This window comes from Microtus pennsylvanicus, chromosome 9 (genome assembly GCF_037038515.1).
Source record: "Microtus pennsylvanicus isolate mMicPen1 chromosome 9, mMicPen1.hap1, whole genome shotgun sequence".
NCBI classification, from domain to species: Eukaryota; Metazoa; Chordata; class Mammalia; order Rodentia; family Cricetidae; genus Microtus; species Microtus pennsylvanicus.
In genome coordinates, this window is record NC_134587.1 from 7,790,849 (window position 1) to 7,861,647 (window position 70,799).

At 45.1% G+C, this 70,799-nt stretch overlaps 2 protein-coding genes across 11 annotated transcripts; one reads left to right on the forward strand and one right to left on the reverse strand.

Annotated features, from left to right (window-relative positions):
- The first annotated feature begins 3,577 nt into the window (after positions 1-3,577).
- Positions 3,578-29,299, forward strand: Nfe2l2 (NFE2 like bZIP transcription factor 2). Of its 5 annotated transcripts, none has more exons than XM_075984836.1 (6): positions 3,670-3,704; positions 15,521-15,612; positions 25,636-25,902; positions 26,518-26,607; positions 27,146-27,310; positions 27,631-29,299. In XM_075984836.1, exons 3-6 carry the CDS (start codon positions 25,639-25,641, stop codon positions 28,852-28,854), a joined length of 1,743 nt encoding a protein of 580 aa, XP_075840951.1. In that variant the 5' UTR covers positions 3,670-3,704; positions 15,521-15,612; positions 25,636-25,638; the 3' UTR covers positions 28,855-29,299. The 5 variants fall into 5 exon arrangements, with proteins under 5 accessions (XP_075840947.1, XP_075840948.1, XP_075840951.1 ...); XM_075984834.1 differs by having other exon boundaries at positions 27,125-27,310; positions 27,631-29,003; XM_075984832.1 differs by lacking the exon at positions 15,521-15,612 and having other exon boundaries at positions 3,578-3,704; positions 27,125-27,310.
- Hnrnpa3 (heterogeneous nuclear ribonucleoprotein A3) lies at positions 27,237-44,068 on the reverse strand. Of its 6 annotated transcripts, none has more exons than XM_075984838.1 (11): positions 43,919-44,068; positions 41,694-41,816; positions 41,463-41,609; positions 41,174-41,384; positions 40,518-40,607; positions 40,340-40,435; positions 40,166-40,246; positions 39,370-39,516; positions 38,053-38,172; positions 37,712-37,781; positions 27,237-27,363 (listed from the first exon to the last, which is right to left on the reverse strand). In XM_075984838.1, exons 1-10 carry the CDS (start codon positions 43,988-43,990, stop codon positions 37,729-37,731), a joined length of 1,140 nt encoding a protein of 379 aa, XP_075840953.1. In that variant the 5' UTR covers positions 43,991-44,068; the 3' UTR covers positions 27,237-27,363; positions 37,712-37,728. The 6 variants fall into 6 exon arrangements, with proteins under 6 accessions (XP_075840953.1, XP_075840955.1, XP_075840954.1 ...); XM_075984840.1 differs by having other exon boundaries at positions 27,268-27,366; XM_075984839.1 differs by lacking the exon at positions 27,237-27,363 and adding an exon at positions 33,633-35,026.
- Between the last annotated feature and the right edge of the window lie 26,731 nt (positions 44,069-70,799).

Genomic DNA, 70,799 nt, shown 5'->3' on the forward strand with positions numbered 1-70,799 from the left:
ATGACCCTGATATAGTAAGACGGACCATCACTGTGGCTTGAGAAGATTCACTAAAGATAAAACTGATACGGGTTGTAAGTTATAATGTTTTGTCTGACTGTGTTACCACCTGCTCTTTCATGGGGTTTGTGTCTAGATCCCCCTTTAAGAGCAAATGCAAACTTGCCATAAATGTCTCACAGCTATTGGCCACACTTCACCAGGTGGCCTTTCTTCACCTCTCAGCTGAAACTGTTTGGTTTGCATACAGTGATGGATTACATCCCTGCTTAGCTAGTTGGCATATGCACAATGCCCCCAAATTTTGTATCTTGGTATTCCTGTTTCCCCAGATGTTTGTACATGACGGTGCAGCATGGGGAGCACTTGTATTTGCAAATCCTTCAGCACCTGGGGCAGAAACATGCAGTCCCTCTTCTTAAAGTCCTCATAGTAAGCCATTCTTGGGGCAACAAGCAAAGCAATGACTGATAGCAACTACGAAAACTTAGACTTCACGCCGGGCAGTGGTGAATCCCAGCATTTGGAAGGCAGAGACAGGCAGATCTCTGTGAGTTTGAGGCCAGCCTGATCTACAGAGTGAGTTCCAGGACAGTCTCCAAAGCTTCATAGAGAAACCCTATCTTGGGGGGGGGGACTTAGAACATCAAATAACCCAGGACTTGTTTGCATTAGAAAAGTCTATTGCAAAATTAGGACAGGTTGACTCATTAGCTGAAGTAGGGTTCTGGGATATTTGTACATTGTAAAAATGTGTTGCTGTGATTGGTGTAATAAAAAGCTGAGTGGCCAATGGATAGGCAAGAGAGACTAGGTGGGACTTCAGGGCAGAGAGCCAAAGTCAGAGGGATGAACCTAGGTGTCTGTGAGATACCAACAAACCTTGGAACAAGTTGGACATAGGGAACAGAGGGAAAGTAACCAAACCGTGTTATATAACATGGATTAATAGAAACAGGTTAATTAAGTCATAAGAGCTAGTTAAAAAAAAAAAGCCACTGCTTCTCTGCAGACCATTCAGGAATTATTGGTATAACTTAGCCAAACTTTAAAATCACCTCACAGAGAGAGAAAAGGCCCTTCAGGGAGGAAGTTATTGGTTCCCATTTTTCCTCAGGTTCTTCCTGGCTAGTAACTGCTGTCAGCCATCACAGTGCCCTTAGTTCTCCAGCTCCCACCGAGTACAGTTGGCCCCTGCATCATTAATGCCTTAATCAGATGTAGACATGCCCACTTAGGAGCTTTCCTGCCGATGATAATTACGTCCTAGTATGAATAGGTCCCCACCACCAGAGGCAAAGATCTGGCTCAGGGAATAATAACTCAAGGGGGTGGGGGATGACTGACATGTTGATTGCTAATTTAATAATTAAAAGTTTAAAATCTCTGTGCTTAAGAGAACTATAAAACAACATTTAAAAAAACATTAGATCGCGAAATGAAAAGTGTTAAATTTTTTGCTGCTATTTCTGCTTCTGTAAAAAAGCGCTTTTTTTTTTTTTTGCATGATAGGACCTTCTATTTGCAGAGAACAAATTGTAACTTTGTATTCTTTGCCTGTATAAAGCCCAAAGTGAGGTGGCTGGGCTTTGCATTTGAAAATTCCCCAGTCCCAGGTGTAGGGGTGTAGACAGGCGCCAGTATCGGAATAAAAGTCTCTTGTTCGTATCTATTAATAGACAGACTGGTGAATCTCTGAAGGGCCCCTGACCCATAACTAGGTAATAGTTTTTATTTATTTATTTGTGTTTTTTTTTTTTTTTGAGACAGAGTTTCTTTGTGTAGCGCTGGCTGGCTGTCCTGGAACTCGGTCTGAGACCAGTCTGGTCATGAATTTACAGAGATCCTCCTGCCTCTACCTCCCGAGTGCTGAGATTTAAGGCCTACATCACCACTGCCAGATGGGTAATGGTTTTTAAGTTACATTTTGAAAGAAGATATTCATTATGGATTTCAAACAGACTTTTAAAAAACAGAGAAACATAAAAATACTCTGTGGGATTTCAACTATTAATACGTCAGTGAACATCACTTGATTTCTCTTTTTTTTTCCTAGGTCTTTACAAACTGTCTTATGGATTGAATTTTTTCAGGGGCTAGGGAAGTATGTTAGGAAATGGACGTTGTCAAACCAATCCCATCACCACGAACAGAACCTAGTAGCATAGCGTAGCCTATAATGGAGTGTTTTTCAAGTCATGGGTAGCGATCCCCTTGGGGGTCGACCAACTTTCACAGGGGTCACATTTCAGATATCCTACATATAAAATACATTATGGTTCATAATAGCAAAATTACAATTACAAAGTAACAACAAAAATAATTTTATGGTTGGGGGGATCACAACAAGAGGAACTATGTTAAATGGTCACAGTATTAGAAAGGTTGAGAACCACTGCTACAATACCAGGAGGTGGAGGCAGAAGGATAAGGAGCTCAAAGCCACCGAGCTTCATGAGACCCTATCTCAAAATTCCAAAATAAAATAGTAAAAAAGAGGGGGAGCTGTATCCTAAGTACACGGAAAGGAAGGGTGATCCACGCCGGTGAAGGATGCTACTTGTGTGCCTGCTTTGTGTCTGTTCTGGGTGGGTGATCCGCATACTCCTTCAGTCCTGGCCGCTAGCCCAAGGCACGTGGAAGAAGTAGAGGGCGTTGATTAAGTGAGCACGAGTTTGCAGTGTGGACGCATCTCCCCAGAGCAGAGCTGTCCGGCACAGACATGAACGACAATAGGGGCCAGAGAGCAGTTGGCTGCCTGCACAGTCCCGATCCCAGCCCAGAGCCCCCACCCCCGGGCTGGCGCCACAGTCAGCCGGTGGGGCGAGATAAAGCGGGCAAGGTTCTGCGGATCCGAATCAGGGAGGTGCAGCTCCGATAGCAGCGCCCGGGCCGAGGCTCCCGGTGTGTTTGCTCCAACTGTTTAAACTGCTTCAAAGCGCCACAACCCGAGCGACCTTCAGCAAACAGCTGCTAATCTCTAGCAAGGGAGAGCTGTCCTAGGGAGGACCAGGGCAGCCGTGGGCCTCTCGCCCGCACTCCGCCCCCGTGGGACCTCAGCCCTCCAGACTCGGCCACGCCCGGACCGCTAGAGAAAGGGTCGACAGCGGAGGCCGAGGGGAACGCAAGAGCTCTGGCCGGAAGCCCAGAGGGTCATTATTCCGCCCCCAGGCTCTTGCTCCTCCCTCTGGCCCCCGCCTGGTCCCTTTCCCTTTGTCCCGCCCCCGGGACCTTGCCCGAGACCCTCTTGTCCCGCCCCCGGGCCCTTGCCCCGCCCCTGGGCCCCTGCCCTTGCTTCGGACCCTTGCGAGACTTCAGGCTCTTGCCCCGCCCCCAGGCTCTTGCCCCACCCCCGGGCCCTTGTCCCGCCCCCAGGCTCTTGCTCCGCCCCCTGGCTCTCCCCCACTCCCCCATGCCCTTGTCCCGCCTCTAACCCTTGCCTCTTACCCGAACCCTCCGCCCTTAAACGCTTGTCCCTTCCCCAGATCCTTGTTCCGCCCCAAGGGGGCGGGGGGCGGAGCGGACCGAGACTGGCCGGACACTCTAGCGAGCCTGCTGTCTGCTGGATCCCGGTAACTCTGTGGAGTTGCCGCCGCCGCACCTCGGCAGCCAGCGTAACTTCGCCGTCGGGGATCCCCAGTGCAGCGTCCGCTCTCAGCATGATGGACTTGGAGTTGCCGCCGCCAGGACTACAGTCCCAGCAGGTGCTGCTCCGGCCCTCGGGCCTCTCGGCTGTGCCTAGGGAGCGGGCAGGAGCTCGAGGGGAGGGATCCTCCGGAGGGAGGGACAGTCTGAACCCGGACTGCGACGGCCGGGCCGGGAAGGCCACGGGGATGTAGGGACAGCGACAAGAGTAGGGACCGAGCCTGAGGTCCCCAAGGGCGCCGTGGGGCCGGGGACGACAACCACCTCGCTGGGTCGGATGCTCAGAGGCGGCGGGAGGGGGTGGACCCTGGCTGTCTTAGCCGGCGCCGCCCGGCCCTTTCCGGGCCTGCGTGGTTTCCCAGAGTCGGTGCCGGTAAAAATGTGCCTAGTCACGGGGCCGCGCTCGGGGGAGCTGAGGTCTCCTCGGCGACCGCCCCGGAGCCCGTCCCCGTCTGCGACCTCCAGCGCGGTGGCCTAGCCCACTCAGCCGTCTGTGGCTTTTTCGGCCCGAGAGCTGGTCGTCTATAGGGTCTCGCCAGTCCGGCTTGATCTAGAATAGGGCAGTCCTTCGGGGGCGGAAGAGAGAAAGTCACCGGGTAGCCCTCGTGCTCAGGCGCCCCGACGGGCGGCCGGCGGGCAGGGCTCCGCGCGCTTTCCTCGACCTGGGAATCCGGGGTTGGCCTTACGTCAGGCGAGGACGTGTGGACCTGGGCGGGCTCAGAGGTCCCGAGTCGGCCGCACGGGGGCTGCGTGTTCTGTGCGCCGTGACTCGCGGGGCCCCACGCTGCATGCATGCGTGGCGGTGCCCTCCGGGTGGGTGACAACGGCCGGTTGGCAGTCATAGAGGCCCTCGATTGGCCCTTTCCTGCTTTATAGCGTGCAAACCTCGCCGCTCTGGGGCCAAGGGACAAGTTGGAGCTGTTGATCTGTTGCGCAATTGTTATTTTCCCCTGGGCGGCTTTGTCTTTGGATAGAGCTTACAGAATTGCAATCCCGAAATGTGTAAGGCGGGGATATACTGTTCCTTGCCGTCAAGGGGAAGAGTTGTAGGTTAGAATTTGTTGCTTTTTATACTGTTGACGAAGTTTTGCTTTTAGCTATTACCCCTCTCTTGTGTCTTAGCATGTTTTCCCTTGCTGTATGAGATTTTTGCCACCTTAATTTCTTAGCATGTTGCGTATTTTTATGAAGACAGAGGGGATGGGACTCTTGCGTTTCATAACACTTTGTTGATAAGTTTTGAAGATTGTTATGTAAGTGAAAGCCAGTTTCTGGTCATACTTCAGGCACTTTTAAAGAAGTAAAAGCTTACGTTGCCAAAAATTATGTCGTAATTGGATTTTTAGAAAAAGAAAACATTTAGCTGAAGGAAATGTGTAACTTGGCAAACAGTAAGTTAGCTTAAATGTAAAATCTTGGGCTGACCCTGAAGGCCCTGGTGTAAGCGTCTGGTTACTGACAGTGTTTTAATTCTACTCCCTTGAACTTCCCTCCAGAAATGATTGGGGTTCTTGCCTGGTTTTCATTAGGACGAACGAGTAAACTGTACTTTCTGATCTTCTGTTCTTCATTAGTAATCAGAAGGAATGCTTGTCTGGCCACAGGATTCACGGCGCAAACCATCTTCGTTTTAAAGTTTTCTCCTCTTTTCTGTGTAGTGCGTTGTGTCACATTTCATGTACAGAAGTGGCAGACGCAGCACTTTCTCTTCCACATGAGTTCTCATTTGCCAACAGCAACCTTTCCTGTTATTTCCAGACCTCGATTTAAATGTTTGAAGACTCTGAAAAAAAAATTAAGAATTATAACCTATCTTAAAATCATTGTTTGGTAGTCCAGAGGGATTTGAATTGCCTTGCAGATCTGAGCGGGTGGTTGTGTAGGCATAGAGGGTATGGTTTTTAACTGTGCGCAATGATTCTTCATCTCCGGGGGGGGGAAAACCGTCCATTACTCGTCCAGTGGTGACTGGGAAAGAGAAAATACTTTTGAAGACCAGAGATGAAGTCGATATTGAATGAGACAGATGAGATTAGTTTTAAAAGTCAAACACAAAGAGAACGTGGACAGGCCTGTCCCCCAGAGTGAACGGTAAGCAAGAGCATCTTGACTTTTTAGATAAGTGGGATATCTCTGAGACACTACAGAAACCTAATGTAGGTTGATAAACGCAAGACTACGTCAGTCTTTCTGCCGTAAAGGTAACTAGGGCCATTTTGAAATTCCATTTGTATTAACTTGGGTCCTTAAAAACAACCCTGAGGGAACAGCCCTCGTTTTTAGGATTATCAGGGGAGTTGAAAACTAGATTTTTGCTTTTCCGAATATTTGTTTTATTTAGGATGAGTTCATGCTCAGCAAAGCTGCAGGAGAAAGGGCCCGAGGAGCTGTGCTTATATCTGGATATTTCCTTCTTTGTGATTGAGCGTATCTAAAAGAAGGTTTCCATAAATCCATCCTTCTTAATTTTTCCTTGAACTAGGGTTGGCTTGAGGATGCAGGGACAATTTGAAACTTAGATGTAGATAATAGGTGAGTGGACACTCCTTTTATAAGCCAAGAAGTATGGGAATTCTGGGATGTCTAATTTCTCAGTAACCCCACGGGACACACTTTTTATCTTTAGTTTTCGGGTTAGGAGAGAGGCACACAGAGAGGCCAGGACGCCTCCTCCCACTGTTTTGTGTTGAAGATACAATCCAAACTTAGCCTGACTCCTACCTACCTAGGTCTTTGAATTTCCACTTCCAAACTGGACCAAATGGAACTTGAAACAGGGCCACGAAGCTTCCCTTTTAAGTGGGTAGATTTCAAAACAAACAAACCAACCCAGGGAGGAGAGGCTGGGATGATAAAGGCTATTGTCTGCACCTTCCCCTCTTACCGAGGGGGCTAATAACTACCGTGTAAGAGGGAGGACATCCTTGTGATGACAGCAAGTGAGGAACCCGGCAATGGTGCCTGTGGTCCTGCCCAGGGAGGCACGGAAGCAGGCAATGGGCAGCTTTTATTTGGAGGCAGGATGCTTTTTTCTGTAATTACCATTTTTAAAGCAGTGTCTGAGAGTCTGCTTCCCATTTTCCAATGGCCATTTTCCCTTTTTCTTAATTAAATCTTTTAGCTGCCTGTATCTTTTCCTCTGCCTTGTTTTTGATACGTTCTCCTGTGTCTATTTTGTTTTTTTTTTTTTTTTTTTTTTTTTTTTTTGGTTTTTCGAAACAGGGTTTCTCTGTGGCTTTGGAGCCTGTCCTGGAACTAGCTCTGTAGACCAGGCTGGTCTCGAACTCACAGAGATCTGCCTGCCTCTGCCTCCTGAGTGCTGGGATTAAAGGCGTGCGCCACCACCGCCCGGCTCCTGTGTCTATTTTGGAGTGGTGGACATTACCTTTACTACTTAGGGTGTGTTGTACAATGTGACCGACAGGGTTAAACTAGCTTGATGGAAACTGGATTTGGGATTGGGGGGCAAGGAGTTGAAAACAGCAGAAACCTGTTAGGTCAAACTGAACACGAATCCCCTGTCTTGGCAACTTGGCACTAAGAGCTCAAATCTGTCTGGTGTACCTGTAGCTTTGAAACTAGTACATTTGGAGGTTCGCTACTTTATTTCTTTGCCTTTATTGTTAAATCCTGTTAGGAGTTATTGTCTGATTTGTTTGTATTGAATATGCTTCAGAACGTTCAGGGTTTTGTGATTTACCTGAATTTTGTGTGTGTGAGTCTAGATACTTGAACTCCTGGGTTACCCTGCCTCACTCCATCGTGACTGTAGAAAAGTTTCTATTTTGATAATGTGATCTCCGGAAGGTACTGAAATTTCATTGCTGTAAGTGCCAACAACATTGAGCAGAAAGGGCTTTAAGGTTCCAAGCCAAGACTTGGACAGTTGGCAATAGTATATGTTATAGACAGGAAAGCAAAGATGTGTTTTTAAGTTTGTGGAAAATACAGTTGCATTCTTATGAGAGTTTGTCCCTCAGAAAAACAAAAACAAAATCCTAAATTGGGCTTCTCGGTATATGCCTTGCTATAATAATATTAAGAATTTTGAGGAGTGGAGCGATGGCTCAGCGGTTTGGCTGCTCTTCCAGAGGACCTGAGTTCAATTCCCGGCACTCTCAAGGCAGTTCACAACTGTGTGTTACTTCAGTTCCAGGGGATCTAATGCCTTCACACCAATACACATAAAATAAAGTTAAATAGATTATACGTAAAAATTAATTTTGATAAATGCATGGGCGGGAAGCAGTACAATGCTAATCTGTCATTTTTCTAACATGTGAAGAGTGACGTCACAACCTTGCATCAGAATTCTCTGTCCTGACAGTGGGTGGTTGGGGTGTTGGGGATCAGTTCCAGGTCCTTGCACATGCTAGGCACAAACTCTGCCCCTGAGCTCACCTCCCCAGCCGTGAAAGTCCTTCTTGCCAGAGAGTAAGCATTTTTACCCAGAGCGCTGCAGTGTGGAGACAGAGCCAGGGCCTGCGCAGGTGTGAGCACCTGCCCTTCCTCCCCAGGCCTCTCGGATGACCTGCTGATGCTCACACCGTCACACTCCAGGAACAGCTGTCTTCTGAAGGATCGGTTCAAGTGAAATAGGATCCGCCCACCATTTAAAGCCCATTCAGTAGTCCAGGTGTTTACAGTTATGTAATCATCTGTAGTTAATTTTACCACTCCTAGAAGGAATCCCAGGCCCACTAGTAGCCACTTCCTATTTATTTTCCTCCAGTTCCCCAAATCCCTGATAACCACTCAGTTATTTTTTTCCTTCTAGATTTGTCCATGCTAGACATTTCAAAGAAATGAAACATTCTATGACTAGCTTGGCATGATGTTTTGAAGCTTCACCTTGTTAGACCATGTATCCTGTGTCTCCATCCCTGTTTATTGCCGAATACTATTCCATTGTGTGGGCATCGCACATTTCAAATTGTGAAACATTTGAGTTATTTCTCCTCTTTGTACTTCCAAACTTTGTTGTTTGTTAGACTCACCTCCAGCATTGATGTTTTCTTTATTCAAAGTCTCTAGGGATGGCTGTAGGCATTCGTGCTACCTGTAAAGGCATCCCACTGGGTTCCAGTTGCAGCGAAGATTGAGAGCTAGTACCTTAGGGACCTAGCTCAGTGCCTGGTGCACACTGCACGTACCTTGCGTGCAGTGATTTAGAAGAGCTGGTTAGAGCGCTGCCTTCATTGTGAAAAGTTCTTGTGTTTGACTGCAGCCCGCGTCTCAAGTTACCTGGAGAATGTCTGAAGTGCAATCAATGTGGCTTGAGTTCTTTAATACCCCGTGAAGATTTGCATGGTGCCCTTGTTGTCCACAGGATTTCCCAAAAGAACCAGTAGGACTTTTCCATGAGATTTTTAGGAGTGTGGAGAACCTGCAATAAGATCGTTGAGGAATGGCATATTTAAATGGCTGTGAGGGGGCTAGAGAGATGGCTCAGGAATTAAGAGTACTTGCTGCTCTCTAAGAGGATCTGAATTCAGTGTCCTGCACCCATGTCAGGTGGCTTACAACTGCCTGTAACTCTGGCTCCAGCTGGGACCTAAGGCTCTGACCTCCCCCGGCACCTGCATAAATTAGCATATATCACACGCGCACACACTGCACACGCACCGACAGACACGTAATTTTTAAAAGGCAGTGAGAGCCAGGAGCGTGGTGGTCATTCCTGCAATTCCAGCCTCCTAGGGAGGATTGCTGGCATTGGGGGACAGCTTGGCCTGCAGAGAACCCTGTCTCCAAACACAGGAGGAGAATGGAATGCTCACGCTGGGGTGGATGTTGAGTTGGATTCCTGCACACTTCATTCCTGGCCTTTGTTTTCTTTCTCCAAAGAAAACTCTGGAATCCCAGGCCAACTTTTAACAGCTCTCGTTTTCTACTGTGCCTGACTGTTCTAGCAGCTGTATAATCCTGACAACGGTGATCAGTACTTATATTGCTGAGCCATTTCCTGATTCGCACATTTGGAACTAGAGGCCGCCTTTGCTTGTGGGTGCATGAGGGGTGGGGTGGGGTATACACTCTATGCACACCTATGCCCTCGCTGCTTCTGCTCAGTGCTGCCAGGCAGAGCTGGTTGGGCTCCACCCCAGCCATTCCCACAGCTGCTTGCTGGGGTATATTTAGTCACCTGTCAGGAAGCTGGTGAAAGTTCGACCTCGATGGCTTTAAGATTTTGAAAAATAGTATCTTATTTTTATATTTGTCCCTAAAAGACTTGAAAACTCTCCTTGGAGAGGGTTAGTACCTCCCATATTTGTTGAGAGGCAGGACATGAATGTTGGGGCTGTATTCATTGTATGGCTAACCGACTGGCCCTTTGAAAAGGCGAGTTGGAATTTCCTTTGTCAGATCTAATGCTCTTTCTGATGTTTTCTGGGAATCTGGAGTGTTGCACATGGATGCAGAACCTCACCTCTGCCCAGCCCAGGACATTAGATTGGAGGGGAAGTGGTTGTGGTTGATGCCTGCCGCGACAGAGCCTTGCAGAGTTGTGTCCGCCTGATGGGATTACTCTGTGGCTGTGTTCCTTACGGGTGACCGGGAATTGGGACTCTGTTGGTTCGTTCTGCCATACTGGAGCCCCGAATTGGTTGGTTTTCTTGAGACAGGATCTCATACTGTAGCCCACCTTCAGCTCCCTGCGGTGGTATGAGCTCACCCGGCCTGACAAGCCAGGGAATCTTGTTTCTGCGAGCAGAGAATGTTGGAGACTCATGAGATTTTGTTGTTAAAACCAATAAAGTCTTGGTGATGAAAAAGCACCCAAAATAAACACACCATTTTTTATCTGTAGTAGGAAACTGCCAAGTTTTGAAGTTTCTGTTTTTGCTGCTGGCAGTTCTCAATAAAACAATGATACATTAAAAGACACCCTTAAGGTCTGCCTTACTTTGTGCTGCTGGAGGGGCGTGGGGAGGACGGACTTGCCACCACTCCTGTGTTTCTAGTGGTTCCCAAGCTAAGAGTAGGTGTCTGTGGACTGTCTCCTGTGTCACTAGAAAATCTCTACCTGGCTTGAAGCAATTGGTTCTGACTAATCCACGGGCCACTCCCAGGATGTGGGGGGAGGGGACTGGGCACCTCAACACTCTCCTCATTGACCTTGACAAGTACAGTCCTCTGTCTCCAGAGATGTGGGTCAAAATGGCTCCTCCAGGTAGAACACTGGCTTGCCCAGTCAGCCGGAAGTCCCGAGCTCAGGTCTGGTGTGTGTCTTCTGTGCTTCAGTTGGTCAAAGTTCACATGATAAGGCTGTGGCTGTAAGGTGTCGGCTGTGCCCTGCAAAAGACGATAGTGGAGAGAGGAGACACTCTTGGAGTTCTGTTAGCAGCTCACCCTCTCCCTGTGAAGATAGCCCGTCGCTGGTGCCCCTCAGTGTCTCGTGGTGTGTACTTCCAGAACCTGTGGGCACTGAACCCCTCGGATGCTCAGATCCTCCTTGTAAAGTTAAATTGTTAGGGGGTAATAGAGCACGCATACAGGCAGGTGAACCTTCTTTCAGTTGAGGGTCGCTTGACTCTGCAGTCCGAGGGCCAGCTGCACTGCGCACTGGCAGTTTCCCGGATTGGGAGCAAACTCATATTTGTTGAAATTCTGCTACTACCAGACCCTAGTTCTGGTCCTTGCTCTTAACAAAAGTCTGCATAGAAGCTGGCGAGATGGCTCAGTGGGAAAGTATGGGCTTGTTGTGTGAGCCTGACGTCATAAAGTTCAGTCGCCAGAACCCACGTAAAGGTGGAGGAGAACCTTCCCAAAGCTGTTCTTGACCTGCACATGCACCATGCACACACGCACATGTCCGCAGACACATGTCCTATGACAGTGTTAATAAGTCTATGTAGATATCTGTTACAGTTGACAGAAGCTATTCAGAGTGGCTAAGCTACTTCCCAGGACCACACTGCGTGTGTGTGGCAGAACAGGGAATCCGCGTGTCCCCAGTCCCTGCCTTCTGGCTCCTGGACGTTACTGTTCCAGTCCTTTGTTCTGTCCGTCTCTAGAGGTGAAAGTGTTTTCTCTTGTTAGCTCCAGAGAATGAATGCTAGAGAGTTCTGCCAATGGGGCAGTGTGCTCCTGTGCCCAGCTTCTCCATGGAGAAAAGACCCACGGTACAGCAGCTACCAGAAGGCCCCATCCTCTCCTTCCTGTTCTTAGACATTGGTGGACACTGCTGTCTTGTTTGTAGGGAAACCCATCACCTCCTCAGAGAGCGAGCTGCTTGTGCCTTTTATTCTCAAAGAATGGAGGCAAAGGGGAGAGACCGAAGATGGATGCAGTGACCAGGCACATTTTCCTGACTGAAGAAGAGTGGCTGGCCCAGATCCTTTCCCACCCGGGGCAGTGCTTGTTGGACCATTGACACCGGGGTCTGTAGCTGCAAGGAGGCGGTTGGTCCTAAAATATGAGTTAAGGCGGTTCTTGTTGAGTGTGTAAGGAGAAAGAGGTAGAAACCCTGCTGCGTTATTTTCCCTCCTGCTCGTCTCACCTGAAGAAGTCTGAGTCCTGAGGTGAGAGCGGGAAAGCTGTAAATGGCTGGATAGGCTGCCGTACCAAGTTAACGGCGATGCCACATTCTCAGCGACGCAGGGAGACTAGCCTAGTGGTCTGTGGGCGCAAACGCACCCTTTCTGACCCTCTCGAGGGAAGAGCTAGTGTCCTTGAAGAAAACACACCTAGTGGGTTAATTATTTTCTCTGCTTCCTGGATTGCAAATGTCTGGCTTTTGATTTTTGGACAGACTCGTGGTGGCAGACTTAGGCTTAAATGCTGCTAGTCCAGGATGGTCTTACGCTCACGTCATCGAGCCTCTACCTCCTGAACGCCGAGATTCCAAGGCTGCAGCTGGTGCCCAGCTTCCAGGTCACGGAATTCTTTTAGTGGACGTTTCAGGATACTTTCACAATTGTCCTTTAGAAACTCGTCTTAAGGCTGGAAATCTAGTCTGGGAAGAGCAGAGTGTGTACCGAGCCCGCACAAGGCCTGAGGCTGAATCTCCAGAAGCCGACCCTCTCCTCCCAGAGGTAATGGTTTTACCTTGAAAGGTGTGTGCTGAAAGGGTGTAGGGCAATACTCTTCAGATACCATACTTCTTGTACTGAAAGTGTTCAAGTATTGCTGTAGGAATGGAGTTAATTTTTCTGTAACTGGCATTTGGTCACAAATGATATGAAAAATGTGTTTGGTCATTTGAACTGTGACTTTAGACCTCATGGTTTACAATGAAAATGTTTTTTTTTTCTGAGATTAAATAATGTATAGTTACTCATTGAGCAAATATTCATGAGGTCTGCTTCCAGACCTGCACAGAATAAAGGTTTGCTTTAATCTCTCAAGATAGTGCAGCAATTGCCCTTCAGGGATGAGAGTTTCTGAAATTGCTCTTTCTAGTTCCTCTGACCTTTGGCTCTTGTACTGCTGAATTACAGGGTGTGTTTTATAGGGTGATTAGTGTGATTTCATTAGTGGTGTCCTGCTGGGGTCTACAATCTTGTGCTTGGCAGTAGTTGCTCAATAAACACAAGGAAGCAGTGTCTCTAACTGCCTTCTAGGAGCTTGGTGCTCAGTACAAATGACGAGGCCGTGTCACCACCACAGAAGAAAATATCACTTCTGCCTGGGGTGCTTAGGGTATCTAGAGGTGGTAGCATTTTCTCAGGTGTTTGGATTTTCTAGCCTGTAGATTTCATGTTTTGGGTTTAGAGGCCCCTTAGTAAAGCTGGGGAACAGCAGCAAGAGCTGGACTCCAGTTCTCCTGTGCAGCTGTACTGCACCTGAATCACAGAGGGCCTGGGTTGGCTGTGGTCAAGGAAGCTTTTATGGGCAGGCTGGAGACGGGAGATGGTGAGAGACCTGTGCTGTACAGTGGGTATGAATGCCCTTCTAATGGCTTGGTCCATTGTACAGCCATGTGCTAAGGATCTGTAATTGTAGCTACATTGTACTTTTTCAGTTTGAAAACATTTAAAACCAGAGATGGTGGCACATGCTGATGAAGGAGGGTCATCTGTCTATGTGTTACTCTCATTAGTTAATAAAGAAACTGCCTTGGCTTTTTGATAGGGCAGGATTTAGATAGGTGGAGTAGACAGAACAGAATGCTGGGAGAAAGAAAGCATAGTTGGTCAGATGCCATGGAGCCAGGCGCTAGGTCAGACATGCTGAATCTTTCCCGGGTAAGCCACCACCTCGTGGTGCTACACAGATTATTAGAAATGGGTTAATCAAGATGTGAGAGTTAACCAGTAAGAGGCTAGAGCTAATGGGCCGAGCAGTGTTTAAAAGAATACAATTTGTGTGTTGTTATTTCGGGTGTAAAGCTAGCCGTGCGGGAGCCATGCAGGACAAAAAGCAGGCCTGCTCGCCTCATCACTACAACATGTGGAAGACCAAGAATTCAGGGCTAGGCTGAGCTACACAGTAGGCTTGACTCCAGGCTCAGCTCCTACCCTTGCTCCTCCCCAAAAAAGATAATTTTTTTTTCTTTCCCAAGGCAGGGTTTTCTGTGTAACCCTGGCTGTTCCAGAACTCTCTCTGTAGACCAGGCTAGCCTCGAACTCAGATCTACCTGCCTCTGCCTCCTGAGTGCTGAGATTAAAGGTGAGACTGACTCATTGTGGGCTTCACTGTGGATCGTGTCTGTGACGTTGTATCAGTAGAATAACTCAGTGTAGGCGCTGGCACACAGATGATCAACAGGTGGTAGCTGCTGTTGTCGCCGTTGTCATGATGTGTAGCTGTGTGAGGGTTCCATTGGCCCCTTGGAAAACAAATCCCTCCTCCATCAGCAGCTGCAGCAGAGCCCAGGCTTCCTGGCTCTGTTGTATTCTTGGCCATAAATGTCCTCTTTTCCTGCCTCCTTTGACCTTTTTATATGGAGCCTGGTTAGAAACCAGTCTTCTGGGAATGAAAGCCAACCCCTGAAGAGGTCTTTTGAGCCCAACAAAGGCCACGCACTGCCCAGGCTCCCTGGGGACCCTCCAACCTGTTGCTGGATCCCTTCTCGTTAAATGGGTTAATAAGGATCGCCTAGGAGGCCTCCCAGGCCTGTCTCTTAACTTGCACAGTTTCTTACTCAGGGGTTCTGGCCTAGGAACCTAGCGTCCTGTCTGTCCTGTCTGGAGAGCAGCCGCTCCTGCCTTTGGAGGAAGGCTGAATCCCGCAGCAAGTGGAGCCGACCCACCTCCTTGTCCTCCCCTCACCCCCCCCCAAGGCTTAAAGTATTGTTTTGTAATATCTCTTCCAAAATAACTTTGGCCTTTAAAGTCGGCAGAGCAGTGGAGAAAAAGAAAATCTCCTGGGATCTGAGAGAGAGATGGCCCAGCTGCAAGGCGTTTACATTGCCACTCTGTTGCCATCAACAAGTTATGGCCTCACCTTCTATTTTTCGCTCAGTGGCAAGACCATGAAGCCTGAAAGGAAGCCACTTTCTTTCTCGGTCACTGACGTTTGCTACAGGGGATAGACTTATTAATAGGGTTGCTGCCACACCCTGGCCTTCTCCTTTACATGTTAAAGGTGCATTTACATACTTTTTTCATATAGAAGATCATTCTGTGAGGACTAGCATTGTCTTGGCTTTTTGCTGTGTTAGAGCCCCCTGTGGGGGTAGGTGGGTGGGCGCTGTCACGCACACGGCTAATATGGCAAAGCTGCTCAGTTCTTCCAAGCTCTAGTGTGCTGTCCTTTGTCCAAGCAGCCTCTCCAGGGAGGGACGCTGGGGAATTGAAGCCTGTGTGCTAGAGCGGGTGAGAGCGTGCTCTGCAAGATCCCCTGCCTGCTCTGGAGATCACTGTCGCTGTGTTCGATGTTTGCTGGCAAAAGTACTAAAGCTCTTTGTGCTTCCATTTCCTCACTCCAGAATGACGATGACATACTGCCCGCTTGGTGGATTGCTGTGCATCCCGACGAGGCGGTACAAGTTTTGGAACAAGTTTTTTGAGCACGTAGAAAGTATGTGACCAGTGGTGGCTGTTATTGTTGCAATGTAATGCCTGCTTTATCCGGACTTAGACTGTCCACAGTTGTAACCTTCCATTTTCAGTGTGGCTAGTGCCTCACACAACTATATAGTGGGTTTAATTAAAGATTGACATTAAGGAAAGGATGTCTACATTCATTTTAAGAAAGTGAAACTAAGGTACTTTAAAACACCTTTTTTGCATTTATTTTTCTGCATATGAGTGTTTTACCCGCATGTGTCTGCACCACATGCTCATGGTTTCAGAGTCAAGAAGAGAGCACAGATTCCCTGAGAATGAGTTACAATTGCTGGTGAGCCGTTCCTGGCTTATCTGTAAGAGCAGCGGGTGCTCTTAACCGTTAGATTAACCATCTCTCCATCCCCTAATAATCCTTTTTAAGAGACCCAAATTGCTTCGTAGCAATCAGCAACAGTGGTGAGTACCATAATGCATTTTCAAACATAGACATCTGAAAGTAGTTGAAACATAATTTCCAAGCTCAGGGTTAATGTATGCCTTTATTTGGAACAGAGAGTAGGACTCCATCACGTTAGTCATTGAGAGTCCTCTTTGTGATTCCGATTCACACTGGCTTTTGAGATAATTGCTAACACCTAGAGTGTTTGGAAGGACTGCCGGCCACACTTGTAGCCTCAGGAAGTCCTTAGCCACCCGAAGGATCTGCTTAGACAGAGCACTCCGAAGGAATGCAAAGCCCCTGGTGGAGTCCGCTGCAGTCCCTAGCCACTTTGCACGCTTGAGGTGTGGTGAGTGAAACTGAGAAGCTGGAGTTTTCATTTTAATGAACTTGACATTTATCGCTATGATTCTGCTCGAGAGGGACCTTGACGGCTGGTGAGAGCCAAATACAGAGCTTCAGTAGAGAGTTCATTGAGAAATGGGGGAAGGGAAAGGGTAGAGACCTGCCTCTGGGGACAGGCTTGCACCCCCTCCCTGCCAGAGACCTGCTTGCCTATTGGGAAGAACAGTGGGACTGGAGCGGGAATGGGCGGAGCTTGTCTCTTAAAGGGACCTTTTGCACCTGCTCTCAGACTACTAGGGATGCAACAGCCTTAGGACCCTGGGCTGGCCAGGGTACTGCCTGAGTGCATCCTTCCAGGTGCCAGGCCAGTATAATCTAGAAAGAGCAGAAACTGCTTTTCTGTAGGTTGCCTTAGTGCTTTTGCGGTACTCTATCTCAGGAATGGGGCTTGGGGCTTGTAGGCATGCCTTTGGAGTTTCGGTAAGACTACCTTCATGCTGTCTTCTGGGTAAGATTTATTGTCATGTGCTTGAGTGTATTTGTCACTTCTAATATCACAGTAATTTTTGTCACATGTTAAATATTTGAACAAATTGGATTAAATACATAGTTCAAATTGAATTTACTGTGTTGGTTTTGTTATTGTGTCTAAGCTGCACACAATACCGTGACATATTACTCACATTAGAGTTGCTTTAGTGTATACTGTAGGTACTTAAAATTAATGTATATTTCACATTAAAAGTTAATTTTCAAAAAAAATTAGTTATATTTTGGACATCATAAAATCAGAAACACTTAGAGGAATGCGTTTAGGAATCTTCCCACCCAACCCCACTCTTAGATAGGTGCAGAAGCCAAGGCTGAAGGGTTCTATAAATCAGTGATGCCCAGTACCAGGTAGGGCCTGGAACCCACCTGTTCATCTTCACCGTGACTCTGCAACGCAGCCGGCCAAAGAGGTTCCTGTCTTCCTGTTACAAACTGAAAATGGTTCTCTAGCACAGCGTGGCAGGTGGTAAAGAATGCCGCCCCTCCCCCCTGCTCTGTCCCCATCCCCCCCACCCCCAACCCCCCACTCTCACCCTCCAGTGAAAGGATGGTGTGTCTTTCTTGGGCACTTGCATGAGAGTGACAATAAACTTTGCTCATCCACTTTGGGAAATTCCATCCTGGTTTTCCTATTCTAACTTAAGTCACAAAGCTAGCCAGAGACGTTTTTGGGTTTTGTTTTGTTTTTGATTTTGGGGTTTTTTTTTTTTTTGAGATATGGTTTCTCTGAGTATCCCTGGTTACTCTGGAACTTGCTTTGCAGACCAGGCTGGCCTCCAACTCAGAAATCTGCCTGCCTCTGCCTCCTGAGAGCTGAGATTAAAGGCTTCAAGCCAGGAACACCACCATGCCTGACTCAAAGTCATGATTTTTAACCAGCTTTAGTCTTTAAGGGAAAAGACAAAGAGTTTGACTTTGTGTGCTTGGATAGGCCTGGTTTATGACATTGTTTGCAAAGCCAGCTTGAAGAGGCATCTGCAGCTCCGCTGAACAAACCTAAGGGCAGATTCGAGTTTGACTTGCTTTTTGAGGAGATGGGGAAGAGGAAGGACTTTGTTCTGATTGCCCAGGCCTGCCTTGACCTCGCTGACCCAGCCCTCAGGTGGAGACGCCCCAGGTGCGGAGAAGGGCGGCTGGAGCTGCAGGCACAGCCCGTGTGGACACTGTCTTGAGCGCTTCCTCTTCCCTGTGTTTTCCTCTTCACACAGAGAAGACACAGGAATTACATAAGATGCAGATGGAGGCTGTGGCCTTCAAGCAGGCGAATGTCAGGGCCAGGGCCCAAGAGCTGTCCTCAAGGAGGGCAAGGGCTGTTGCCTGCTCCCCAGTCCTGGGAAGCTGTGGCCCTAGCAATCAACTTTGTATCTGAGTACTGGGTCTGCACTGCCGGATTTGGGCCTTTTTGGGTCCGCACTACTTTCAGGCAGTTGGTTCAAGGTCAGGTTGCTCTAGAGGTTGACGGCAGTGGCTGGGACTGAGGGCTGCCAGGCTCCTGCTGGGTTAAGAAGTGGTGCAGCCTTGGAAGAACCACTTGCTGTTCAGAACACTGGAGGGGAAGGCAGGCCTCCATGGAGACCCTACCTGGTCAGATGCCCGCTGGCCTTCTGAAAACAAGATTTCACACGTCAGTCCCGCACAGCAGGCTTTTTCTTTTCTTTTTTTTTTTTTTAATTTATGTTTTGGTTTTGATGTTGCCCTGTTTAGTCTGGGCTGGTTTTTGCTGTAGAGCCCGGCCGGCCTCTGGTTTACAGCAATACTTCTTTCCGCCTCTGCATCCTTGAGTACAGGATGGCCAGGTGTGTGCTAGTTCACCTGGCAACAGTGTTAGCAGTGTCTGCTTCCAGAGACATGCACAACAGTTGTTGAGTGTTGTTTTATTTCCTTAGTTTATTCTGTGTGCGTTGGTGTGAAGATGTCAGATCCCCAGGAGTTACAGTTGTGAGCTGTCATGTGGGTGCTGGGAATTGAACCCGGGTCCTGGAAGAGTAACCAGTGCTCTTAACCTAACTGCTGAGCCATCTTTCCAGCCCCTCCTATATTTTTTGCTTGCGTTGGTGTGACTATCGAGTTACCAAGGTGCTGAAGTCTGTGGTGAATACACTGTCCCTCCCTTCACCCTTGGAATCAGAGTTCACGGTTGGAGTCCTAGTTCTGTTGGTGCTGGAGATGTGAGTTAAGAGAGATAGCTCTCCCCCAAAGCTTCCGTGTGCTCACTGAAATGGAGATGACAGCGTCCAGGCTCCTCCCTCATAGGGGAAACACCCCTGCAAACAGTGAGCCCAGGGGCTGGAGAGCCCGCTCGGTGGTTAAGAGTGATTGGTGTACAGCGGCTGCGAGGACCCGAGTCTGGAGTCCGGCACTCACATAACAAATGGGCACAGTCTCGGGCGTCCCTGTGACCCTAGTGTCTTGGGGAAGATTGCCAGAGCTCGCTGGCTGTTAGCCTGGCCAGAAAAATGTGAACTCCAGATTCAGGGAGGGACCCTGCCCGTGAATAGTAAGGCTTAAGTGATGAGGGAGGACAGCCTCCTCTGGCCTCTGCTCACATACTTAGCACGTGCATCCACACACAGAAACGCAACTGTGCCGGTTATGGTGGCTCACACCTTTCATCCCAGCACTCCAGAGAAAGAGATAGGTGGGTCCCTGAGTTCAGGCCAGCTAAAGAAACTAACCCTCTCTTGAAAACAAAAAACAAAAAAAGCCCCAAACTGAAGCTCATTGAGAAGGGATGGTGAACTAGGTCTGTCTCTTCTCTGCCAGCTTGGAAGGGATAATAAAATTAGAGACGTAGATGGGGTAGTTTTAAATGTTTTGCCCTCTGCCCCTAATCAAGTTATCTCACCCACTTTGCAAATGAGAGGAACTATCTAGGTGATTCTGGCAGCCCTTTCCATGATAGCATTCTGTGACCGTGTGGCATAAACAGTTGTTCCCATGTGATCTGAGTCACATGTACCGAAAAGTCCACAGGAAAGGAGGAAGTCTTGGGATGAGAATTTTCCCTGGGCTAGAGAATTGGAGCCTCTTTTGGGAGTTTGGGGAATGCGCACAGTAAAGAACGAAAGAAAACATCGCCACTGTCAAGCAGGGAGCCCAAGAACACGAGGTTGGAGCTGTGATGACTTTTGTATGTTCTTACTGCCTTGGATAGCTTTCTTGTTTTCTCTTACTGGCTCAGGCTAACCTTGAACTCATGACCTTGCTCCAGCCTCCCGAGTACTGTGATTGCTGGTGTGCTCAACCCTGCCCGACACTCGTTGCTTTCAGAGACTCCCTTGAGCTGGGCCTTGGTAACCCAGACTTACCCCACGTCTATGTTCCTGGTGTTCCTGGTCATGCCTGCTCTGCTTGATGACAGTTACTGCCTCTGCTGTGTCTCTGACTTTAGTGACACTTCTATGCTGCCTGAGGTTCTGTCACGCTGCTGTCGTGTCTCAGAACTCGTCAGAGACTGCTGCTTTATCTGCTGTGGCCTGTGTGTGTGTCCAGCGGATACACAGACAAATGCTACACTTAGACTGGACACTAAGCTTGCTGGTCTTCACCACCACATTTATGAACATGACCACGTTTTGACAAGAATTCTAGCCACTGGCGCCTATTACTTCAAGAAATACTGCTTGCTCTTGCTGTCTTCATAGCACATGAAGGAAAATTGGACTGACACAGAGGTCGCACGCCCTCAAAGAGAGACGGTATGCAAATTGGTGAGGTGTTCCTTACAGAGTCAAAAAACAGTTCATACTTGCTGGGTGGTGGTGGCACAGACCCTTACTCCCAGTACTCGGGAGGCAGAGAGGCAGGAGGATCTCTGAGTTTGAGGCCAGCCTGTCTACAGAGTGAGTTCTAGGATAGCCAGGACTACACAGAGAAAAACCCTTTCTCAAAAAAACAAAACAAATTACACTCAAAACAGTTCATAATTGGGGGGGGGGAAAGTTAGCAGACCTTTTGGAAACTACCCTAAAGGTGCCTGCAGGTCGTTATAAATAGCTTTCTGAATGCTGTAGTCTAAATACTGTTCAGTATACTATATTAATATCTGAAATCCCTCAGCACCACTGCCATCTCTACAGCCGGATCTCGAGATTCCAGGGTCTCTGTCTGACTGTACATTTAGTTCTTACCCGCCCCTCAAGCCTGGGTGGGCTCTCTTGATTGTTGCTATTTTTAGCTATTTGTTAAGTGGCTAGATCTGAAAGTGACCTTGAAAGTTAAACTAAACAGTTTAGTTTGGGGACCCAAAAAGAAGATAAAGGAAAGCCCGAAGCACCGAAAGTTTCTCTGAAGCCTCAGCTCCACGAGCTAACTGTCAGAGAGGTCAGGGGTGGAGACAGCAGGCCCCAGGCTGCCTGCCTAGACTACTCTGTGAGGTGAAGTAGGCCAGGAAGACGGAACCGGCACTCCTGAAGGTTCTTTTGGCCGTGAGCTGTGCATGCCATTCTAACAGTAACTGCAGAGTCTTCATAGAGTGCTTTCCCTCACCCTGAAGACTGCCTGCCACACCCTGCTCTGCTCCAGAACAACCCGACTGTATGAGAGCCCAGTGTGACAGAGCTGTGTAGGTCCCACAGCAAGTGGGGTTACCCACTGTTTGGAAACGAACTAAATGTCCCCTGTGGTTTCATTTTGACCACGTTACAAACGGGCCTCTGAAGAAAGCCGTGTTCTGGCTGCCTTCACTTTCCAGTTTTGCCTTGTCTTGCATCATGCGTTGCAGGCGGTGGACAGCATTAAGGACGAGAGTTCCAGTAAGCTGACTGGATCGTATTTCTTAGACCGACTGAGTCACTGCTAAGAAGCTTGTTTGAGAACAGGAAGCAGCCCGAGAAAGTGTCTGCACACGGTGACCTGCCAGCCTGAGGAAGCAGACCACTTCCTAGCCTAAACAGGGGAGGTTGGTCACAGCCTAGGAAAAGGCACGTCCGGGAGCTAGGCTTTGTGGAACCTTGTGGAGTCATTTGTTCTTGGTGGGACTTGGGGGATTTTCATGTGGTTAGAATCTCTAGTATTGAGGGAAGAAGGTTTCTATAGAAGGAAAACTTGGGTTAGTGCTGAGTGTTGAGAGTCTGCCAGGTACATATGAGGGGCTTCACCAAGTTCTTTCTAATGTTGTTGTGGTTACCATCATAAACTTAGCAATATCTGTGCTTGGTTTAGATAGCAGTAAGGCTCTCTTTGACCCCATACTATTCTGTACTGTTAACTATTCTGTATATTTTAATTATCTATTCACAATTAAGAATTAGAAAATTAATCCACTAGAACCAAATATGCTCGAGTGTGGGGCCTACTGCTGTGAACGCTTGGTCTCTTCTGCCACCGCTGGAAGTTTTGTTGAAAAACAATTGGCATTGTTTTGTCTACCATGCGATGCCATGTGGGGCAGGAGGAGCCTTCGAGAAGAAAATGGGTAAATATTTATATCGTCTCTGATAACTCTCATCTGGTTGTCTTTCAGACTGTAGAAATGAGTCATGTTTTCCGTCTGATTTTATTCCAGAGCATTTGGGCATTGTCTATGGGGGGGAACAAAGCTAAACCAGATTTACCATCCAGGTGAATGACGTATTCCCTGGACAGGCAGTGCGGTCTGTGAGAGGACGACATAGCCAGCTTCTCACTCCGGGGCCTCTGTGGTAACTGACGGATGGAGGAGAGGATGCCAAGCTACGGCTGTTCTCTCTGGGAATGTGTGTATTTCAGGGTGTGTGAGATTGAGTCAAGAGGATGGACAGGTCAGCTGGGCCTTCATAGTGAGAGCCTGTCTCCCAGGAACAAGGAAAGAATAGCAACTTTTACTTGAAAGTTGGAAGCAAAGATCAGTTTTCATTCTGGGCTAAAGGATAGGGACAACTTATTATTTTTAGCAGTTTATTAAGATACTGTTCTTGTAGGACTGGGGACGGGGCATAGTGGGTAAGGCTGACGACCTTAGTTCAATGCTGGGGACCCACATGACAGAGAAGCCATTCCTAAGCTGTCCTCTGACTGTTCATTCTCTGTGGCACATATGCCCCCTCATAAAATAACACAAACTTTAAGATACGATTTAAAATTTTTCAGTAATATACCAAAGTCACAGTTTAGTGAAATGGGTTAATTTAAATTTTTTTAAAAGATTTATTTTATTATATATACAGTGTTTTGCCTGCATGGTCACCTTCACACCATGAGGGCGCCAGATCTCATTACGGGTGGTTGTGAGCCACCATGTGGTGGCTGGGAATTGAACTCAGGACCTCTGGAAGAACAGTGCTCTTAACCACTGAGCCATCTCTCCAGCCCCCACAGTTTAATGAATAACTTTAATTTAGAATGAGAAGATCATCTTTGCTTAATTTTTTTCTCTCTCTCTTTTTTTTTTTTCTGGTTTTTCGAGACAGGGTTTCTCTGTGGTTTTGGAGCCTGGCCTGGAACTAGCTCTGTAGACCAGGCTGGTCTCGAACTCACAGAGATCCGCCTGCCTCTGCCTCCCAAGTGCTGGGATTAAAGGCGTGCACCACCACCGCCTGGCAATTTTTTTCTCTTTTAAAATCATCTAAACATGATAAGATGTTTGTTCAAAGAACTAAAATTGGCTCAAAACACAGTATGGCTCCAGTGTTCAAAATCTATTCATGTACAGAGATGTTTATTTCAAAATGGCATGAATTTGTTGTCCAACTGAAGAATTCCATGAACCTGTGATGGATTACCCAGATGGCAAATGATTAGCACACATTTGAATATAACTTTCTGTTGGACCAGATGGCGATTTAACACGAATTGTCCAACATTTTGTTTCGTGCTGTCTGTGGCAGAATTTGGAGCACACTCAGGAATCTATGAGAACAAAACTGAAACAGTAAGTGGCGGGCAGCGTTCGCCCCTGGACTTGCTTTACCCGTGGGCCGGCTAAGGAAATACCTGCTGGACCGCTGTGCGACCCTTCCCTGCTTTTGATTTCCTCCCCAGACTGTTGTGTGGCCTTCCCTCCTGGGGCCAACAAGGTGGGGTCAGGCCCCAGCTGCTCCTCAAAGCCCTGGCTCTGAGCAGTTTTAGTTCTCCTTGGGCACTTCCCTTCCCTTCCCTTCCCTTCCCTGCTGTCTTGTTCTTGCTTGTTGTAGGCGCCACCCTCGTATTTCCTCTTAGATGATGTTCAAGCTCCGCAGAACAGTGGGTCAGGGATGGGTCTTTGTGGTGGAAGTCACGCGCCAGTCACAGGGTTCCTTACAGGAAATGCTTATTTGGTCATTCCAGAGAGCAGCACTCAGGCTGTGGGCGAACAAACTTCTGCATAACGCTTTCTTCCAGTTCTACTTTGAATGCTTCCTACAGAAGCCAATATATGAAGCCAGGTTATCATGGCACACACTTCGGGAAGCTGGGGCAGGAAGATTGCCCCAGACCATCTTGGGCTCATTATGAAACACTGTCTTAAGAGGAAAAAAAAATCAAATTTCAGATATTTTTCTTCTTAAACTTGTTTGGAAATCTAAAACAGCAAAACACAGGCCCAAGAAGAGCCTCGCTCACTGTTGCTGCGTTCAGGTCTCTGACCATAGCACTCTGACCGGGGCCACTCTGTTTCCACTAAGCAGGATCAGCTCTGGCCTGCACTTGCATACATCACATGCATCCAAGCGACCACAGAGGCTCGGAGACTCTTGGACTGGAGTTAGTGAGCCACGTGTAGACACTGGGAGTTCAACGTGGGTCTTCTGGAAGAGTAGCTGGTACTCTTAACTGATACGCCATCTCTCCAACCCCGTTTGGATGTTCTCAGTATAGGTGATATGGAAACGGACTTCAGCTTTCTACAAACCTTTTTAGACTTTTTAAAAAACTATAGTTATAGTTATATATGAGAAAAACTGTTTTGGGGTTGGAGAGACGGCTCCAGTGTCAAGCATAGTGACCCATACCTTAACCCTAGCATGTTGTGGGTGGAGGACCGCCTGGGCTACACATGACCTCAGAATAATAATGCTAATTAAAATGAAAGCATGGCCTCTCTGTAAGATCTCCCCATGTCTTATGTGATGTCTTCAGTCTCTCCAGAGCAGTGCTTGTTTTGAAGAGTGTTTTAGGTCAGTGGTGTGGTGTACTTAGCATACTTTTTTTTTCTTTTTTTGCTTTTTCGAGACAGGGTTTCTCTGTGGCTTTGGAGCCTGTCTTGGAACTAGCTCTTGTAGACCAGGCTGGTCTCAAACTCACAGAGATCCGCCTGCCTCTGCCTCCCGAGTGCTGGAATTAAAGGCGTGCGCCACCACCAGCTCCTTGGTACTTTTGTAGGTAGTACCAGTTCGCTTTACTAATTTGTTCATGACTTAAGAGGCTAAAGCTCAATAGCAAATCTGTTTCTCTGTAAACTGGGTATTTGCTGAACGAGTTAAAGCCAAACCCTGTGTCAAACATGAGTGACTTGGGGTATTTGCTGTAATTTCAATTCTCAATCGATATGAGATTTTAAAAACACACTAATGTGAAACATGCATAACTTGTCTGTCTTTATTGTTACTTAGTCATTAATGATTCAAACTGTGACTAGAATGGCTGGCTGTAGACAGATCCTGTTACTTGTAGTGAGTGGCATTAATAGCGCTCTTCTAGATCGCTACATCTGCCCTCTCATTCAGAGCGAGTTTGTATTCTCCCCTTTGTGGACCATCTTGACCGTGGTTTCTCCGTCCTTTTCTTTCTTAAACACAGGACATGGATTTGATTGACATCCTTTGGAAGCAAGACATAGATCTCGGGGTAAGCCGAGAAGTGTTTGACTTCAGTCAGCGACAGAAGGACTATGAGCTGGAAAAACAGAAAAAACTCGAAAAGGAGAGACAGGAGCAACTCCAGAAGGAACAGGAAAAGGCCTTTTTCGCTCAGCTACAGCTGGATGAAGAGACAGGAGAATTCCTTCCAATTCAGCCAGCCCAACACATCCCAACAGACAGCAGTGGGCCCGCCAGCTATTCCCAGGTACACTTGATTCTGAGGGAAAGAGTGTGGCGGGATCTAAGGAGAGCTCTGAGTGGACCACCTGGATTTGAGTTGCCTGCTGTCTCCCATGTGTTTTGTGACTGGTCAGGCTCCCAAGCTTAGCTTCCGGATGAGCTCAGTACTTGCGCTCCTCTTAGGGGATCCCTGTGATGATGAAGACAGATCCCAGGGAGCATAGATTGTGAATTCCAGAGAACCCTGTTGGGAGCAGCAGCAGCAGCAGTAGGGTTGGTAGACATGGCTCACAGTGTTAGGGCAGGCATGGCCCTAGCTATATGAGTAATTGATTTAACATACTGTGTTATATACCAGTAGACAACTAACGCCAGTGGGCTTAAATCATTTACCCAGATCACTCAGGAAATCAGCACAAGGCCCTGTGTTCAGTCCTCGAGCACTGTTTATTGGTGGGGGAGGGGCACTAAGGTTTGACCCCAAGTGATTTGGTTTGAACTTGTGCAACAAACTGATTTCTGAAGTATCATTAGTTTATAAATATCACTGTTTTATGAACAACTCGATGCCTGTCACGACTCTTAGGCTCAGCAGTAGAACTTTTAGTAAGTTCTTTTGTATCTTTCCTTTTTTATCCAGGTGGCCCACATTCCCAAACAAGATGCCCGGTACTTTGAAGACTGCATGCAGCTTTTGGCAGAGACATTCCCATTTGTAGATGACCATGAGGTATAAAAATAGTTACTTAACAGCAAAACTCTCTTATCTGGTAGTAGACCCTTTAATGTGTCCCCCAATTATGAGACTAGAAGAAAATTTTAGAAGGAAAAATTTGATCAAAGAAGTTCTTTCTCAGGGAAACCATACAGGTATCTATACAATGTTTAGAAATAAGACCTGTAGACAATACTAAACCAAGTCAGTTTTATTTGTGTAGCTAGAAAAAAAAGAATCTGAATAATTTTCCAAAGGAAATGGATATAGATTAAAGAACAACTATTAGTCAGTGCTTCTGTTAACTTTGCTAGCTATTGTAGATAGAAATTAAGTCCTAATGATTATTTTTGTCCATTTTGAAGTGTACCCTTAAATACATGGGTAACAACAACCAAGTAAATTATAACTGTGGGGACATTTGGGAAGGAAGAAGTGTTTTGTTTGATAGAAACAATGATCGGAGTGCTGCAGACCCCGCTGCTGCCGCGTGCCTTTGCTCTTGTTCACATAAACACCTTGTCAATCTTAGGTTTCTTCACCTACATTTCAGTCACTCGCCCTGGAGATCCCCAGCCACGTGGAAAGCCCAGTCTTCAGCAGTCTGGATCAGGCTCAGTCACTCGGCAGCTCCCTGGAAACAGCTATGAATCTAGACAGCATGCAGCAGGACATGGAGCAAGTTTGGCAGGAGCTTCTTTCCATTCCCGAGTTACAGGTGAGCGAGCTCTGCAGCCTTGTCATCCTGGTTATTCATTATTTACACGTCACCTGCTTGCAGGGAGAAACTGGGGCTGTGTTTAAATTCCTCACGAGAGCTCCCCGGGCTCGCTTAACCATAGAATTTTTAGTTAAGCAGGCTGAATATTTCAGGATAGCTTCCAAGTTGAAAGCTAATTTAGAGCTTTGACAACCTTGCCTATCTATTGAAAATGAGAATTCTTGGAATTATTGAAAAGAGCACCTTGGGAATGGAGGTAGAGAACTGATCTAAACAATACCTAGCCTCGAGTCATACAGTATGAACTTCTTTTCTAGTGTCTTAATACCGAAAACAAGCTGTTGGTTGAGACTTCCACTGTTCCCAGCCCAGAGGCCAACCTGACAGAAATTGACAGCAATTACCATTTCTACCCCTCCATCTCCCCGCTGGAGAAAGAAGTGGGCAGCTGCAGTCCCCATTTCCTTCACGGTTTTGAAGATTCTTTCAGCAGTATCCTCTCCACAGAAGATGCCAGCCAGCTCAACTCCTTAGATTCAAATCCCACATTGAACACAGATTTTGGTGATGAGTTTTATTCTGCTTTCGTAGCAGAGCCCGGTGGTGGTAGCAGCGTGCCTTCCTCTGCTGCCGTCAGTCAGTCACTCTCTGAACTTCTGAGCCGGCCTGTTGATGGCTGTGACCTGTCACTCTGTAAAGCTTTCAACCAGAAGCATTCTGAGAGCACAGCCGAATTCAATGACTCGGACTCTGGCATCTCCCTGAACACTAGTCCCAGCCGAGCATCCCCAGAGCACTCTGTGGAGTCTTCCATTTATGGAGACCCACCGCCTGGGCTCAGTGACTCTGAGATGGAAGAGCTAGACAGCGCCCCTGGAAGTGTCAAGCAGAATGCTCCCAAAGCACAGCCAACACATTCTTCTGGGGACCCGGTACAGCCTCTGTCACTGGCTCAAGGGCACAGTGTTCCTGTGCACGATCCGCATTGTGAAAGCACAACAGCAAAAGAAATGCCTGTGAGTCCTGGTCATCAGAAAGTCCCGTTCACAAAAGACAAACATCCAAGCCGCTTGGAGGCTCATCTCACGAGAGATGAGCTTAGGGCAAAAGCTCTCCATATCCCATTCCCTGTTGAAAAAATCATTAACCTCCCTGTTGATGACTTCAATGAAATGATGTCCAAGGAGCAATTCAATGAAGCTCAGCTTGCATTGATCCGAGATATACGAAGGCGAGGTAAGAATAAAGTCGCCGCTCAGAACTGTAGAAAAAGGAAACTGGAGAACATAGTAGAACTGGAGCAAGACCTAGGCCACTTAAAAGATGAGCGAGAAAAGCTACTCAGAGAAAAGGGAGAAAACGACAGAAACCTCCATCTCCTGAAGAGGCAGCTCAGCACCTTGTATCTTGAAGTCTTCAGCATGTTACGTGATGAGGCTGGAAATCCTTACTCTCCTAGTGAATACTCCCTGCAGCAGACCAGAGACGGCAATGTGTTCCTGGTTCCCAAAAGCAAGAAGCCAGATACTAAGAAAAATTAGGTTCGGGAAGATGGAGCCTTTTGTTCTGAGCTAGTGTTTGTTTTGTACTGCTAGAACTTCCTACTGTGATGTGAAATGCAGAAACACTTTATAAGTAACTATGCAGAATTCTAGCCACGGCTAGTGTAGAAATAATAGGAAACTTTATAAAGCATTAAAGCCTCGATGTTGAATCAGTTTCATTTTAACTCTGGAGTTAATTTCTTTGGGCACCATTTGGGCTAGTTTCTGTGTAAGTGTAAATACTACAAAACTTATTTATACTGTTCCTATTTGTTACATTCATAGATTTATATGACATCTGGCTAAAAGCAAATTATTGAAAAACTAACCAAACCACTATACTTTTTTATATACTGTATGAACAAAAAGAATGACATTTTTATATTTAGCTCTGACAAAAATTAAAGGAGCTAGCACTAATAAAAGAATATCATGACTTAAATTACTCTGGATTGCTTGAGTTTATCCACAACAGTATTTTCCATAGGAGAATAATCCACGTGCCACATTGTGGTTATTTTACATGATTTTGAAAATTCGGAAGCATTTTATAACCAGCATGATAGTACATGTCTCTTATTCTCAGCAGTCAGGAGGTAAAGGCAGGAGGATCTCTGAACTCAGGTCAGCCAGGGCTGCACAGGGAGAGCTTGCCTCAAAGGAGACAAAAATAAAACGTTTTTATACTAAATGTGGTTATTAGTATTGTGGTACCCAGGAACATGTTTGTGCAGAGCCGTGGTGTGCCTGTAGCATATAAGTGGCATTCTGAGAGGGGGCTAGGAAACACTCTGAGAAGAAAAAGGATTGAGGAAACCAGTTTAGAAAGAAAAAGATGGGCATAGTCGCTCTTGTCTTTAATCTTGGCACTCTGGGCCAGAGACTGGCCAATCTCTTTGAGTTTATGGCCAGCTTGGTCTACATAGAGAGTTCCAGGAGAGCCAGAGCTCTGGAGAGACTATGTCTCAAAAACTCCAAATAAATAAATGAATACTTGTAAAAACCATTGCAACCCTGAGCTTGTAACATCTGAAGGTGTAGGTCAAGCCACTGTCAGAGCATTGAATGCTAACACAGACCGCAGGCCAAGGCTGAGCTAGCTACAGGAGTGGGTGATGGGAAGAACCGCTCGCTATGAAAAGCGCGAGAGTGCCAGGCAGTCTTTGGAAGGAAGGGGCTGCGGTTGGGTGGGAAATGAGCCTGTTCCCTCCGGTTTGTGCATCTAAGCAGTGTACAAGGCAAGCGGGGTCAGAGAGAGCAGTTGTGAGGTTCGTATATGCCACTGTATTTTTTCTCCCCCCCCCCTTTTTTTTTTGACTTTTCAAGACAGGGATTTTCTGTACTCCCGAATGTTCTGGAACTCTGTATACCAGGCGGGCTTTCAATTGCCTGCTGGGCCCACGTGGTGGTGCATGCCTTTAATCCCGGCACTTGGGAAGCAGAGGCAGGCTTTGAGTTCTAGGCCAGCCTGGTCTACAGAGTGCCAGGACAGACTCCAAAGCTACACAGAGAAACCTTGTCCGGGCGGGGAAGAGGGGGCAGAGAACTGACCATAGGACTTCTTTACGGTACCTAAATTACATTAAGTAGTGCTTTATGTAACTGCTAAAAATTTCAAATAGAGGGCCTGAAAACACAGTTCCTTGATTAAGAGCTCTGACTACTCTTCTATAGGACATGGGCTCAAATTCCAGCACCTGCATAGCAGCTCACAACCATTTGTAACTGCAGTTCCTGGGGACTCAACCCCCTCTTCAGGCCTCTATGGGCACCAGTTACACAGACAGGCATGCAAGCAAAACACCCATACACACAAAATCTTTAAAAAAATAAAAAGATGGCAGCAGTGGTACACCTTTAATCCCAGCACTCGGGAGGCAGAGGCAGGCGGATCTCTGAGACTTTGAGTCTGGCCTGGCCTGTTCTACAGAACTAGGTCCAGGACAGCTAGGGCTGTTACACAAAGAAACCCTGTCTCAAAAAGCCATGAGGAAAAAAAGAAAAAAAATGTAAAACTTCAGAACATACTAGCATACCCAACTACCAAAACCCCATATCCCTTTGTTCTATATTTGAAATATTAAATCTAGCCCAACTGTCTAAACCTTGCTTGAACTGTTTTTTAGTTCAACTCTAAAATGCACACTTTGAGGATACATCAAACATTGTATTCTAAATCTTTATTTTTAACTTTTAATTATGTGTGTGCCTGATCATCTGCGTTGGGTATGTGCGTGAGTGCAGTTGTCTGTGGAGACCGGACACTGGAGCAACAGCTGGCTGTGAGCTGCTAGGAACCGGGCTCTAGTCCTCTGCAAGAGTCGCGCTCCTAGCTGCTAAGTCATCTCTCCAGCCCCTTATTTTTAGATTTTATGTGTGTGAAGGTTTTACCTGAATGCATGTCCCCTGAAACTGGAGGTTTAGTGACTATAAACCATGCGGGACTGTGAATCAAACCTGGTTCACTGCAAGAGCCACGATGTTCTTAAACACTGAGCCAACTCTGTAGCCCCTTGAATTAAGAACCTAGAAACCCATCCAAGAGATTTTCCAGCTGTTTTTTAGTAAATAGGGAGTCTATTCAAATGTGCTACCACACCCATAATTTACGTGATTATGAGGCTGGATAATAATAGTACACGGCTTTAATCTTATAATTGTCGGGAAAATCTTGATTGAGCTGTCCCATGTAGGTGCTGGGAATCAAACCTAAGTCCTCTGGAAATGCAACAAATAATCCTAGTCACTAAGCCATCTCTTCAATTCCAAAACCCAATTATTTTAAGCTTTCTTATTGGCAATATCAAATAAAGGAAAGCACAAATCAACCCCAAATAAATTGTCCAAACCCACAGAATCAGGTTCACAATCTAAACCTGACAGGCAAAGCTTACAGACTATAAACAAAACCTAATTGCATTCTAATAGTTTTGTTTTTCCAGACAGGGTTTCTCTGTAGCTTTGGAGCCTGTCCTGGACCTCACTCTGTAGACCAGGATAGCTACACCTGCCTCTGCCTCCCGAGTGCTGGATTAAAGGCATGCGCCACCTCCACCTGGCCCTAATAGTTATTAAATGAAGGCATAAAACTGAAATTCCCTGCAGATGGCTTATCTGCAGCTTGAAAGATGTTTCCATTAACCACATGGGAAACAATGTCCATTAAAAAGAAAACCATTAAGCTGGGTGGTGGTGGCGCACACCTTTAATCCCAGCACTCGGGAGGCAGAGGCAGGCGGATCTCTGAGTTCGAGACCAGAGCTACAAGAGCTAGTTCCAGGACAGGCTCCAAAACCACAGAGAAACCCTGTCTCGAAAAAAACCAAAAAAAAAAAGAAAAAAGAAAAGAAAGAAAAAAAAAGAAAACCATTATAACCTCCAGACAGTCAACTATTTTAAGCTATTAAAAACCACAATGGAAGGGGCTAGAGAGATGGTTCAGCTGTTAAGGGCACCTGCTGCTCTTGCAGAGAACAAAGGTTTGGTTTTTAGCACCCAGTTATCTTAAAATCTGTTAACTCCAGGGAATGGTGCCCTCTTTGGGATTCTAGGAACAGGTATGCACATTTATGTCCATGCAGGCAAAACAATCTTTAGTGGTCAAGGACAGGGAGTGTGGGTGTCACTGGTAAAGGTAGGAGAAAGGGAGTGGTAAAGAAAAAAAAAGCAATGCCTAAAGAGAAATGCATTCTAAAACTCATCCATTTCCATCCATTCATATATGTAGTTGGCTTTTCAAGACTAGCTTCTCTGCTTAAGAGCTCTGGTTATCATGGAGCTCACTCTGTAGACCAGGCTGGCCTCAAACTGATCTACCTGCCTCTGCCTCCTCCAGATTACCATTGAGCTCCTTTAAAACTTTAAAGCTCAAAATTTACATAACTTGGAACATGCTTATGCTAATTAGACCTTAGAGATTATCAGTGGGCAAGTGCTTACCTTCCAGTTCCCAGAAATATCCATTGGCGCTGAACATCTAACACCCTACCACTGCCCGTTTTCAAATGTGCTAGAAAAACTGGCATGTCCCCTAAATAGTCAGTCAACCTGTTAATGCTTAACAGGATCCTAATCTTGCTGAAGAAAATAGTGCTTAAGTACATCAGGGAGTTCAATCTTGGATCTTCTTTCCTGTTTGGCAGGTTTGAACAGAAAGAGACTGAATCCAGAACTCAGCACATGGCACTAGAGCTCTTTTCATCCCGACACAAAAATATATCCTGATGAAAATGGAATTAAATAAAGTAGCAATTTGTGGTTCCTAATTACATAAAGCCAGTATGTGAAGGTGTAAAAAGCCCAGCACCAAGACTCTCACCTGGACTACTTATACAAAAGTGGTTAGGCATCCTCACAGACCCAACAGAGGAAGTGGAATCTGAGCCAGCCTGGGTTTAGAGTTAGAATCTCCAAACTCAAATGTTATGAAGACTCCCCATATCTTGGGGTGGAGGCACTCTAATAGAGCTCAGTTTCTTACCCTACTTACTTCTTGTCTGACCAAGGAACCACCTTTCAAGGTTTAAGTTGTCACACTTAGAACTCATTTCCCCCAGTCTTTACCATTTCACATGTGTCATCAACCACGAAGTCTATAAATCCTACAAACACCAATTATCCTGTGTTGTCCTTCTATTAGGTAGCAGTATGCTTTTAAGTCACACTCTTTTAAAACAAGCTCACTCTATTAAGGTTCACCCCAAACTTGTTACTGCCTATATTCACATACAGTAGAGCTAAAAAGAACACAGCAAAGTGAGAAAACAGCACACACACAACTTCTAAAAATATTTTAATGAAAAAGTCATCTGTTAACATTTCATTATACTACAAATTAAACAACTGAATGCAATACAGACCACCTCCGCTGTCATTCAAAAACGAATACTTGGCTAGACTACCGTTCCTCACAGCACCCTACCCATCCCATGCTTACCATCTTGTCATGCCCATCACTGTCAGGAATGTTTTGAATTGCAACATAACAATCATTGAAACCAAGCCCATTTCTCTGTAGCCCATGTTCTTGACATGTGAGTGCAGCTCTTAGACGTGTAAAATAGGAACAGTATCCCACAGGTCAAAATCACCCCATTGTTTCCAGTCCACCTTTTGTATGTAAAATGCTTTTGCAGAAATGACAGTGGAACCACATTAAGTAAAATCATTTTATTTAAGAGAATGAAAATGCCTGTTTAAAAAAATGCATTTCTCTAAATCTGAATGAACCACCATTGAAAGATTGCTATCTTGACCTATGTCAAGTAAATTCAGTCCTAATTGAAATACCAAGCAAACTTAGTATAGGAAAAACATATAGGGCATCCCTGTGTGAAAAACATCTCTAATCAGTATTTTTGCAAACTTGTCCTCTGAAGTTATTAAAAAGTAACCTGAATTAGCAATTTTCAAAGCCCTTTCAAGGCAGCAAAAAAAAAAAAAAACCAACAATAGCCCTTATGTACAATCAGCAACTTATCTGAATAGTAACTCAGTTGTTCTTTGGATTTTTTTTAAGGAACATGAGTGACAATTAGGCACCACCTTTAACCATCCCAGCATTTGAGGGACAGGCTGGTGGATCAAGTTCTAGGCCAGGACAACAGTGAGACCCTGTGTTTAGGGAATGGCGGGGACAGACACACAAGTAAAAATAACTGTTCCTAATGGTCCACATGACAGTGAACCGCTATGCAAGAAAACCTTGAGGAAGACAAGCATTCTGGTAACTGTGAAAGTTCCCCATTTTCTTCAGGGTAGAACTAGTAGCTTATTCAAAGCCGTATTCCAAAAAATTATTTTCTGGAAAGCCAAAATGACTTTTGTTTCCCTTATAGAAAATGGTTTTTACCACAGATACCAATGGTGAGTGGTATGCATGAAGAGGCCACATTTGGCTTTTTGACAGATACCCATGGCCACTGCAGAATGTAACTGCCAAGTCTTAGAACTTGTTCAACAGGGTATCCAAAATAAAACTGAGCTTGAGGATCCTGCCAGTGTACCTACTAATGGGGGTAATGTTCCAAACTGTGGCATGGATTTGTAGGGGAACCAATGGTGTCATCAGGTTTTACTGTGAGCTACAAACCTTACCCAGCCAGAAACCTTCGTATTTAAGATGGTAGGAATGACATTCCTCATTTAGGCAAGTAGGGTTCTCATTCACCTGCAAATTAAAAAGATTACTCTTACCTTGCTTTACAAAAATGTACTCTTTAATTAGTGAAAAAATTCAAATTCAAGCCTTACCTAATGCTTATTGCCCTTCCTTGCAGGTCTAAATGCTAGACCTAGTGACTGTGGCAACTATCTCATTGATCTTCCAAAAGGCGGAGCTCCTTCCTGCTACTTTCTTCGACATTTCAGTTGCAATAAGCAGATTTAACTAGCTTTTGGAAAGCTGCTCACTATCACCATAGTATCTTATGCCTCCACTTCTCTGTAGTTGAAGTTCTTGCTGCTGCCTTCTCATTCTTTATTTATGCTGACTTGTCCAAACACAAAGGCTGCTGAAGTCCTGTCTTAGTGGGTTTCCTTTGATCCAGTGCTTAAGAAGCACAACTTAGGTCCTTTAAAGCTGGTTAAGTCACTCTCATGGCTTACTTTTCCACATTCTTCACAAACGCTAACCTTGTACAACTTATAAACAGGTCACACACAGATTTCACCTGATTATAGGTTGTAAACATCAACTTACTTAAAATGTTTCACTATTATACTTGTTCCAGAATATAAAAAGTTGGTTAACAATACAATCGACCTCATGACATTAAAGGATACTGTCAAGGTTGTGTCCAACAATTTCACAAACAAAACCAGGAAATGTTAACCTCCCCAATTCTTTAAATCTTTATTATATGAATAAAATGACTTGAGACAATTTAGCTGAGTTTTAATATTTCCTAAGCATTTTGACCAGGTACCCGGGTTTAAACTATGAACATTGACAGTGTCCATTTATATAACCACACTTTGTTATGAAAGATGTAACCATTTTCTAACATGAGCCTATTTTCTACACTGCTTATTCACATATGCCCATTAACAAATGGAATGTTGTCTGTTACATTTATTGGTTTGTGAGTGTTTTCTGGAAAAACTGCAGTATTTGTGAAGACCAAAGTTCCATGCTAGCATTGCATGCATCCAAATATTAATAATGCACAGAGGCACAGAATTAGAGCACAAGAGAGCATATTTGAACACTAGCCCGCCCCATTCCCCTTTTTATTGCTTGTTTTGCTTATACTTCAAAAACCAAGTAAAAATTTGAATTCAACGGTCAACTGCCAAAGAAAGCAACAGCAGAGCACATATTCGGGGCTTGGATAAAGTTAAGCACTAGCTGGCGCAACAGTAGACATTTTTCAAACAACCTTAGTATCTAGAACTCTTCTCAACCAGGGTCTCTGAACAAACACCAACATGTTTTAGGATGAAATATGTACAAATAACCGTGTGTTCTTTGGGGATTTAAACATTCAGGACTATCCAATTTGAACTCTTTGGGAAGTGAAGTGGCTCACCCTAAGCAACTGTGCTACATTTTCTGCTGCTTTGTTTTGGACAATGACACCTTAACTATCCTTGGCTTCATCATCATCCAGCAAAATGTATAGGGTATAAACAGGAAAGCATGCCAGCCAGTTAGGGGTTCAACAAGTGATTTTTATTCCTCTGTTCTGAAAAATTGTGTGTGTGGGAAACTAAACCAAGGAAAGGGACTAGATCCGTGTGCTTTGGGGGTTTAAAACTTGGAAAGCAGAACGAACCAGGTATCCACCAGTTTGCTTAGACACAGCAGACTTGGTGGTCCTGTATTAGAACTGTCGAATTGGGAGATGAAGTACATTCACCACCCTTTAGTAGAGGGCAGTATAAACACTTTATACCCCAAACTATTGGCAGCAGTTTTCAATGTGATCAAGGTAAATGAGGAATGGAGATGTTCTTAACACAGCTAGAACTCAATATATCTAACATACTAAATCATGATTACATTTTGAAAGAAAATGCACAAAAACCAAATAGGAACTTTTGAGATCTTTTTCATTTGAAAGTAATCTTAATGCTATTAAATTCACAAATATGCTATTTTTTATTACCCAATCCTAATTATCTAAAACACACATTGCAAACATACAAATATCTATTCTCTCCACATGTCAGCGCCCATTTATCATGGTTTTGGAAATGGGGAGAATAGATTCCCCTTAAGTTGCAAGTCAGTAGGTGTTTCTTTACAGTTAACTTTAGCAAAATTCATACAAAATAGTAATTAACAATGATCTTCTTTACTTGTTAACTCACAAGGAAACACCTTCAAAACTGCATATTTTTGTTAAAGTTTCTGTACTAAAATGTAGAAAAACTGAACTACACAAATATTGAAAAGTTAAAAATTCCTTAATTTTTTATTCCTGGTACCACTACCACAATTTACAGGGCAATATACCTGATGTAATGAAAAGAAAAAGAAAGACAAAGCTACAACAGATAAAAGACCTCAGGAATGTACATCTAATTGACACTACATTGCATTAATCAATAGCTGCACTTTTTGCAAACTGTGGCTCTGACAGTCCTGAACAAGAAGGGCCTCCTGTTTAAGCTGCGGTAACTTTTCTGACTATGGATCATCGCTCCTTCTGTGGCAGATTTTTACAGTTCCTCTAATGCATTTAGGACGACTGTCTCAAAGTAACCTGCAGCTTTCCTGACAACTCCTCGCTCTCTCTCCTGCTAAGAACTGTAGCCTGTTGAATAATACAGGATAAAAAAATTATTACACTCAGTGAACAGTCCATATAATCTTTTATCATCATAATTAAAAAAAAATAAGGATACCTACCCTTTTCTGCTGTTTTTTTAAAACCTTCTGCTACCATATCCACCACTTCCACCACCTGATCCATAGCCACCTGGAAAATAACACAAACAGTTCTAAATACACATAAAATGTTAACCAAGATGACTCTCAAGAATTCTAACTAAAGCCCGGCAGTGGTGGCGCACGCCTTTAATCCCAGCACTCGGGAGGCAGAGGCAGGCGGATCTCTGTGAGTTAGAGACCAGCCTGGTCTACAGAGCTAGTTCCAGGACAGGCTCCAAAGCCACAGAGAAACCCTGTCTCGAAAAACCAAAAAAAAAAAAAAAAAAGAAAAGAAAGAATTCTAACTAAAAAGGACTTACCACCATAGGGACTGCCTGAGCTTCTTCCACCAAAACTGCCCCCTTTCATGGGTCCATAATTTGATTGCTGTTGTCCACTATAATTTCCAAAGTCATTATAGTTCCCACCACCATAGTTACCTGAAATCACAAAGATTTTATTTGTAGTTTACCATAATAATTTGTACAATCATGTGTTTTTTAATGCAAGCATTAACATCAACCTTAGGCACTAAACTCCATTTACCAGAAGCCTAAGTGAGCTAATATAGATTTGGGGCTTAGTAAGTGAAACATTCAAGAGTATATTTCTAAGAAGCTCATTAAATTTCAGCACGTTTTGACCTTATTTAAATCATCTAAACTGTCAATGTGATTCTGATACAATGCACCTTTTAAAGCAGCAATTTAAAGTATCAGCACTCACATTACAAGTTAGGTTCAACAGTTCTCTACCAAAGCTTTACCTGTAATAATTATGGAAAACCCATGGTACAGTATGTAGTATGTTAGTACATTACAAATTCATAATAGAGTAACACACCCAAAGTATTCCAAGAGCTGATACAGCACCCTATTCACCTAAGTATTCAAACATTTTGCACACTCCATTCTAAGTCTCCCCATGTAATTTACTAACTTTTACATGTCCGTTTTACTATATATTAAAGTTCCTCTATAAACTTCAAAAAAAAATTTTAAAGATCAAATTTGCGTGGTGTGGTCGGGAGGTGGGTGCAAGGTTTCAAAGCCACAGTCCAATACATATTTAAGGCTAGTTGGGTTATATAGTACCTCTTTAAAATAATATCCTATTTGTTATGACAAAGTTTTGGGAATAGTTACGATCATAAAATACTGTAAATATGCCTCAACAGCATTCAACTGTACACTAGAAACCTTATTCTATGCTATCCAGACTGATCTGGAACCCAAATTTCCCTACATGCATTATCTTAAAAATTGTTTTCTAATTGTGAAGTGTATGCAGTACCCTTTTTCCCACAACTTAAAAATAATGGGCATGGCCTGTCAGCTAAGTTTACATGGATGAGCTTGTTTTTATTATTTATTTATTATGTATATAGTGTTCTGAGCACCAGATCTCATTATAGATGGGTATGAATTATGTGCTTGCTGGGAATTGAACTCAGGACCTCCGGAACAGCAGTCAGTTCTCTTAACCTCTGAGCTACCTTCTCCAGCCCGATGAGCTTGTTTTTATTTTAGCTATTAACACTTAAAATTTCTTTCCCATCTATCCTTAAGAATGTTGGAGAATTGCAGAGAATTAACTTAGATGGTCATTTCTGTTTATTTCAAACTTCTGTAACTTACCTCCACCAAAATTTCCTCCTTCATTGTAACCGTCATATCCTCCTCCTCCACCACCACCATATCCACCACCTTGGTTTCCATAGCCTGGTCCACCACCACCATAGCCTCCTCTACTGCTGTAACCAGGACCACCACCATAGTTGCCACCTAAAAAAAAAAGCCACACAAAGACAAATGTAGAGGAAGGGCTCAAACACTTCTGGTTTCTACCATAGTCACTGGGAATGTGCTACTGTGCCACTGAACTGATTAACACTCTAAAATCTAGTCAGAGCCAAGCAATCCTGGTGGCTGAAATCTTTTTTTTGGAGGGGGGGGGTTGAGACAGGGTTTCTCTGTGGTTTTGGAGCCTGTCCTGGAACTAGCTCTTGTAGACCAGGCTGGTCTTGAACTCACAGAGATCCGCCTGCCTCTGCCTACCAAGTGCTGGGATTAAAGGCTTGCGCCACCACCGCCTGGCTGGTTGCTGAAATCCTAAAATGAGTCTTATGTTTTTTCAACAAGTCAGTTTTCACTTAAAATATTTTCGTTTTCACTAAATATAGCCTTACACAAAAGCAATTTTAGGTCAACTGCTGGTACAAATAAATCATACTGACTTAAGACAACTAGTTAACATTTTACTTGGCAGAGAGGCTTCTTTTGTGGTAAATTTTTAATGTGGAAGGCATGACACTTTTACTGACTGATAACCCAGTAAACATCTGCCATATCTAAGTTTTACTGCATAGCATGAGGCCATGTGTCTGATTCCTGGCAATGCAGAAATTAAAGACCAAAATCTTTACATACTCACCATCACCTCCAAATCCATTATATCCACCATCACCACCTCCATAACTACCTCTGCTGCCACCACCTCCACCACCATAGCCTCCTAAGGAAAAAAAAAAATCAAAGGTCGAATTAACACTATACCTTGAACTTACTAATAAATTTCTGATGCATTAGCACTTAAAATGTACCTTACCTCTTCCACCAAAGTTTCCACCACGACCAAAATTACCTCCACCACCTCCAAAGTTCCCTCCACGACCCATAAAATTGCCAGATCCACCTCCACGGCCTGTAACACAGGTCAAAGTAGAAATTTAAAAATCTTTCTACTATTGTTCATATCTTATTTATGTGTATATAATCCTACTTACCTCTCTGTGATCCAGCAGACTGCATCTCTTGTTTCGAAAGGGCCTTTTTCACTTCACAATTATGCCCATTAATAGTGTGGTATTTCTGAACTACAAGTTTTTAAGTAAAAGACAAAAACAAAGTTATTTTTGTTTGGAAAATTATGTAAGTAAAACCCTTTGTTACCATGCAATTAACTAAAATACTATTAAATTGGCAGACTGAGGAGAGAGGATACATGGGGAAGAAATGATTTTGTTTGTTTTTCAAGACAGGGTTTCTCTGTGTTAACAGCCCACACTGTCTTAGAACTCACTCTGTAGACCAGGTTGGCCTCCAATTCAGAGATCCACCTGCCTCAGCCTCTGGGTGTGCCATCACCCGGTGAAGAAATGCTCCTTTAATTGAGATGCGAATCACATTGGATCTCTACGTTATGATTCATAACAGTAACAGAATTACGGTTATGAAGTAGCAATAAAAATAATTTTATAGTTGGGGTCATCACAACACGAGGAACTGTATTAAAGGGTCACAACATTAGAAGGTTGAGAAGCACTGCTCTAGATGACTCATAAAAACTAAAATTACATCCTTCTACATTTTTCAAAGTATAAACACATTAGTGGATCCAGTTGAAAACAAATCATTCATGCAGCAACTAATTATTACTTACCAACAATTTTATCAACTGTGTCGTGGTCATCAAAAGTCACAAAAGCAAATCCTCTCTTTTTCCCACTCTGCCTGTCTTCCATAACTTCTATGGTTTCAATCTTGCCATACTTTTCAAAGTAGTCTCTCAGGTTATACTCTTCTGTATCCTCTTTAATACCACCAACAAAGATTTTCTTCACTGTTAAATGGGCACCAGGTTTTACAGAATCCTGCAAACAAAATAATTTTAAGTCAAAAAAACCAAACTCTTATAGCCCCTTAAGTCATACAACATGTTATTAAAATACCTCTCTAGAAACGGCTCTCTTTGGTTCCACCACACGCCCATCAACTTTGTGTGGCCGAGCACACATTGCAGCATCCACCTCTTCAACACAAGAGTAGGTCACAAAACCAAAGCCCCTGGAACGTTTTGTTTGGGGATCTCTCATTACCTACAAAATAAAGGAACAGAAGTATTTACATAGTCCTATAGGTTCCCACATGTTCCTAAGACCACCCTTTCACCAAGAACTCACCACACAGTCTGTAAGTGTGCCCCATTTCTCAAAATGTTCTCTTAAGCTATCATCTGTGGTTTCAAAGCTCAGACCACCAATAAACAGTTTTCTCAACTGCTCTGGTTCCTTTGGATCATGGCCCTGAGGAAAAAAGATCAGCACAGTTTTATTTTTTCTTGGAGCAAATTTTATGTCACATGAGTCTCAAAATTTTTAACACTAATATCCCAATTAAATAAATCTGCTCTACGCTGGGCATGATAGTACACACCAGTTAATTTCAGCGTTTGAAGCAGAGGCTAGCTTGGGTCACATATCCAGTTCAAAGCCAGTATAAAAACATAGTGGGTGGGCTGTCTTAAAAATAAACAAAAAAAAACCCACTACAATGGTACCTGGGGTTATTTTAAAACATTATTAACTCAACTGAACCCCAGAGTTAAAAAAACAAAACTCTTTTTGACTGCTACAACTAAAAGGAATATATTTCAGATGTTTGTAACAAGTCATGGGGGGGCCACGACCCGAAGAGTCAGCATCATTCACCCATGGCCATTGCCACTATCCTCAGTCTGCAACACCAACAAACCCTTGATTTTAAAACACAATCTACAAAATGCAACTTCATAGGTTTGTGTGGCAAATTCGGAAAAATTCAGATTTCCAGCAAATCGGTTATTTAAAAGACATTCCTAAGCAAAACAGACATCCCATAAAGAACAAAAAACACCTCTATGGGTTAAACCCCGTAGTGCTGAGAGCAAGGTGCTGATGAGCACGCTAGAATGAACTTGAGGCAGCCCTCCTACCTCAGCCTTGCACGTGCTAGGGTAACAGGCGTGCCTCATCACACCCAGTTTCAGGACTTCACTTTCTGTAATCAATTGAACTTGCTGTATGCCCACTTAAAACATATCGTAAAATTATTTCAAACACTACATACACATGCATATAATTGGAATTTACGTCACCGTAAAGCATAATACCGTCTGCCAGAGGAATTAAGCACAAAACCGTAATCTACTTAGAAAATAGCTAGTATGAATTTTTCATTTTCATGGTTTTAAATTCAAGTGACCTGCTTTTAATAAACGCATTAAGACAAAACACAAATCCTTAAAAGAGACTCATTCACATTTAAAAACGTCTTCAATCTTCTAGAAATAGAGGTGTTAAAGCATTCAGTGACAAAGGTGTTACATATTACAAACACGTTAAATGATCAACTGCCCAAAGCATCAATTCACTTAGTCCCATTTAGTCAAGCCTCGGATAAATGCATTCGACAATACACAAAAATAACATCTCTGTACACACAAAATCCCCGCAATCGTCAAATTCCCGACTGTGGTCGCAGTTCTCCAAAACCAAAATCCAGAAAACCACAACGGCACCAATCCAAAGAATAAGAAATTAGATTAAGTATTAACAGCTCCAAATAAACACATTACCTACACGCAAATCCTGAAGCAATTAAAACTTCAACCGCCAAGACCCTATAAGTACTTTCCTTCCAAATACTTGAGCGAAAAGGAGCGGGTTAGGAAGCACCTTAAAGCGGCAAGCTTTTCAGTAATGCACCCCCAAACGAGCGCGGAGAGAATCCGGCAAAAGAACTGCGCGGATCGTCATCACCGAGGAGGCCCGAAAGCCCGCTTCCGCGCCGGCAGCACCCCAGCGCAAAGCACCGCGCCCCGAGCCTCGAGGCCATCGGCGGCATTTTCTGCCCGGCCGCCTCTCTCGCCGCTCCCTCCAATCCCACGCACTCCCCGGCGGCGTAAAGCAGGCGGCGGCCATTGCGGGCCAATGCGCCATTTCGTAACGCGCCAGCGGATCAATGTCAATGTGGCCGCCGCCCGCCTGCTGCTCGCTCGCCCGGATGTGCGCCTCCCCTCCCCCACCGCCTCCTCCCAACCGCTCCCGCGGAGGCCCGCCATGCCGGCCGCGGCCTCGCCAGCCAGGCCGCGTTAGGCCGCGGGTTCCCCTCCCGGCCGCCGACCCCACTCCCCGGCCGCGCCACGGTCTCCGAGGGCCGCTGGGGCGGCCGACCGAGTGGGCCAGGCCGATCGAGGGCCTCCATGAGGCCGAGGCCGCCCGGCCCGCTTCCCCTCCCCCCACACCGCCCTCTCAGCGCAGAGCGCGGGACGATCGTCCCGGTTCCCTCCGGCCTCCCCGCTCCCATCGAGCCAAAGCCCCCCCCACGCCGGCAACTACCCAGCAACCCCCCGCTCTCCCCCTAATACCTCCTCCCCCCGGCGGCGGCGGCGACGGCCGGAGTCAGGCTGGGGGCGACCGGGCGGCGGTTTTACCTCCATTTTGAGACCGGACTCGCCTCTTCCAACTCGAGTTCAATATGGGACCGAGAGGAAGAGGCGGGGCTAGTCATCACGTGACGCCCTTTCCGCGCGCCGCCCGCCCACCGGGGGCGGAGTTGTGCCGACGCGGAGCGCGATTGGACGGGCGGGTTGGCGGGCCGAGAGCGGAGCGTGAGGATTGGTCGAGCCGCGGGAGCGCGCGCGCGCCGCACCGACTTCCAACACAGCACCGCCCCCTCCGCGGTTCGCGCCGGGCAACTGGGGCACGTCAGTGGCAGCTCGACCAATGGGAAGCGCCCACGTCGGGAGAAAGCCGCGTGATCGCGCGTTGGCCGGGAGAAAGGCCTTTTCCCTTTCTTTTGGCGCCTCCCGCCCCTCCCCCGTGCGCTGCTGAGTCTCCATTTCCGAGGTCACCCTACTCCTGTACCCTATGGAAAACCACGCGGCCCGAGAGCCGCTGAGCCCTTCGCCCCCGTCGCGGGGATCTAAGTGTCTGGGGCCCGGCGTGCGTGCACAGTGCGACTGCGCCGTCGCCTTACGAGGCCCGGGCTGCTAGCCCTGCGGCCTTGGCGGGAAAACGCGGCCGATTTAATGAGGCTTACTCTTCCGGCCACCCGCAGATTGAAAGAATTCAGGCTTTTATCAATCCGAGGGGAAGGAACAGAATCATGTGTTTGGGGTACAGAATTTTAGAGAATGGAATGGATTGCCAGAGTTCGTAACGAGGCTTTGTGGCCAGCTAGACTACCTGCTGACTAGTGATTTGAGTCTTTTTAAAATGACGTCTGTTAAAAGTTTCACTGTGAAGCACGTGAATGAACTAGAAATCTCATCTTTTCTCTGCCTGGCAAAGGGATCTGAAGAAATTTGGATTTTAGTTTTTAAAAAAACAGTGAACATAGGATTAGATATCTCCCAACACCCATTATAACCGTAAATTAACAATACGGATTTGTCAGGAGTGGTTTGGCACACCTCTAGGCCACCCTGCGAAAGGCAGAAGCAGGTGGGTCTCTGACCTAGAGTTCCAGGACAGCCAGTGCTATATAGTGAGACCCTGTTTCAGAAAAAAAAAAAATTTTAATTACTGGGGGAAAGAAAAGCACAATTGACAAGCCTTTTCCTGCAACAAATCGCCTGTTTTAACTTAACATTCCACCTAACAAGTTCCTTTAGAAATTATCTGTCCCTTTCTGTGAAAGACTGAAAATGGATTCAGGTGGTGGCACAGGCCTGAGGAGGCAGAAGCTAATGGATCTCTGAGTCTGAAGCCAGCCTGGTCTACAGAGCAAGTTCTAGGACAGCTAAGGCTACACAGAGAAACTGTCTTGGAAAAATGGATTTAGGTATGTTCTAACTTGCTTGCCTAGAATGCATGAGGCTTTTGCCTGGATCTTCATCTGAGCAACGTGACACAGCCACTAATCACGCATTTGTGTGTTGGCCTTAGGAGATCAGACAATTGAGGACAGCCAGGTGTGGTACCTGACCCTTTTTTTTTTAAGCCATACTTTCATTTATTTCAAGTCTTCTTGATACATAGAAGAAGATAGAAGAAAAACTATCTCTTTGGGTAATATAATTTGGCAGTTCTGAAGAATAAAGCACCTCCACTCAAAGGCTCACTGTTCTTGCTATCTTATTGTCCTCGATGGTGTGTGTTTGTTAATTTATGAGCTTTCTTGGGTAAACTCTGTAGAGCTGTCTCCTTGTTACAGCCACTGACTGAATTCTCAGTACAGATAGGTTATTGGCCCGCTAATGACTGTGCAGAGGTTTTTAAACAATGCTTTGTTCTAGTAAGTGTCTACACCTTGCTAGACACATACCTGACACTTTTAATCCCAGCAATCAGGAGACAGATTCAAAAGAATCTCTGTGAGTTTCAGACCAGACTGGTCTACACAGCTAGTTTCAGGACACACAGCTACACAAAGAAGCCCTATCTCAAAAAAGAAAAAGTTCAAGGACATTCACGGCTACAAAGGGGAAATGTGAGGCCGCCCTGGGCTGCCCGACACCTGCTTCTAGTCTGCTCTCAGTTGCTGTAATAAACAGCACGACCAAAAACAGTTTTGAAGAGGAAATGGTTTAATTCCAGGATATGGTTCACCACTGAAAGCACTGAAGCTGTCCTAGATCTCACTCTGTAGACCAGGCTGGCCTTAAACTCACAGAGATCCTCCCACCTCTATTCCCAGATTCTGGGATTAAAGGCATAGGCCACCACTGCCCAACTAGCTTCTTTTTTTTTTTTAATCCTTGGTTTTTCCAGACAGTTTCTCTGTATAACCCTGGATGCCCTGGAACTCACTCTGTAGACCAGGCTGGCCTGGAACTCACAGATCCGCCTGCCTCTGCTTCCTAAGTGTTGTGACTAAAGGAGTGTGCCACCACCGCCCAGCTAGGAAGGACAATCTTAAAGACCTTCAATAATGATATTCAAACTGTGCTTCCTCTGAGAAATACTGCCAGGGTGATTGGTAAGAACTACGTGGCATTTTATGTTTGTCTAGGAATTTTTTTTCTGTCTTTCTTTTTGTAGTTTGACCATTTTGATAAAGTTTGGGAGAGAAGAACAAAGTAGGCACGCTGTAAATCCCAGCCCCTGCTGGAAAGAGAGACAGAGAAGAGCAACAACACTCCTTTCGAGTAGTGCCTGGAGGTGGGCAAGCATCTGTAGAAGAGTGGAGTGTGGGATATATCCTTCAGAGAATCCGAAGTCCATTGTGTCTGTGAAAGCATGGTTATAGGCTCTGGGCGGAATCCAAAAGAAAGAGAGAGCTGCCAGACAGTGGTGGTGCATGCCTTTAATCCAAGCACTGTACAGAACGAGATTCAGGACAGACAGAGCTGTTAAACAGAGAAATCCTGTCTTCAAAAAAAAAAAAAAAATCCTAAATAAATAAGAGAGAGAGAAAAAGTTGCACGATTTGAACTCGGGAAAGGGGGCAGGCCTAGCAGTGAAGATCTGCATTCTGTCTGTCTGCATGTTGGCATGTTGTCTCCCCAAGTTTTTTTGTTTTTTGTTTTTTGGGGTTTTTTGTTTGTTTGTTTTCGAGACAGGGTTTTCTGTGTTGCTTTGGAGCCTGTCCTGGAACTCACTCTGTAGATCAGGCTGGACTCAAACTCACAGAGATCTGTCTCTGCCTCCTGAGTGCTGGGATTAAAGGCTGTTACCAAATCTAGAAAATAATTAGAAATCTTTGAGATGGTGTTTTTATACAGCCCAGGCTGGCCTTGAACTCACTATGTGATCTTGAACTTAAAAACTAACATCACGTTTCAAAGCTCACTAGGGTAAGTAGCAAGCGATCTGGCGCCATCTAAGTAATGGCTGATTTAAAATTTTCATAACATCTTCTTTATATAATTGTGATTAAAAATAAGATGCAAATTATTAGGGAAGATATTGCACATGGAATTTGCATAAAACTAGCAAGTAAAAATATCCTTTTTGTTAATGATCACTTTGAACTTGGTCTTGTGACTATATTTTCCTATTGAGTTTTATGGTTAGAATGACTTTGTGCAGCTTTTGATTCAGACTTTCTAATGATGAGTCCCTCATATTCTGGATACTCATTATCATTGAGGGCCTCTGATCACATAAGTGGGTAATAAAATATTTAAAACCACTTTACACCACCATTCAAAATGTACAATTATAATTTTATTTAAAGAATCAAACAACTTTTTATTGACGAATGTAATGTCATTTCACGTATGGATTTCAAACCCAATAGAACAATTTTATATTAATATTTCTACTTTGAGCCAGACATAGTAGCCGGTAACCGCAAACCTATAATCCCCGAACCTGTGCGGCTGCAGCAAAGATGGGGAGATCAGAAGTAAGTTCAAGGCCAGTCTGTGCTACATAAGACCGTATTACCCCTCCCCCCATATTTAAACTGTATATTGAAACTCTAGCTTTCAGAATACACTTGCCCTGACAACAAGCTGGATGCCCTTGAAAGGGCACAGCATTGTGGCTGTTGTGGGGTAGAGTGCTTGAATATTATCTGCAAGCGCCAAAAGATAAAAAAATGGTTCAAAGGCATTGACTACTCCAAAGGAATAGTAATTGTCACTACACATTCTGACAGGGACTACGAGCAAGCGTTTCCTGAGCTGAGCCCACCAGAAACCACTTGGCCCTTCTCTCCCTTACCGACAGCCCAGCCCTACGTACCTGGTTTCCAAACCCATATACTTACTGTCTCTAAAGTCTGGTCTACAACAGTCACTAGGGTGTCTTAGTCAAAACACTCTGTTCTACCAATAGAGCTCATCTCCAGTCCTACCCCGTAGACCACTCTAGGACATCAGTCCTGTTAGTATTCTCATCCTTTGGAGGTGAGTAAGCAAAGGGAAACCGAGTGAACTGGCCAGATGAACCTCAGACCTCAGCTGAGTGTGATCTTCAATTCCTGAGACTCTTATTTCTTTCTTTCTTTTTTTATATTTTGTTTTGTTTTTCGAGATAGGGTTTCTCTGGAGCCTGTCCTGGAACTAGCTCTTGTAGACCAGGCTGGCCTCGAACTCACAGAGATCCGCCTGGCTCTGCATCCCGAGTGCTGGGATTAAAGGCGTGCGCCACCACCGCCCGGCAAATTCCTGAGACTCTTATCACCGCCTAAGTGTTAGGATCCCAGGCCTCTGGTACCCCCCAGCCCTTTTATACTTTGTTCATAATCAAACATTGATATGGAATTTCTCATTCTGGTCTTACATCTACTAGAGACATATCTCATAAGCATTGGGGTTCATATTTGTACTCCCAGTCTTCAGAAGGCTAAGGCAGATGACTCATGATGTCATGGTTACAGAGTAGGAATGTATCTCATACACACACACATACACACACACACACACACATACATACATACACATACACACACACATACATACATACACATATACGGGAGTGGTGGTGCATCACCTTTAATCTCAGTATTTAGGAAACAGAGGAAGGCAGATTTCTGGAACTCTAAAACCAGCCTGGCCTACAAAGCAAGTTCCAAGCTTGCCTAGGCTGCAAAGTGAGACCTTGTCTCGAACAATAAACAAATAAAAATAAAAAACCCTTTGAAAATGTTTAGAATTTTCAAAATAATCAAACCATTGTAAAGGGCAATGAGAATATTTCATGGCCACAATGGTTTTTACACGACATTTAGCTAAAATTCCATAATTTTGAGGAAGGGTAAAATAAAAGCTAATGGGGAATTAGTGCTCTGAGTCCTCCAGTGGGCACGGATCTGGGCTTTGCTCCTTGTTTCTGGGCTCCTAAACTACTAAAGACCTAAAAAAAAATACTCTGGCAGATAGGGCACATGAATGGAAGACACAGGCCTGGGGTCGTTAGTTGGTAGAATACTTGCTTACTAGGCATGAAACCCTGGGTTTCATCTCCAGGACTTCACAAAAAGAGACCAAATCGAATGTGCTTATTTAAATTTCTTCTTCCTTGCCATTTGAATTTTTTTTTTTCGAGACAGGGTTTCTCCGTAGCTTTTTGGTTCCTGTTCTGGAACTAGCTCTTCTAGACCAGGCTGGCCTCGAACTCACAGAGATCCACCTGCCTCTGCCTCCCAAGTGCTGGGATTAAAGGCGTGTGCCACCACTGCCCGGCAGAAACTCTGTCTTGAAACAAACAAACAAACAACAAAACTAAAGCACACCAAAGCAAATTAAACAAAGACAAACAAAAAAAAGGAGTACATATTGAAATCCTCAAGAAAGCTGGGCGGTGGTTGCACACACCTAAATCCCAGCACTGGGGAGGCAGGGGCGGGTGGATATCTGAGTTTGAGGAGTTTTAGGCCACCGTGGTCTACAAGAGGTAGTTTACTAGTTCCAGGACAGGCTCCAAAGCTACAGAGTAACCCTGTCTTGAAAAAAAAAAAAGAGAGAGAGAGAGAGAGAGAGAGGGAAATCTTCAAGCTAAATTCCATGACAAACCGACAAGCTCTCAGTCTTGCTCATGCTTTTAGGGCCACACACCTTTCACAAGTGAAAGGAGCTTTTTTAGCACAGCGATGGAAAGGACAGCAACCAGGCTATTTCTAGGTGCCAAGAATATCACATTCTTTCCGAGAGGCTTTTTATGTGATAGTGGAAGCTAAGAGGGTGACATTAAAGTATTCCTTACTTTGTGGAATAAAGACTGTTTCTCAAAACTTTCAAAAGGTCAAATTCCTACATAGTGAAATATATTTTAAAAACATAACTAAAATGTGATTTTTTTTTTTCTTGTTCCTTTGAGAACTTGTTTGTCTGGAGTTGAGCAAATTCCCAGAGCGGCTAAGGTAGCCATCTTGCCTCTCTGGCTCTCTGTCAGTCCCAGCACTAGGTTCTGTACTGTTTCCTGTGTTGTGAGTTTGAATCTCTAAGCAACAAAGATAACAAAGTAGAAACAGTGTGTTTTTTTTAATTTCCACTTCTATTTAAAAGATGGAGGTGGGTGAAAACTTTAATAAGGACCCACCCCTTGTCAAAATTGTTTATCTACATTGTCTAAATTAATCCTTTCTCTGTCCATAGGTAGGTTTATTATTTCCGTAGAAGATACAAAGCTACCGTGAGTCAGAGAAGCTAAGCCATTGTTTATAATCATATAGCTGATTAAAGACTGGAAGCGAATTTGAGGTCAAGTTAGAAGCACAGAGATCAGGGTTCACTCGGTAACTCCCCCTTTCTTGACCCTGCCATATTGAACTGCTGTAGAGGCATCTCTGGGCCTTCGTGCAGAAAGAAGATGATGGCTGCCAAGCAGAAACTTGCTTTTCTCCAATGACAGCCGCAACCGGCCCCATAGACTGGAGGGAAATATCATAAATAAAGGTAAGTTTCTAGGTAGGAGGACCGTGAGTCTAAGGCCAGCCTGGGCTACATGGGGAGAGCTTATATCCAGAAGAAAAATTAAAGAATAATACTGAATCATTTTTTTACTTTAACTTTTTTTTTTATTTTAATTTTTTGGAAGATTTTTTTTAAATTTAATTTTTTTTTTGTTTTATTTTCTGGGTGTGGGTGTTTTGCCTACAATGTATGTACCATGTGTTTGCCTGGTACCGCAGAGGCCTGAAGAGGGCAGTGGATCTCCTGGAACTGGAGTTAAAGTTGTGAGTTACAATGTGGGTGCTGTAAATCAAACCTGGGTCCTCTACAAGAACGGCTAGTCTCTTGACTGTTGAGCCACCTCTCCAAACTTTTTGTATTTTTTTTAAATATTTATTTATTTATTATGGATACAATATTCTGTTTGCATATATGCCTGCTAGAAGAGGACACTAGACCTCATTACAGATGGTTGTGAGCCACCATGTGGTTGCTGGGAATCGAACTTGGGTCCTTTGGAAGGGCACACAATGCTCTTAACCGCTGAGCCATCTCTCCAGCCCCAACTTTTTGTATTTTTTTAAACTTTATTATTATTGTGCGTGTGTGTATTGTGCGTGCGTGTGATGTGTGCACGTGGGATGCCTGTGTGCACGTAGGATGCCTGTGTGCACGTGGGATGCCTGTGTGCACGTCACGGTGTAAGTGTGTGTGGAGCTCCGAGGACAACTGGGAAGAGTCAGTCGTCTCCTCTTGTCTTTTTCTGAGTCTAGGGATGGAATTCAGGCCTTCAGGCTCAGCAACCTCTCTTATCTCAGCCATCTTGTTGGCCCTGAATTACCTCTCTTGTTAGCAGTCTGGCAGGGACGTAGTTGCTCTGGTCTGAGAGGCACAGCAGGGCTGACTCTTCTCCATTGGGTGGCCTCAATGGGCAAATTGGTGTACTTCAAGTCTTTCTCTTTGGTCTTCCTATTTATAGGTATTATTTTTTCTCTTTTAGCCCTCAAACTGGATTTTACCAAAGACTGTTTTTCCCTCCTTCATAATGTGAAAGATGTTAATTGTATTTTACTCGTCTATTAGATGTGCAAGTTGAGTATAAAGTAGCAGGAGATTTGGCGCACAGTTAACACTGGCTCCTCATCCAGAGGACCTGGGTTCAACTCCCAGCACCCACATGACAGCTCACAACAGTCTCTAACAAGATCTGACACCCTCAAACATACATACATACAGGCAAAAACACAAATGCACATTAAATAAGTAAATTTAAAAGTAAGCCAGTAGCTACTTCCTCAGAAAAGATATAAAGATATTCTCTGAGAAGAGCGAAATGACGTAACTTTGTTTTTGCCTTCTGAGTACTGGGATTAAAGGTGTGCACCAACACCGCCTGGCCAGTTTTGTTTTTCTAAGCAGTCAATGGCCTGCTTCTGTGTGAAAGCTGTACATTTGAATCCTCTGATAAGTGTATACAATTGCTATAAAGTACATTATTTATAATAATAGTTATTATTACTTTATTATTATTATTAATAATAATCATGGACTGCATGGTAACATTGTTGCTTGACAAAGTTCCAGCATTTCAATACTGCAGACCACTCTTCTCCAGCAACTTTTTACTTTAATTTTTAATGATTCCCAATATTAATCCCTTTCCCTTTGGGGAATTTTGTGCGGGCTTTGATGAAGGGTAAAAATGTGTACAATGGTGGCCTCTCTAAACAACATAATTCTCTGGGGGAAAAACAAAACAAAACAAAAAACCCCCCAGGAATTCCATTGTGCTCTCCTAATTACACCCAGAACAGAAAAGTCAGAGATTCGCCAGACGCTCCTGATCCCAAGGATGACACGCCCACAATTCAGATCCAGAGCCTGAGGCGGTTAAAGGCAAGAGTTCAGTTAATAAATGCAGAGAAGACAGAATGGTCCCATATAACAGGAAAGGACTTAGACAGCAGGACCTTCCCTTCCGGAGCGTTCTGAGAGGAACAGGCCCTTAGAGGAAGACCAAAATGTAGTCGTTTTCCCAGGTCAGACATTTGCATAGCACCTCCGTTCCCGCAGGGACTTGAGGAAAGAAAGTTCCTGCTTGATTAAAAAAAAAAAAAAAAAAAGGAAGCCATTCTTACCTCTAGTGAGAGGCAGTCCTGGCCACCAGCAAAGCAGGGCCTGGACCTGCACCTAGATTTCTCACCTGCTGCTACCAAGCCACACCTCAGCTCCTGTGCCTTGCCTCTGCTTAATCCTTTGGGCAATCCTAGCACATTAAAGGGGTCTTTTTTTTTTTCACAGTTAAAGGTTGCTGGCAGCCAACCTGACTCATCCTCAGATCCTGTCTATCTTCTCCTTCTCCCCTAACCCACTCCCACTGCCTGCTCTCCACAGTCCTCTTTGGGACCCCCTACACTACCCCAATCCCCCATCATTACCACCCACCCTGCTGAAGAAGGTCTCCAGCAATTTTGCTTTTTCTTTTTTTTTAAATATTTATTTATTTATTTATAATGTATACAATATTCTGTGTGTATACCTGAAGGCCAGAAGAGGGCGCCAGACCTCTTTACAGATGGTTGTGAGCCACCATGTGGTTGCTGGGAATTGAACTCAGGACCTTTGGAAGAGCAGGCAATGCTCTTAACCACCGAGCCATCTATCCAGCCCGCAATTTTGCTTTTTCAATACAGGGTTTCTTTCTTCTTCTTCTTTTTTTTTTGTTGTTTTTTGTTTTTGTTTTTCAAGACAGGGTTTCTCTGTAGCTTTGGAGCCTGTCGTGGAACTAGCTCTTATAGACCAGGCTGGCCTCGAACTCACGGAGATCCTTCTGCCTCTGACTCCTGAGTGCTGGGATTAAAGGCGTGCCACGGCCCTCCCCCCCCCCCTTCAACACAGGGTTTCTCTGTGTAGCAGCTCTGGCTGTCCTGGAACTCACTCTGTAGAGTGGCTAGCCTAGACCTCACAGAGATCAGCCTGCTTCTGCCTCCCTAGTGCTGGGATTAAAGGCGTGCGCCACCACCGCTCAAACACAGAGTATATTATTTAAGTCATAAATTATTTAGGATTTGTGTTTTGCTAGGAATATAGAAAATGTTATTCGCACTGCTCAGCCCTATGTGAAATGGGTGGCCATAAGAGACCCCTTTGTTATATTAATATATATAATGTCATTTATATTAATATTGTTATATTAATATTATATAATGTCAAGGGGTTTTGATAGCCACACAGAGTGAACGTTGGGAGTGGGGGCCTGTGTTTACTGTAGCTATCCTATCTCACTGCTTCTGAGAGTGCCAGGAAAGAACCCAGAGAAAGCAGAACTTCTTATCTTCTGCTCTCTGCACACCTAGGATGGGCGCACATCGTCAGGGAAATTACCAGTGCTCTCCCGTAGACTTCCTCGGCCGTGGCTGCTCTCACTAGGACGTCAAGACAGGTGACTGACAGCTCCGCAGCTGTGCTTATGCTGCCTGGGGCTGACCCGTTGTGTGTCCAGGATGTTGACTTTTCTTGGCAGCTTCTGGAACTGTCATGCGTTTGGAATGCCTGGCTTTTGATGAAACCCTACATCAAAGAGCAAGGTCTCCAGTTTCACAGATGGTTGCCCAGTCTTTGGGTGATGTCATGCAAAGGACTAGGGTGTTAACTGCACCCAGAACGAACTCTGACCAATAGGAACGGGGTTCAGGGGGAATGTGGTGCTTTGTTTGCAGTTCTTCCTCCCTCACTAACGCACTGCCCAATTGTGGCTGTCCAGGTAGCTAACGTTCTTTCCCATCCATTGCTGCCAAGTCTCCCATTTCCCCTCCCTCTACTCTTTATATCTATTAATCACGGATACATTCCTGTGTCCGTGTAAATATATACCATGTGTGTGGAGGTCCCACGGAGGTAACGTGTGGGAGCCCCTGGAGCTGGAGCTGCAGGTGGTTGTGAGCTGCCTGGCATTGGTCCTGGGGATGGAAAGAACCAGATAGGCTGAAAGAGCGCTAACCACTGAGCCATCTCTTCACCCCCTGTTTGAGACAGGTTCTCCTCTGTGTTCCAGCATCACTCATACACTTTTTTGCCTTTGTCTCCCTGTACTGTGCTCACCCCTTCATTTCTTTATTCTTTTTTTCTCTTTTATTCTTTCTTTTTCTTTTCTTTCTTTCTTTTTTGTTTGTTTGTTTGTTTTGTTTTGTTTTTTTTTGAGACAGGGTTTCTCTGTAGCTTTGGAGTCTGTCCTGGAACTCACTCTGTAGACCAAGCTGACCTCGAACTCACAGAGTGCTGGTATTAAAGGTGTGATCCAACATGGCCTGGCATCCCTTTTTTTCTTTGAAAAAATTTATATGTAAAGAGGATTTGCTTGCATGGGTGTCTGTGAACCTCTCCTACCTCAGGGCCAGAAGAGGGTGTTAGCGCCTCTGTGATGGCATTACAGACAGTTGTGAACCTCTGTGTAAATGCTGGGAATGAAACCCAGGTCCTTAAAAAAAAAAAAAAAAAAAAAAAAGACCTTCAAAACCACAAGGCCACAGGCCACAGGAGGACTGTGGGTTCAGGGACATCTTAGTTTGTATAATAAAAGCCTTTTTAAATTTTTCTTTCTTATTTATTAGGAGTTTTGAGAGAGAAACAATTTACAGAGCCTGTAACCGGATGAAAAAAAAGAAATGAAGCATTTTACTTACAATGTTCAGTCACATATACATTGTTATTTGGTAGCTGAATACTTTATAATCATATATTATCATTTCTTTCCAGCTCAATCAAAATCAACTGTTTGTCATTTGAGTACATTGGATCAAAGTCTCATTGCTGACCATGGGCAAAGTTCAAGTTGAAACTCCACGGTTTTTTTTTCTTTTTCTTTTTCTTTCTTTCTTTTTTTTTTTTTTTCGAGACAGGGTTTCTCTGTAGCTTTGGAGCCTGTCCTGGAACTAGCTCTTGCAGACCAGGCTGGCCTTGAACTCACGGAGATCTGCCTGGCTCTGCTCCTGAGTGCTGGGATTAAAGGCACGCACCACCACCACCCAGCTATGTTTGTGGTTCTTATCTATTTTGTTTTATCTTCATAAAATGTCTCCGCAGTAGAAATGAAGTAATAATTAAAAAAACATTGCTGGGTATGGTAGTATATGCCTGTGATCTTAGAGCTTGAGAAGGTCATGCGAAAAGACCACATGGTTGTTCAAGGTCAGTCTAGACTTTTCACAAGGCTAAACTAAATCAAATAAGATCGCAAAAGTGTCCATAGTGAGGGTTACTTCTGCATATTTTTTTTTCCAATCAGGGCTCCATGACATAGCGCAGTGGCTCCCATCCTCCCAGTGAGTCTGCAGTGGAATTCCCTTCAGGTCATTAGTTCATATTCTTGCAGTTAAACAAAGACATTTTGGTGTATTACTTTTATATACCTATATTGGTGTATATTGGCTTGTCTGTAATTCTATGACAACCTACCAGTACCAACCACCTCTCTTTCCTACCTCTCTCTCTCTCTCCCTTTCTTCCTATGTACCCTGGCTGTCCTGGAATTCTCTGTTGGTGGTTCTGAACCTTCCTAAAGCCGAGACCCTTTAACACAGTTTCCATGATGTGGTGGCTCCCAACAATGAAATTATTTTATTTTATTTATTATTTTTTATTTATTTATTTTTTTGGTTTTTCGAGACAGGGTTTCTCTGCGGCTTTGGAGCCTGTCCTGGAACTAGCTCTGTAGACCAGGCTGGTCTCAAACTCACAGAGATCCGCCTGCCTCTGCCTCCCGAGTACTGGGATTAAAGGCGTGTGCCACCACTGCCCGGCTCTATAAATTGTAATGTAAATATCTGATTTGAAGGATATCTGATATGTGATCCATGTGAAAGGTCAAGATCCACAGGTTGAGAACCTCTGCTCCTCTGCTCTAGGTTGACAAGGCTGGCCTCAAACTCAGGGATTCTGTCTCCACCTCCTCCTAAGCGCAGGGATCAAAGGTGAGTACATTCGGCCCTTGTATCTTTTATCTGTACTCCTGAAGTAAAAAGAACCATATTTGAAGTGTTTTTCTTTCTTTTTTTTTTTTAAGATTGATTAAACCATCATTACAGTGTTCTGTCTCCATGTTTCCCTGTACGCCAGAAGAGGGCATCAGATCTCATTACAGACGCTTGTGAGCCACCATGTGGTTGCTGGGAATTGAACTCAGGACCTCTGGAAGAGCAGTCAGTGCTCTCAACCTCTGAGTCATCTCTTCAGCCTGAAATTTTATTTTTAAAAAAGAAAGAAAAACAAAACTGTTGGTCAACTATGGAGATCTGGCCTTCGGCACAAAATGAAAATGAGCCCCTTTCTTTTCTCAGTTTTTTTTTAAATGGATTTCCCACAAACTACTTCATTTTTTACCTAAGTGGTTACTGTAAAAAATAATGACAACTCCTCATCATGCCTGCTGCTTTTTTGGGTTTTGGTTTTGTCTCTAAACCCTTCGGTGATGGCTGGTGACTAAGGAAGATCAGGTTCTTTGGAGGTTGTGTGCAATTCTGGTCTCGAGATCTGACTGGCCATTTGAAGAAATATGGAGAGAGAGAAAGCAAAGCGAGGCTCTCGGTTAGTTTGATCTGCACTGAGAGACATAGCCAACCACTCTGTAAAATCTCTTCAGCTGTAAACTTGGCACGATGGAGTCTCAGGCTCAGAACGACCTCCACTGATTCCTCTTAGAGGTTGGGTTGGGTGCAAGAAAGGAAATCAGGGGAAAGGAGCAGAAACGCTACCTGTCCTACACATAAGGAGACTGAATACAGAAGATGGAGGAGGAGCCTGGAGGTGACAGCACTGGGGACAGAGCTGGAATAACAAGCCTGGGGAAGGCGACCCTAGGCATCGAGAGCTTACCACGTGGGGAGGAAGGGCCAGGAGAGGCAAGCAGTGCCATTACCCGGACAGATCCTCTGATACACCCATTGTCCTAGGTGGAAACAATACGCAACAGTGTAAGATCTGGCTTTAGTCCACTAACATTTGAAGTCATTGTTTAAGTCTTATATTTATTTACTTATTTATTTCAGTACTGGGAATCGAACCTAGGGCTGATAAGTAAGTGTTTTACCACCGAGCAATACCCCCAGCCAAGTATTATTTATTAATTCTAAAAATTATTTTTATTTTACATGGATGGGTGTTTTACCTGCATGTGTGTCTGTGTGTTTCTTGTGCCTGTGGACACCAGAAGTATTGGACTCCAGGGAACCAGAGTTACAGACAGTATGAGCTGCCATATGGTCCCCTGAAAGAGCAGTGACCAATGTTCTTAATCGTCATTTCTCCAGTCCCTCCCCTATGTTTTCCCCCACTTCAGTGCTTTTTTAAAATTAATTAATTAATTAATTATGTATACAACATTCCTTCCATGTATGCTTGCATGCCAGAAGAGGGCACCAGATCTCATTATTGATGCCTATGAGTCACCATGTGGTTGCTGGGAATTGAACTCAGGACCTCTGGAAGAACTCTTAACCTCTGAGCCATCTCTCCACCCCCCACTTCGGTTTTTTTGAGACAGGGTTTCTGCCTGTCCTGGAGCTCACTCTGTAGACCAGAACTCACAGAAATCCACTGTCTCTGCCTCCCGAGTGCTGGGATTAAAGGCATGTGCCACCACTGCCTGGTCCCTCCCCTATTTTTATTTTGATTTAGCGTCCTACAAAATTACCCAGGCTGCCCTTGAACTCATCCTATAGTCCCAGGTGATTCTCAATTTGCAATCCTCTTGCTTTAGGTTTTCAAGGAGCTGGGATTATAGTTCTATACTCCCAGGCCTAGTTAGCCATGTAAATTTTAATCAGAAAACATTTAGGTAGCAAAATATATTACAAGTTAAGTTTATGTTGTGTTTTGTTCTGTTTGTTTGTAATGTTCAAGACAGCACCCAGGGGCTGGAGAGATGGCTCAGGGGTTAAGAGCACTGGCTGCTCTTCCAAAGGTACTGAGTTCAATTCCCAGCAACCACATGGTGGCTCACAACCATCTGTACTGAGATCTGGCGCCCTCCTCTGGTGTGCGGGCATACATCGAGGCAGAATGTTGTATACGTAATAAATAAATAAATCTTTAAAAAAAAAAAAAAAAAGACAGCACCCAGGACCTCAAACAAGTTCTCACTCTGCTATAATCTCTTCTGATGCCTCGGTTCTTTTTTTTTTTTTCTTTTTTCTTTTCTTTTGGTTTTTGAAGGCAGGGTTTCTCTGTATAACAGCCCTGGCTGTCCTGGAACTCACTCTGTAGACCAGGCTGAACTCGGACTCACAGAGATCCTCCTACCTCTGCTTCCCGACTGCTGAGATTAAAGATGGGCATCACCATTGCCCGGCCGATACCTCGGCTCTTTAATAGGGATATGGGATAATTAAAGATTAACTTTTCAGGAAGATGTGCAAATCATCGGGGACTAAGAGAGCATTTGGTGTAAGTATCACGATTCATAAGTATAGATCAATTAAATAAGAATTTATGTTGTTCCCACTCTCCGTTAACAAGGTGAGTATGGGGATTAATATACACCATAACTCTTGCCTCAATACTAATTCTGGACTCATGATCAATCTTTTATTTCCCCTGTAAATGGTCACAAGTCATCTGTTTAACTAAGTACACTCTCGGTTGACCTTTGCCCAGGGAAAGTATTAAAATCATGAATATCTTTAACATTGATCATGCCTTGGTTTTATTCTCTTCTGATCTGTTCTTCCCCCACCCCCCCTTTCTTTAGATGAAGTCTCCCTGTGCCACTAGGAAGCTCTCTCTGTAGCCCTCAGTCTGCACTTGAACTCACTGTCCTGCTGCAGAATCCTGGGATCGCAGGGGTGAGCCACAGCGGGTGGGGGAGTGCAGGGGTGAGCCACTGGCGGATCTCTGTGAGTTCAAGGCCAGCCTGGTCTACAGAGCTAGTTCCAGGACAGGCTCCAAAGCCACAGAGAAACCCTGTCTCGAAAACAAACAAACAAACAAACAAAAAACCACCACCACCAACAAAAGAAACAGAATAATTAATATTCTTATGAGAAATCTCACTTAGCTGTGTGTGTGTGTGTGTGTGTGTGTGTGTGTGTGTGTGTAAGTGTTGCTGGGGATTGAACCCAGGGCCTTGTGCTTCTCAGACAAGCACTCTATCCTTGTGCCACCTCCCGAGCTCCATACTTATCATTTTAACGAATGTGATTCTGTGGTTTATTTTATCTTATTTTGGTTTTTCAAGACAGGGGCTCTCTGTGTAACAGTCCTGTCCATCCTGGAAGTGGCTTGGTAGACCAGGCTGGCCTCGAACTCCCAGAGATCCGCCTGCCTCTGCCTCCCGAGTGCTGGGATTAAAGGCGTGCGCCACCACCATTCAGAGAGTGTCTGAATCTTTTTGGGGTTGGCTCCCTTATGTGAACGACTGTGAATTCAGCCATTTTGCTATGGGTGTCAAGAGTATATATAGTTTCTACCAGACAGAATGATGTCATTACTTCATTAGAGTCAGGAATTATCATTTGGGGAATTCCCCTGTCTTCCTTCCAGAGTGAAGAAAAACTGGTTCTTCAAGTGTGCGGTCTTCTCCAAGCTGTGTCTGGCTTTTTGTTGGCCACACAGGCTGCAGAAAGTCCCATACCACTCTCATTCTTTTTTTTTTTTTTTTTTTAGTTTTTCGAGACAGGGTTTCTCAGCAGCTTTGGAGCCTGTCCTAGAACTAGCTCTGTAGACCAGGCTGGTCTCGAATTCACAGAGATCCGCCTGTCTCTGCCTCCCGAGTGCTGGGCTCCTCCTCTTTTTTTAAAATGTGTATGAATGTTCCACTTTCATGTCTCTGTGTGTGATGCCCTCCGAGACCAGAAGTGGCTGTTATACGCCTTGGAATTGGAGTTGCAGCCCGTTGTGAGCCATCACATGGGTGCTGGGAACCACACAGCCAGTGCTCTTTCACCACTGAGCCATCTCTCTCTATCCTCTACAGTGTCCTTCTTTAGGGAGTATCCATCCCTAGAATGTCTTCAGAGTCCAGAGAGATCAACACCAAATGAGCAGGCACATGCAATATGTCTTGCTTTGTTGTGATGTTCCTTCCCCACATCTATCAGTAACAACTCAGGATCTCAAAAGAGGTTCCGAGGCACCCATCTCTAACAGAAAGGCTGTCTTCTTGGAGGACAATAAGCAGTGAGTTTCACATGGGTCCTCTGGTTGTCCCGTCTTGTTCTGGGATGATCTCAGGGAACTGAAGGGATCTATCACATAACTAGACTGCTGTCTAGTTTAATGTCAACTTGACACAAGCTAGAGTCATCACAGAGGAGGCATTTTCTTTCTTTTTTTTGGGGGTGGGGCGGGTGAGTCTGGGTGTCTCTGTAGCTTTGGAGCCTGTCCTAGAACTAGCTCTTGTAGACGAGGTTAGCCTTGAACTCACAGAGGTCGGCCTGCCTCTGCCTCCTGAGTACTGGGATTAAAGGCGTGCACCACTACTGCCCTGCAGAGGATGGATTTTCAATAGAGAAAATGCCTTTATATGATACAACTGTAGGCAAACCTGTACAACATTTTCTTCATTAGCAATTGAGGGGGGAGGGTTCAGCTTATTGTGGATGGTGTTATCCCTGGGCTTGTGGTCGGTTCTCTAAGAAAGCAGGCTGAGCAAGCCAATAAACAGCACACCTCCATGGTTTCTTGCATCAGCTCCTGCTGCCAGGCTCCTGCCCTGTTTGAGTTCCTGTCCTGGCTTTCTTCCGTGATGAAGAGCTATATGGAAGTGTAAGTCCTATAAACCCTTTCCTCTCCGAGATGCTTTGGTCTTGGTGTTTCATCATAGCAATAGTAACCCTAACTAAGACAGCTAGCAAATACCAGAATATGGAATGCCTTTTCTGTCCCTTTAGAGGGGCAGAGGAGAAAGGTTGGCACTCTTGTTTGGGTCTAAGTTCCTTCCACAAGGCCACTAAGATTGTAGTAGGCTATCTTTTCTGGGTGTCCGCAGAGCAAACCACACATCTACTTTCTTTCATCTAAACTGCCACAACCCCTCCCTCCTCCCTAGTTTTGTCTCTCCCTTTTTCTTGCCGCATTTTGTTGCCTGATCTATCCTTTGCCAGCCGTGTTTAACCTATCCCAGGTCAGCAGTGGTCTCACCCATATCATAAACATTACGCCTGACAGCCAGGCTGAGAAGGGAGAGTCTGGGCACAGCCACTCCCCATGGGCATCTATTGACAGTTGCTTTATTCATTCCAGTCATGCCGATGGCTTTCTCGATCCAATATCTGGGTGTAGATAGTGAGGGTTTACCTAATCTCCACAGAAAACCCTGGGCTTCTTCCGTGTTTTCTCATGGGGTACCTGTCCTGGGAGGTCCTCTGTATTTGGACATGTCTTTCAGGCAGAAGAGGAGCCAGTCTCTAAGTGCATGTTTTCATTGGATCCTGTAGGCATCATGTAGCTGCTGCCTAATCCTTGTGTGGTGGTTGAATGACAATGGCTCCCTTAGGCTCGCGTATTTAGTGCTTGGTCCCCAGGTGATGGAACCTGTTTGGGGAGGGATCAGGAGAGGTGGCCTTGCTGGAGGATGTGTGTGATGGGGGGAGGATTTAAGGTTTCAAAAGCCCACACCAGGCCCAGTGTCTCTTCCTCTGCCTCTGACTTGTAGATTAGATGTAAACTCTCAGTTGCTGCTCCAATGCCATGCCTGCCTACCTACCTGCTGCCCTGCTTCCTGCCACGATCGTGGCCTCATCCTCTGAAACTGTAAGTGCCAAATAAACCCTTCCTTCTCTAAGTTGCCTCGGTCACAGCGTTTCATCCCAGCAATAGGAAGGTAACTGAGCTGACTGTGAAGAACGGGTCACAACTTTTGAGTTCCTCTTCCCTTTCCATGTTTGCTGTTTTTCACTTTTCTTGGATTAGATTTGTACATGGCTACTGAATCACAAGGTGTGTGTGTATGCAGAAGGCCAAGAAAAAACTCTGAGTCTTCCAGAGAAATTGTAAGTTATAATGTACCTGGGGTTGTTTCGTATTTTCACACACACACACACACACACACACACACACGAGAGAGAGAGAGAGAGAGAGAGAGAGAGAGAGAGAAAGAGAGAGAGAGAGAGAGAGAGAGAGAGAAATACTTAGTTAAAGGCAAGCTGTTTCTCTTAAGAAACTGAACAGCTTTCCTTGCTGTCAGCCTTTTTCAAATCCACCTCACGTCCACTACACAAACACAAGGGCCTCTCCTGTGGAAATCCACATCGCTGAACTGCGGCTTGAGACCCTAGTTTGAAAGTGTGTGGAGATCTGATTGACGGTCACTGGCTCTGCTCTGGGCCCGGACTCTGTCATAGTAGCACAGAGTTATCACGATCACGTGGAGACCAAGAATCCAGGTTTGAATCTCTTCCCCTTACTTGTTTAGTGACAGCAGCTAATTTATTTAGCTTTTTAGGGCCTAGATTACTCGTTTAAAATAGGGGCAGTTACTGGGCAGATACTGCATGGGAGGTTTCGGGGATGTGATGTGGAAATCAGCAGTTGCTAGAGCTTTATTAAAATTTTGATACATACACACAGAGAGACAGATATGACAGACACTTAACCTTGAGGACTGGTCTTCATCTTCTGAATTCTGCTGATAACACGGCCACTGAGTTCACAGTTGACTGTATCGAGAGCAGGAGTTCCTATCATCTGGCGTGGGGCATGCAACTGCGGAGATGACAGATAAATGTTGAACAAATGTGTGTGTCCGTGTGCAATGTGCTCCACCTTTGTCAGGTGAGCCAATAGCTCCTCACTGCTATGAGAGAATCGGGGTGCACACTCTCATAGCAGTGAGGGAGACCGTGAGACTCGAACCTCATGGTGCTCACTGGAAAACATTAGTTTGCCGTTTCCAGTTTTGCTCTGTTAATTCTCTTCGATTAGGTGATAGCACAGTGATTAAGTTCTGGGCTACACTACCTGGTTTGGAAGCTAGGCTGCGTTATTTACTAGCTGTGTAGGAATGCGCTAGTCCCTCTTTCCTCGGTTTTCCCATCTGCAAGATGGGGATAATTCCACCCATCACACAGAGGTGCTGTTGGTGGTAAAATGAATCCTCCGTTTAAAGCACTAATGTTTGGCACACATCATGCGTGCTAGCTAGGTCTTCTAGCTTCTGCCCTGCGTGGCCTGTGCTGTTTATTCTAGCATCCTAGGCCTAGGACTATGGCAGGCTGTTTTTTCTTTTTCCAGATTTATCTAATCCACTAGTTTTCCTTCCCAAACGGATACTGCTTTTTCCTCAGCTGCCTGTTGGCACTGTATCCTGGGGCTGTACTGTGGGAATCTTTCTGTTTTGCCTTCCTTTCCCCCTAACTCAATGTGTTCTAGATCTCCTCCTATGATTCCTCTGCAAAGTCCCTGGCTCTTTATAATTCCTCTCTCTGGAGGTGCCGACCCCATATCTGCACTGACCCAGGTCATGAACCCTTTCCTGCTTTTCCCTGTCTGTCCTTCTGGGACCAGCTCTTTCTCTTCCAGGGTGAGGAGAGGCCCCAGTTCTTGCGGGACATATAGGAAGTATTCAAATACTGCTAGACTGAAAAAACAAGGGACAGCAAACATGAGCAAGCCTTCTGACCTTACTTGCTTGCTTTAACCAACAATTTGGGAGGTGGCAGAGCTGAGCAATAGGCTTACAATTCGCTTGGCTACAGATAACACCTCTGAGGACGGGTCATGAAGGTAATGATTGCCTACATAGCCTTTTTAGGAACTTAGAGGTAGCTCCAACTGATTGAAATCACTGACCTTCCGTGAAGCCTGTACAAGAGCCCCGTTAATGACCTTTAGTGTCACAGGGACAAGGTTCTGCCTTAAGCATGCTAATGCTGCCATTTTCCAAGCACTCTTCCAATAAAGCTTGATTATATATAGATCACTGGTTACTCCTACTTCACTCTCCTGACCTCCAGGCTCCTTTCCCTAGGCCTTAGACCACTTCATTTCTTTGTATTATTATTATTATTTCTACTATTTTATTGTGTCTCAAGACAGTGTAGTAAGAGGTCTCTTGTTCATTTCCCGGCTGCCCAGCAGCTCAGACCAAAATAATCACACAGAAACTATATTAGTTAAATCACTGCTTGGCCCATTAGCTCTAGCTTCTTATTTGCTAACTCTTATATCTTACTTTAATCCATGTCTAGTAATCTGTGTATCGCAACATCGCTGTGATTTACTGGATAAAGTCTCCAGCACCTACGTGGCTTCTTGATTCTGCCTTCTTCCTCCCAGCATTCAGTTTAATTTTCCCTGCCTACCTAAGTTTTACCCTGCTATAGGTCCAAAGCAGTTTCTTTATTCATTAATGGTAATCACAGCATACAGAGGGGAATATCACATCAAAGACAGGGTCTCACTATATAGCTCTGACTGTTCTGGAACTCCCTCTGTAGATCAGGCTGGCCTTGAACTCACAGATCTGCTTGACTCTACCCCTGAGTGCTGGATTTAAAAGTGTACACCACTACACCCAGCTTTCTTTATGTTTTTAATACCCCTAAATTTTATCTTTCAGGAGAGATTTGAGGCTGACTTTTCTTTTGTGTGTGACTACCCTGTGAGTAAACTCTTGGGTCTTATTTGTTTGTTTTGTTTTAATTCTTCCACAGCTGGGAGCTGAACCCACAGCTTGGTGCTTGCTAGCCAAGGGTTTTTGAAACTCATCATTTCGATGATGTTATTAGTGGAAGGTACATAGGGCAGGCTGGTATCACCAGACCCACTGCCCACAGCCATACAAGCAGACAAAAATCCTAACATAGTGAGGACAAACTAGAGATCTTGGATACAAGAACAGCAGTCTTTGGGGCCGGAGAGAAGGCTCAGTGGTCAAGAGCTCTGGCTGCTCTTCCAGAGGGCCTAGGTTTGATTCTTAGCACCCCCATGGCTAGGAATGACTGTCTGTGACTTCATTCATTTCCAGTCCCTCTGATACCTTCTTCTGACTTTTGAGAACACCAGGCAGTACATGCTGCATAGACACTTATACATGTAAAATAAATTTAACTTAATTTAATTTAATTTTTTTTTTAAAAAAGAGAAAGATGAGGGCTGGAGAAATGGTTCAGTGGTTAAGAGCACTGGCTGCTCTTCCAGAGGACCGGGGTTCAATTCCCAGCAGCCGCATAGCTCACAATTGTCTGTAACTCCAGTTCTGGGGAACGAACACCCTCTTCTGGCTTCCGTGAACACGGCACATAAGTGGTGCACAGATGTTCGTGTAACATATGCATAAAATAATAAAATATGCAAAAGTAAAAACCAAAGATGGCCTCATATAAGTCTTTAAAAAAAGATTTATTTATTTGTTATATATAGTGCTCTGCCTGCATGTCTGCCTGGAGGCCAGAAGAGAGCCCTGGATCTTCTTCTAGATGTTGTAAACCACCATGTGATTGCTGGGAATTGAACTCCGGACTTCTGGAAGAGCAGCCAGTGCTGAGCCATCTTACCAGCTCCCTTATGTAAGTTTTATTTATTACTTCTCAAAGGCCTTGTCTCCAAATACCATCATACCCGGAGGTAACACTGCAGTGTATGAATTTGGGGGACACAATACATGGAGGAAAGGCACTGGATCAGCCTACGAAAGGGACCTACAGACAGGGGACAGCTCAGCTGGGTCTGAATGCCTGGGAACCCCTTGAAACTCTCCTTTTCAAAAGTTTGGGTTTAAAACGGAATTTCTACCCCATTTTCTTTAGACCTGGACTTGAATTTCAGGGGAAAAAAAGGTCTCTATAACAAGGAACAAAGACAATGAAGGACTGTTACTGTCAAATCAGCGCAAGACTAGATCTATCCATCTTCTGACCTTTGTCTCACCGCCGTTAAAAATTGTAAGGCCGTCAGAGGCTGGGGGTGGGGGTGGGGGACGATCACAACGACAGGGCAGGGGTGGGGAGGGTGTGGGGGATGATGAGTCAGGGCGGGGGAGGGGGGAGAGGGGGCAACGAAGACGCGAGACAGGAGGACACCTGAGAGGAAAGGTGTCTCCTTGGTCTGGTCACACTGTAGACAAACAATCCCCTTCACCAATTACTCTAATTACTCCTTTTAGGTTTTTTTTTTTTTTTTTTTTTTTTTTTTTAATGGAATAATGGGAAGGCAAGGAGGTGGGTCAGGTGATACTAAGTGATCAGCAACAGCTTCTGGCTCGGAGTTGCCCTTGCTTGTCCTTTGGCCACGGTCCCCTGCAGGACACCTTTGTCTCTGTGTACAAAGGCTTAGCGCAGGCCGGTTTTTTTTTTTTTTTTTTTTTTTTTTGACGGGATACCAAGCCTTATCTGGAACCTGTAGCCAAGAGGATGCCGTTCAGTACACAGCTTCTGACCTCCTGTCTCTATTTTCTCTGAGTAAAAAATAATCCTGTGAATGATTTTCCAAGGCGGAAGTGAGTCAGGCCCCTTGTCACGAGATTAACTCGATGATTAAGACTCTCCCTCTTCCCCGAGAATGTGGGGTTTTTTTTGGTAGTGGGTGGGTGGGGCGGAGAGGCATTTTCACAATGCAAGCATACCCACTCCCACCCCAACCTCACTGCCTTCCCCTCCGTTTGCTAAACTTGTCTGGATGCGTTTGAGTTTCAGTAGCAGACACATTTTGGGTCCCTGCCAGGGGCCCCTTAGGCCTTGGCAAGTCCTGCCCCACCACTTTGACGAATCTGTCCAGGCATGCCTGAGCCCCAGCAGCAATTAGGTTTCCTTCCACGTTCACAAAGAGAGGATGCAGGAAAGGAAGCTGAGGTCAAAGCACAGCAAGCAGAAGGACAGAGCCATCCAGTGGCCCTTTCTGTCCCGGCTCTTCTGTGTGAAATTTATTTGGACGCTTAGTTTTTAAAGATTTTTTTTTTTTTGGTTTTTTTCGAGACAGGGTTTCTCTGTGGTTTTGGAGCCTGTCCTGGAACTAGCTCTTGTAGACCAGGCTGGTCTCAAACTCACAGAGATCCGCCTGCCTCTGCCTCCCGAGTGCTGGGATTAAAGGTGTGCGCCACCACCGCCCGGCTTGGACGCTTAGTTTTAAGGCAAAGGTTGTCTTTTTTCCTTTGTTCCTCTCTGGTCTGGGTGTAGTGCTTTGGGGACAGAGTTTTTAAGAATTATTATTTTATTTTTTTACAGTAAGAAATATCTCTAGCTGTTGGTGGTGGTATACACCTTTAATTCCAGCACTCGGGAGCAGAGGCAGATGGATCTCTGTGAGTTCAAGGCCAGCCTGGTCTATAGAGCAAGTTCCAGGACAGGCTCCATAAGAGACTGAGAAACCCTGTCTTGAAAAACAACAACAAATATTTTGTGTGTGTGTGTGTGTGTGTAACTCAGGGCAGAGGTTAAAGCAAGAATAGTTTTTCTCTTTGCTTTCAACGAAGAACACTGTAAAAAAAGAAAGAAAAAGAAAAAGCAGCTCAGGATTTTTTTTTTTTTAAATCTTTCTCTGTGTGACAGTCCTAGCTGTCCTGGAACTAGCTAGCCTCGAACTCAGGGAGAGCCACCTGCCTCTGCCTCCCCAGTGCTGGAATTAAAAACAAACATGCACAACCACGCTCAGCTAACTGTTCCCTATTCTTTTGAAGAGCACAGCTTTAATTTCCCTCTGCTCAGCTTTGCTCCCTCCTTTGCCGGGTCATCCTTGAGCTCCATCCCTTTTCTCAGGGGCGCTAACTTCATCCTTACATCCGTCGGTTTGGCAAGCTTCCCCCATGGACCTGATTACACTTTCCAACACAGAGATGACTGTTGTCTTCATCCCCTGATAGACTTCTCTGAAATTACCCAAAAAAGCCGTTCTTGGTCTTTATGAAGAACAAGTTGCCACAAACTCCAGAATTCTCTGGAAACAGGCTTTCATGTCTTTTATATAGGGGGATTATAGGAGCACATAAGACAGTCATAGGTTAAGCAAAACAAGGGGGGGGGGTTCCGGCATTTGAGTGGACCAGGAATACATTTTGATTTGCTACAGGCAAAATCATCTGCAAAAGGCTGACACACCTCCTTTAAACCTTCCATAGTGTCCAGCAGGTGCCTTGGCTCTAACCCAGAATGTGCTTACTCTAGACACAGGTCCTGGTCACTAAATACCAGTGCCAGCGCCTTTCCCTGCTTAGGCTCCTGCAGGAAAATACTTTCTCTCATGAGCATAAGAGGTTCTGCCGTGGCCAGGGAACATCTGGATCCTGCTGGCTTTTCTGTGCCCTCTTTTAAACATACACACAGCGAATGTGTGTTTACTTCCATGAGTTTATGTGCACTGTGTGTGTACAAGGGCCCTTGAGGGCCAGAGGTATTGAACTCCCTGAAGTCAGAGTTCCAGGCAGCTGTGAGCTTCCCCACGTGGGTGCTGGGAACTGGACTCAGGTTCCCTGCAAGAGCACTAAGACTCTTAACCAATGAGCTGTTTCTCTGGCCCCTGTTCTCAGCTAGACAGGAAAGGGGACCTGCAGCAGCCTGTATCTGAAGGGCAAGAGCAGCTGTAGGGTACCAGGCAGTAGCCTGTGCTACAGGCTAACACACCCATTTAATTTCTTTGGAAAAAAATTAATGAAACCGGTGAAAAGTATTTATGGAACCGGAGGAGAGCATATTTTGCTGGTTTTACTTTATGTTTGAAGTTTTGGGTATAGCTCTGCTCATAAATACTGAAATGCCTAGCATAAAGAACGCAGCCTGGGGCATACCCCATAAAACTTACAGTGCAATTAAATGAGCAATTTCCACTGGAAATAAAACGGGTGTGTTGACTGGAATACGAATTAAACTGCATGAGGCTCGGGCTTGCACTGGGCTCTGGAGAGGGACCTGCTGGTGTTGGTAGCACCTAAGGTCGTCCATACGGAGGTCAAAGCCAGTAAATAACAAAAGATAACCGTAGGAAGATCAGGGCTTTCCACGCTATGGTTAATATAGTTTCCTGTCACATCTCCCGAAAAGATGCAGAAAAACTCCTGGTGACAGCCAAGGAGGAAACCCGGTGTTTTATTACACGGCAGGCAGGACAACTTCTGCTTTGTGTTTGTGTCTGTGATGTAGAATTTTGGATCTTTTCTTCAGATTCCATTTTCGGTTTTTGGGTGTTCTCCTTTGTAAAAAAAATCACATGTGTGTGTGTGTGTGGGGGTGAAGGTAGGTGGGAGTGGTAGGTAGGCGGGTGGGTAGGGGGTGGAGAGATGCTTCAGGGGTCGAGAGCATTTGCTTTCCTTAGAGAGGATTGGAGTTTGGTTTCCAGTACCCACAAGAGTGACTAACACCTGACTGGCAGAGCAGCTGCCACCCCCTCTGGGCTTTGGGGCTACCCATGCACATGTGCACACCTCTTACACACACACACGTGCACACCTCTTACACACACACGTGCACACCTCTTACACACACACACGTGCACACCTCTTACACACACACGTGCACACCTCTTACACACACACGTGCACACCTCTTACACACACACACGTGCACACCTCTTACACACACACATGTGCACACCTCTTACACACACACACACACACACACACACACACACACACACACACACACACCAGCGCATTTACACAAAAGAAATAAAGATGATGCCTCACTGAGGGAAAACTCCCCTCAGGAAAGGACATTAGCCTTGGCCTGGAAGGAGCCGTTTGTGTAAGTTTGGCTGCCGGAGACACTGAGTTTCACCCAATATCCTCCCGCTCTCTGTCCCTGGATGCAAACAACCGAAAGTGGAAAATACCACAGATAGTTTAAAGAATGAAACCCTGAGAGTGTACAGAGCTTTTTGTTCGTTTGTTTTGTTTCTGCCGTTCATACAACTGTTTTAGAAAGCCTTGAGAAAGGGGGGATTTAAAGGACTCAGGAGGACGTATGTCTGTGCAAGTTATATATAGAAATGAACCATCTCAGGGTGGATAGCAGCATCCATCAACAGGGCCTCCTGAGCTAATTCC

Coding starts and splice junctions, on each gene's coding strand:
- Nfe2l2 (XM_075984832.1), top strand. CDS start 3,660: ATGATGGACTTGGAGTTGCCGCCGCCAGGACTACAGTCCCAGCAG. Junction 26,608..27,124: donor CATTTGTAGATGACCATGAG/GTATAAAAATAG, acceptor TGTCAATCTTAG/GTTTCTTCACCTACATTTCA. Junction 27,311..27,630: donor TTTCCATTCCCGAGTTACAG/GTGAGCGAGCTC, acceptor CTTCTTTTCTAG/TGTCTTAATACCGAAAACAA.
- Hnrnpa3 (XM_075984838.1), bottom strand. CDS start 43,990: ATGGAGGTAAAACCGCCGCCCGGTCGCCCCCAGCCTGACTCCGGCCGT. Junction 41,610..41,693: donor GCACACTTACAGACTGTGTG/GTGAGTTCTTGG, acceptor TTTATTTTGTAG/GTAATGAGAGATCCCCAAAC. Junction 40,436..40,517: donor GTCTGCTGGATCACAGAGAG/GTAAGTAGGATT, acceptor CCTGTGTTACAG/GCCGTGGAGGTGGATCTGGC.